The following is a 60,948-nucleotide window of genomic DNA, read 5'->3' as shown; positions in this document are numbered from 1 at the left end:
CCTGGAATGAACTGCAAGATGGATTTTTTTTTTTTTTCTGTCAAGGAAATGCACAAACCTCGGATGAAAGTCTTCTTCTTAAGAATACTCTAATGTCTTCAGAAAAAAATAAAATAAAATAAAATAAAATAAAATAAAATAAAATAAAATAAAATAAAATAAAATATAAGATAAAATAAAATGAAATAAAATAAAATAAAATAAAATAAAATAAAATAAAATAAAATAAAATAAAATAAAATAAAATAAAATATATTGTCTTGGAGTTTGTTTGCTTCCAGTGAATACACTGTATATGCTGTCACAGGATGCAGTTTTGCTTTAGTTGTTAAGCATCCTCGTGACACTACGCCTTCAATCCAGGGGAAAAAAGCACGAGTAACATTTACAACATTCACTGAAAATATTTAATTCAATGCTATATTGATATTTCTATCTTCTCCTCAATTATAAGGTACACTCTGAGATCTAGAGTTCATCCAAAACCTAATCCAGTAAATCCTCACTTTAACGAGTGGTAATCACAAAACCTGGGAATAATTGTCCTGATTTTCTGAGGAGCATAGTATTGCGGTGCGTACTGAATTCAAAGTAAGATTAATCTTCCTGGGCAGCAGATTGTTGTTATCCTGACATAATGGCAGCCCATATATAAGACCTGCAGATTGGTACTTTGGAGATCCAGAGCTCTTCCCCTGACTGTGATTTTTACAGTTTTTCTTTTCAGACATGCCTTTGCCAAAGAAAGATGCTAGAAGACTGCTGAGACGCCTAGGAATCACCGAATCACTGAATGTTAGGGATTGGAAGGGACCTTGGAAGATCGTCTGGTCCAATGCCCCTGCCGGAGCAGGAGCAGCTAGATCAGGTCACACAGGATCGCGTCCAGGCAGGTTTTGAGTGTCTCTGGAGAAGGAAACTCCACAACCCTCCTTTGGGTAGCCTGTTCTCGTGCTCGGTCACCCTCACCATAAAAAAGTTTTGTCTCACATTTAAGTGGAACCTCCTATGTTCCAGCTTACACCCATTGCCCCTTGTCCTATCATTAGATGTCACCGAGAAGAGCCTAGCTCCGTCCTCCTGACACTCTCCCTTTACATATTTATAAACGTTAATAAGGTCACCTCTGAGTCTCCTCTTCTCTAACTAAAGAGACCCAGCTCCCTCAGCCTTTCCTCGAAAGGGAGATGCTCCACTCCCTTAATCATCCTCGTGGCTCTGTGCTGGACTCTCTCAAGCAGTTCCCTGTCCTTCTTGAACTGGGGGGCCCAGAACTGGACGCAATATTGCAGATGTGGTCTCACTAGGGCAGAGTAGAGGGGGAGGAGAACCTCTCTCGACCTACTAACCACAGCCCTGCTAATACACCCCAGGATGCCATTGGCCTTCTTGGCCACAAGGGCACAGTGCTGGCTCATGGTCAGCCGGCTCTCCACCAGGACGCCCACGTCCCTTTCCCCTTTGCTGCTCTCCAGCAGGGCAGTCCCCAACTTATCCTGGTGTCTGGGGTTGTTCTTGCCCCGATGCAGGGCTCTACACTTGCCCTCGTTATATTTCATGAAGTTTCTCCCCGCCTGATGCTCCAACCTGTTGAGACAGGCAGCAAAAGTTCAGACAAGTCTGTTAGTTTTGAGTCACTTCATCTCTTTATTGTCAACTTGTTGTGCATTACTGCACAACACAGAGACTGTGACGCTTGCGTCTTTGTTCTTCAGGCCGGATTCTGTTGTTTTGAACCCTTGCGCATCCTCCACCAGAAAAGCAGCCCCTTCCTGGTTTGGACGCCTTTGAGAATGGTGTAGGTTCCTGTGGATGTCGTTGATGGCCTTAATTCTGGAAGCCGCACAATTGCTTCTGCTTTTGGGTTGTCTCAGTGGCTCCCTCATCTGCGGCTCCCCAGGCTTAGGGAGCATCTCGTCTGAATAGGTGGCGCCTCTTTGAACCTTTGCATTTTCTTGTGCACATACACTTAGAACTGGCAGCCCAGCAGCTCCTTGGTGACGTGGCCGTCTTACAGAGTGTGCATGGCTCTTGATGATTGCATTCATGGCTCTCATTCTGGCAAGAGCAGACGGCATGGTGCTTTTGGGCTGGTGCAGTGCTTCGCTCGGCAGTGCCAGTGGAATTGCCTGGTCCAGATAGCCCTCGACATTTTGACGCTTGTCTTCGTTTTTCCTCAAGTTGAGAATTTCTGTGCATCTGAGGAACTGGTGACAGAAAACATAGCCTTTTAGAGACTGAAAGCAGGGAAAGAAGAGGCTTCCTTCATCAGAGAAGGAAAGGAAAAGCAGAAGCGTTTGAGTTCAACTTTCAGTTGTGTTTGTCATGTAGTAGAAGTACTTGCTGAATTACAGGTTGTACTAAATACCACCTTGTGTGCCCGTCATTGCTAAGCTCCGTATATTCCTACTGCTTTCACAGGTTGCATTTTCAATTGCAACTACATTGTAAAAATAGAAATTCAGACTGTATTTGACAGACTGATGTCTACTCTTACTATAAAGGCACAGACCTTGCCATCTGGTACAGATGTTGCAGTCTCTCTGTCTATGGGAACAGCGTTTTCCTCTGCTGTCCTTTCCATCTGATGGTCACACACCTCTGTGGAAGTCTTTGGGACCTCCACGTCCACAGCTGCATTGCTTACTGCAATGGAAAGAATAATAATTACTATTATTATTAAAAAAAAAAAAAAAGTAAATGAACAACGGACAATATGAAGAGAAGAAATACATAGGAAATGGATGGAAGAAGTGTTGAGGGACACGATATCTATGGCCTGCTGTTTTGCCGTACCTGAATTGCCTGAATGTCAGGGCTCGCACAGGACTGAGGTCTTTGTGTTAACCAAACGCGTGAATTCTAATACCAGGACTAGACTGCGGAAGCAGCACCTCAGCACCGTGATCGTGCTCTCCAGGCCTGTTCCGCTTGGCTATAAATTGAGCCTTTATCATTCACAGTTTCGGCTATACAGGGGCAAGGGTTTGCGTGTGTCTTCAGACATCTCTTAAAATGCCCCGCTCTTTCCAGCAGCTCAGCACAAATTTGAAGCTACCTCCTTCTGCCAAACTCCTCTCTGTGTACCAGCACGGAAACCTGTTTCTTAGGTCCCACTGAGACCAATGAATGTGCTTAGCTGAGGAAGGAGGCACTGAACAACTTGGAGCAATGTCCTGTATCTGTATCCTAAAAGCAGCCCCACGTTTGTGCCAGTAAAGACGGTTGCCAAGAACTTGGTTTGCCGTGCTCCTTTGGGAGCCATTACTCTCAAGCCACTTCTTACCTGCTTCATCAGTATGCCGGGTGAGTGTAGAAGCCCCGTTTGTCTCTGGAGTCACTTGCTCCCCGAGAGAAACCTGTGCACAAAACCTTCACGTTACTGCGGGATTTAGTGCAACATGGAAGAATACTCCATATTTCGGCTGCTGTCTTTGAAACATCACAGAGAAGTCTGAGTGGGAAGCCCCATTCATTACCACATCCAAACAACCCTGTCTAGGACACTGTTTTAAAACCATACCTGCCAAATGATATAATTGTTAATTGACAAAGTTACCTCTTTGCTTTGAAAGGCTTCTAGTGGGGCTTCTTTGGAGCTCGTCGCACTGCACTCAGCTTCCCTGGTGCTGCTTGATAGTGGGAGCTGAGTGGTACTTGAGGTCTCCTGAAAACAAATACAAAGAATCACATAATTAACAGTAATCTGGATTTGTGTTTCTGCCTGTGAAGGGCTGTCACAAATCAGTTCTATTTTAAGAGGTGTTAAGCCCAAATGGTTCCTTTATGGCAGTGTACCGTGATGATTTAGGGGATTACGAGCACCACAAGGAACCCATGTGATGAGAAGTTTGAACCGTTAAAGTTAGGTGAGGCTCGAGGAGGGCGAGTTGAAAAGAAAATGGGGTGCAAATTTTTCCAGGGACACCGGGAATGGTGAATCCTGGAATCAAGCAAATAATGTTATTTTCCTCTCGAGCTCTTTAACAGGGGAAACCTAATTTGTTAGTATTCAAAATGCCATTGTTACCTCTGCAGCTTTGTGCTGGTGCTGGGAGTGAGCGAAGGTGGTCATTGAAGGGGTCATCTGCCCATTCTCAAAGTGTTTCCTCACTGCAGCCAGGCCGCCGGGCACAGTGCAGGACTTGATTTCCTCTGAGGTCTAGAGTGATCAAATAAGGCCAGGTGTTTTCCATTTGCAGTAAGAACATACCATCCATTTCAACAAGTAAGGGCAAGGTGTTATAGGGTGTAAGTGAAGCAGTTCATATGTTCTCAACACAGTTCGGTTGGGTCAGGCTTCCTCCAGTTCTTCCTTTTGGGGAGAGAGAGCTAACAGCACCATTGCTGGCAGTGTTGGGAGGAGGGAATTGGAACCTTCTTGGCCCAAAGAACCGCAGGAATCTGTTCCAAATACACAAGGGCAATTAGGAAATCAAGAAGCCAGTGGGCAGGAATTGCGGTGGTTTGAAAACACCTGGACTCTGAAGGCGAGCGTGGCTGTTGGCTGCTTCCCTCAGGTGGCTTCTGGGCTACCTGAGCACCCATAGCTGAGCTGTTTTATCATGCGGTACTTTCAAAGTCTTCAGTTCGAGCAGCAAGAGCTCTGAAGTCACTGTGCTCCTGAATAGGATTTTATTATTTGGCGATAGAGAATAGTTGTTGTGGTAAGGAAACTGCCTTGTTTTGTCATCATAGGATAACCGTGTTGCTGATCTCTCTCTCACCCATGATCCTCATACATGAAGTTCAGGCAAAGGTGGACTGAAAGGAAGAGCACTTCCATGAAGCAATGGGGATTGTCCAAAAGACCAAAGGCATCTAGCGTGAAAAACCTCATTTGGTAGAGAGAGAGACTGATGGATGACTATGTTTGCTCTGTAGGTTTCCTAATTTGGGATTTAAATTTTGATCCACCCTATGATCCACCTGATAGCTTGCTTGTAGAAATAAAGATGGTTACGATCTGTCCCTGGGCAAAGCAAACGTAGAATTAAGAAGATATTGAGACATTGGTATCTTACATTGGCAAAGCGGTTGCTGTTCTCTGCCTTTGACACCGCAGCCTGATACAGAGCCATTTTGTCTTTCAAGGAGACATTCTCCTGGAATTCTGTCAGTGTATTGCCGGTGTTGGGAGGGCTGTCTTCTGGAAGTCCTCCTACAGCTTTGCAGCCACCCACTGCAACCACAAAGAGACGTCATAGTTGGGGAGAGGGAGATGGGTGCATGTGTTTCAAAGCTTGAAAGAAAAGCAGTAAGCAAAACAAACAGTATTGCCAACATTTTGCCAACTGTGTCGTACTTTTACTTTAGAACACATAAAGTACGGAGCATTCAATTTGTGGAAACCAGAATGCCTTTAACTAATAAAAGTTAACGCATTGTTACCAAAGCAACAAGTTGCTAAATCCAACCTATCTTCACCAAAGAAGAAAATGAAGATACCACTTTTTCGTAATTGATGAATGCTGCCCATAGTTTTGATATCATATTTGTAATCTGGGCTGTCTTCATCAAAAGTTATCTTCTCAAAACATAAGACACCATTCTGTTGTGTTTTGTTCAAAAAGTATTTAATGGGCATCAGGCACTCCTCCGTAATGCAAAAGACAAAATGGAGAAGGCTGGAAAGCTTGTTTTGCATTGAGAAGAACACCACGTTCTCTCCCTGGGCGGCCTGGGGGCTGCCCTGATGAGGTGAGTGTGCTTGCCCCTTGTCACCTCAGAGATGGAGCGCATTGAACTAAAGGGAGAAATCCGATCCAAGTGGTAAGGCTAACCTTCAGTGTTGGTGGTCTGTCCATTGCCTGAGGACATCTTCTCAAAGATTGCCCTCCCCCGTTTCACGCTGGACACTTCCATCAGAGAAATGTCCGTCTGGCTCCCAGGCTGAGTGGCCAGTGCTGGTGGCAGTGAGCTTCTGCCACTTTCCGCTTCCTGTTGGAAGACACGGAGGGGATGTGAGCTAGAAGCTACTGGGAGGAGCCAGGTAGGGCTTTCAGGGGGCAGAAAGGATATGAAGAGGCAGCAGATTGGAAGGGGGTGCTGTTCTGGCAGTAGTGTTCTCCAAGTCCTCAGTGAGAGCGCGGGAATCCTTTTCAGCTGCGGAACCTGCGTGCACTCACCTTCCTGCCACCCAGGGTCTCAAAGTGGCTCTGCAGCTCCTTGACAGAGATGGGGAAGGTCTCAGTCCGGCGAGGGCCACCCAGGGTGACGTCCGCCCTCCCGCTGTCTGCCGCGGCTTCCTCCACGGTGCTGCCTGGGCTGGCTTTCTCTGGTGCCAGGGACCGTGGGGCTGGCAGGCGTTGGAAGGCCAGGCTAGGTGTCAGAGCACTGGCGGACTCCCATCTCTTCATGAGGAGCTTCACAGAGCTCTTCTGCACGGTCAAGTCGGGCAGCTCCATCGCGCCCTGCCAATGCAACGGGTACCTCATGACATAGCTTGTATTTCAGACCAGGGTTTGAGTGGTTTGCAGTATTTCATGGGGGAGGAAGAAGCACTGCAGAAGCGCTAGGTTTCTGCAACCCAAGGGTACTCATGAAGGAAATTCCCCTGGGACATGTGCACTTGTCAGCAAAGAATTTGACTTTAGGCCTCATCCTGACTTTAAGCCACTTTTGCCGCCTGCTCATGGCCGCTTAAATCACTACAGAATGCTGAGGGCAATTCATTCTTAAGTCAAATACTTGGTGAAGACTGCACGTCTGACACTGTCAGGGCCTTGAATCGTTTCCCAGGCTTCGTAGAACCTTCTTAGCCCTTATGAAAATGCAGGAAGAAAATTGGGGGAATACGAAAACCCAAAGAGGTATGGAGCTGGGCTTCAATGGCCTTTAGCATTTCATGCCGCCTTTGCCGACTGTACTTCCTAACTTTTGCTGGCCACTTCTAAAGTTATCATGCTTAAAACGTGCCAGAGGAAGGCACAAACTAAGGGCTTGGCTGCTTTTTGTTCGATGGCCATGCTGGGCAGGAAGGCAGAGGGTTGCGAGAGAGAGAACCAGAAGCTGCTTCAGTTCTTCCCTCTGTCTGGTGACTAATATTCACTGGCCACGGTACTAGAGGATCTCTTCTCCACTAAAGACTCCCTGAAAGTGCACGTGAGAGCTAGCTGCACGCTTCTGACACTGTCACTGGAAGAGCGTGCAGTTTTTCTTCTGCAGGTAAGCAGAGCCACAAGTATCTGAAGCATTTCTTTTTTTTTTTTCTTTTGCTCCCTCTCACCCATTTATCACATGAAGAGTATCAGGCTTTGCGCTAGACCACCTACGTCCAAAAAAATGCACGAACTTGTGTATTCGTAAGGAGCTAATCTTACCGCTTGGCTCTTCTCAGCTGAATTTTCCTTTTGTGACTCTGCTGCACACATTGCGTGCCTGTTGAAAGGAAGGCAAATTTAAACATTCTCTTATTCACTGGTCTCATTTGACTAATGAATGTGAAGCTAGATCGACAGTTCACAGTATGCATTGGAGAAAAGCCTCATCCTACCTCGTCCGTCACAATCTCACTTCCAAGAAGTGATGGCCGCAGGAAGAGGCGCCGCCTTTTAACCTGCCTGTCTGCATTGTGAGCACACAGTCAGTCCACAGTGTCCAGGTTACCGTCTCCATGTGTGGGCATACGGAAACCAAGGCAACCAAGCCGGCCTCCTGGCTTTCCTTACCCCAACAGACCCACCAGAGAGTCCTCGGAATCTGCTGAGATTCTGTTGGTGGTGGTGCACAACCTCTCCCAGAAAGAACTTGGTGTCCTTAGGGACAAGTTCTTGGGCAGACCGTTGTGGTAGATAATAAATGCCCTCAAACAGAGAGACCATTGGTTTTTCATTTTTATTCTCCGTTACTCAGCTAACTTCAAATTCTCTCTTAGAGCTAACTGGCAGAATTGTTTGACTAGCTCTGGCATGCCGTGCTTGGTTTTCTTTCATTCACTCATGCTGGTGTTTTTTGTGTGTGTTTTTTTTGATACCTAAGAGAAATATCAAAATGTTGGGTAATTTACCCTTGGGGGCGTTCTCTCTTCCTGTAGTATGGAGGAGACTTCTGACTCTCAGGCTACAGCTCTTTGGCCAACAAAACCTTTGAAGGACTCTCTAGTAAGCCAACCCATTTTATGATGCCACAAAAGTACAAGGGCAGAAGCAGAGAAAGCTAAGGACTGTAGATTTAAAGTAGAGAGTTAACATTTGGCAGTTAGGTACCTTCCTTTGGAAAAGGATCAGGGAGATCAAGGTGACTTAATCAAAAAAGTGATTACTTAGATGAAAATATCAAGGAAAACGCAGATGTCAATACTAAGAAAGGAAAGAAGTCTAATTTAATGGAACAACTCTTTGGAAGTAGCACCAGTACCGTCCTCCTTTCTAGAAGTAAAGACGTGACACCTTTTGACATAGACTGGGAGTTTAGTAATACTCTTCTTGTTGATAAAAACAGTAAAGTCAAAGTAAAAGAAGACAATGATCTTTCCAGTGAAAGAAGAAACCTAAACAGACACAGTCTGCAACGAACTACACTCAAGCCAGGAGTTAAAACCTGCCTTACGCTAGGTCTGGCTGGGATGGAATTAACTTTCCCTGGGGCAGCCCATACAGTGCTGTGTTCTGCAATTGTAGGTCAAAGAGCACTGGTATCACACCAGTGTTTTGTCTATTAGTGAGCAATACTGGCACCGCATCAAGACTCCCTCCAAGCCCCAAGAGCCAGCAGGCTGGGGGTGGGCAAGTGACGGGGAGGGGACATCACCGGTGCAGCTGACCTAAACTGACCAAAGGGATATTCCATGCCATGTGATTTCACACTCAGCAATAAAAGGTGGGAAAGGGGAAGGAGGCGGGGGGGGCTCTTGTTGTGGAAGCGTCTGCCCTCCTGAAAAACCACCACGCATATTGAGGCCCTGCTTCCCAGGACGTGGCTGAACAGCCCCCATTGATGGGAAGTAGAACCACAAAAAGACGAACCACAAAAGATGATGGGAGAAATTCCTGCCTTCTAGCATAGAAAGATTATTATAATTTGATTAATTGCTTTAATGGGATACGCAGGGAGATGGTTCCTGCTGCAGGCCAACTGGTCTTCCACTTCTGGTCCCCAGGAGAGTGGTCATCAAACAAAATTCTCTGAGGATCATCCAACAAAGATGTTCAGCTGTCAGGACACACTTGACATAGGAAATAGGAAATTTTAAGAAAAAAGATTTTTTTCTCTTTGCGGAAGTACAGATGAAAAGGTTTTTTTTGGGGGGGGGATCATAGTAGATAATCTGTAACGCAAGAAAAGAGATTTGAGTTGGAGGAGGAGAACTTGGGATGCCCTTCACAACTCTGAAGTGAAGCCTGAAGAAGACTACAGTAGTAAGAACAATGAACTGGGAAATGCTACAAAGGATTGACCATTTTTCTCATATCTGTGGTGTCTTTGCACTAGCTAAGGAGTAAAAAAAAGTGATTTTTCAGAACCCTCATAAACGCTGTGCTTCTAATGATGCTTTGCTTGTTGCATATATATCTAAGGAGGTGAACTGCAAATCTATAATGCTTCCAGAATGGGGCTGCTTGGAGAGGATGTGCTTCAGCTACCTGGTAGCCTCAGGCTCATTGCTGGTGCTGAGGCAGAAGGTCTAATGCAGCCAGCCCAGAGCCCATTAGCTTTGCCAGGGGGCACGAAAGAATATCTGGTCTGGCATGGTAGGAGTAGGAATTCAATCAGGAAAGTGTCTTGCGGCAAGTGGCTACAAGAGCCCCAGCAGGGCTTTCCTGGATACTTGTGCACCAGAGTGCTCAGGGTGAGCCTTTACTATTCAAGAGAATTATAATAAACTCCGCATAGTGCTCTAAAGCCAAGACTAGAAAGAATCAAGCTGCCGATTGCAGGAAGGGAGGTTTTGTTCCCTGAGCTGCACGGCTTCGCTAAGTGTGACCTGTTCGTGTTCTGACATGAGAAATTTCAGCCTGAGAGATGCCCTGGGTGACTGCTCACTTAGAAAATTCCCCCTCCCTTTTTTTTTTGGGGGGTGGGACCAAATTTAACATGGTCTCCTGTTCCAAATTGTCTCTTTGATTATCTGCAAAGTCTTGATGTCGGCAGGAGGAGAACAGCTGCATCAGCGTGTGCTGTCAGCCAGGACTCGGGGCTGCAGGGACTTGCTGGGATGCCTCTGCAAGGCATGGCTCACTGGGGTAACCACTGACATGGTTTGCATGAGGCTGTCAGATAACATAACTGCAGTCATTTCTCTCTAAACTGCCTTCACCTCCTCTACTCCCCACCTGTTTCTTTCCTCATGCTGGAGCTCCCTACCAGCAGTGCCACGCTGTTTCTTCTCGCCTGATGGAAGCAATGTTGCAGCAGAGTAGGAAGGCCTCGTATGAAAGGGAGGTGGTCTTACTTCAAAAGTGGTTTCCCTTCCACTCCTCACCCACACATGAGCACTAACATGGATGTACTCAAGTGCTCTGGCCAGCGGCCTGGCACCAAGACACTTGTACCTGGTTGGCCTGGTCAGGGGTCCTTGCGGCAGCCCAGAGCACAAGGCTTGCCTGCTCTGAAGTCCTCCTCGCGTCTGCTGTTGGCTGCTTGGGCTGGGGAGGGTTTGCAAGTGCCTTTCCTGCTCTTACTGCTTCTCCTCTGAGAGTCATTAGGGTTTTCTCACTGTCCATTCTCATCTCCTCTGAGCTGCCAAGTGCTCCAAGCTGATCTTTATCTTCCCACCATCACCCCTTAGTGGCTTACATTTTTCTTTTACCCTGGGTATCGGCTGCCCCCGGTATTCCAAGCAACCACAAAAAGCTGCACGTTGCTCTGAGAGGATCTTGAATTCTCGTGAAACTAAACCCTGAACTGCCTGTGTGAACCAAGCACCAAGCCCTGGCAATAATTCTTATTTAGCCAGCAATCATTACTTTGTTTGCTTGGTACCCATTTTTCTTTGTCTCATAAACTATCTTCTAGAATAACAGCAATGATGTCCAGGTTTTAGTGAAAATTTTGCCTCAGCGTGCTCTCTAATCCTGTTGGCTTCACAGCACCCATGTGAACACCCTGAGAAAATGAGAGGTACAGAAGGTCTTCTCTGAGTCCCACCGGCTGCTGACAGAATTTAGACCAGAAGTGTCCATATTCTCACTCATAGCATGGCACCACTCCACTCCCATGTGCGTATAGGCATCCTCTATCCAAATCTCAGATATTTGAATGCAAAGGCTTTCAACTAATGATCAGTCCTGGAATGAACTGCAAGATGGATTTTTTTTTTTTTCTGTCAAGGAAATGCACAAACCTCGGATGAAAGTCTTCTTCTTAAGAATACTCTAATGTCTTCAGAAAAAAATAAAATAAAATAAAATAAAATAAAATAAAATAAAATAAAATAAAATATATAAGATAAAATAAAATGAAATAAAATAAAATAAAATTAAATTAAAATAAAATAAAATAAAATAAAATAAAATAAAATAAAATAAAATAAAATAAAATAAAATAAAATAAAATAAAATAAAATAAAATAAAATAAAATAAAATAAAATAAAATAAAATAAAATAAAATAAAATTGTCTTGGAGTTTGTTTGCTTCCAGTGAATACACTGTATATGCTGTCACAGGATGCAGTTTTGCTTTAGTTGTTAAGCATCCTCGTGACACTACGCCTTCAATCCAGGGGAAAAAAGCACGAGTAACATTTACAACATTCACTGAAAATATTTAATTCAATGCTATATTGATATTTCTATCTTCTCCTCAATTATAAGGTACACTCTGAGATCTAGAGTTCATCCAAAACCTAATCCAGTAAATCCTCACTTTAACGAGTGGTAATCACAAAACCTGGGAATAATTGTCCTGATTTTCTGAGGAGCATAGTATTGCGGTGCGTACTGAATTCAAAGTAAGATTAATCTTCCTGGGCAGCAGATTGTTGTTATCCTGACATAATGGCAGCCCATATATAAGACCTGCAGATTGGTACTTTGGAGATCCAGAGCTCTTCCCCTGACTGTGATTTTTACAGTTTTTCTTTTCAGACATGCCTTTGCCAAAGAAAGATGCTAGAAGACTGCTGAGACGCCTAGGAATCACCGAATCACTGAATGTTAGGGATTGGAAGGGACCTTGGAAGATCGTCTGGTCCAATGCCCCTGCCGGAGCAGGAGCAGCTAGATCAGGTCACACAGGATCGCGTCCAGGCAGGTTTTGAGTGTCTCTGGAGAAGGAAACTCCACAACCCTCCTTTGGGTAGCCTGTTCTCGTGCTCGGTCACCCTCACCATAAAAAAGTTTTGTCTCACATTTAAGTGGAACCTCCTATGTTCCAGCTTACACCCATTGCCCCTTGTCCTATCATTAGATGTCACCGAGAAGAGCCTAGCTCCGTCCTCCTGACACTCTCCCTTTACATATTTATAAACGTTAATAAGGTCACCTCTGAGTCTCCTCTTCTCTAACTAAAGAGACCCAGCTCCCTCAGCCTTTCCTCGAAAGGGAGATGCTCCACTCCCTTAATCATCCTCGTGGCTCTGTGCTGGACTCTCTCAAGCAGTTCCCTGTCCTTCTTGAACTGGGGGGCCCAGAACTGGACGCAATATTGCAGATGTGGTCTCACTAGGGCAGAGTAGAGGGGGAGGAGAACCTCTCTCGACCTACTAACCACAGCCCTGCTAATACACCCCAGGATGCCATTGGCCTTCTTGGCCACAAGGGCACAGTGCTGGCTCATGGTCAGCCGGCTCTCCACCAGGACGCCCACGTCCCTTTCCCCTTTGCTGCTCTCCAGCAGGGCAGTCCCCAACTTATCCTGGTGTCTGGGGTTGTTCTTGCCCCGATGCAGGGCTCTACACTTGCCCTCGTTATATTTCATGAAGTTTCTCCCCGCCTGATGCTCCAACCTGTTGAGACAGGCAGCAAAAGTTCAGACAAGTCTGTTAGTTTTGAGTCACTTCATCTCTTTATTGTCAACTTGTTGTGCATTACTGCACAACACAGAGACTGTGACGCTTGCGTCTTTGTTCTTCAGGCCGGATTCTGTTGTTTTGAACCCTTGCGCATCCTCCACCAGAAAAGCAGCCCCTTCCTGGTTTGGACGCCTTTGAGAATGGTGTAGGTTCCTGTGGATGTCGTTGATGGCCTTAATTCTGGAAGCCGCACAATTGCTTCTGCTTTTGGGTTGTCTCAGTGGCTCCCTCATCTGCGGCTCCCCAGGCTTAGGGAGCATCTCGTCTGAATAGGTGGCGCCTCTTTGAACCTTTGCGTTTTCTTGTGCACATACACTTAGAACTGGCAGCCCAGCAGCTCCTTGGTGACGTGGCCGTCTTACAGAATGTGCATGGCTCTTGATGATTGCATTCATGGCTCTCATTCTGGCAAGAGCAGACGGCATGGTGCTTTTGGGCTGGTGCAGTGCTTCGCTCGGCAGTGCCAGTGGAATTGCCTGGTCCAGATAGCCCTCGACATTTTGACGCTTGTCTTCGTTTTTCCTCAAGTTGAGAATTTCTGTGCATCTGAGGAACTGGTGACAGAAAACATAGCCTTTTAGAGACTGAAAGCAGGGAAAGAAGAGGCTTCCTTCATCAGAGAAGGAAAGGAAAAGCAGAAGCGTGTGAGTTCAACTTTCAGTTGTGTTTGTCATGTAGTAGAAGTACTTGCTGAATTACAGGTTGTACTAAATACCACCTTGTGTGCCCGTCATTGCTAAGCTCCGTATATTCCTACTGCTTTCACAGGTTGCATTTTCAATTGCAACTACATTGTAAAAATAGAAATTCAGACTGTATTTGACAGACTGATGTCTACTCTTACTATAAAGGCACAGACCTTGCCATCTGGTACAGATGTTGCAGTCTCTCTGTCTATGGGAACAGCGTTTTCCTCTGCTGTCCTTTCCGTCTGATGGTCACAAACCTCTGTGGAAGTGGTTGGGACCTCCACGTCCACAGCTGCATTGCTTACTGCAATGGAAAGAATAATAATTACTGTTATTATTAAAAAAAAAAAAAAAGTAAATGAACAACGGACAATATGAAGAGAAGAAATACATAGGAAATGGATGGAAGAAGTGTTGAGGGACACGTTATCTATGGCCTGCTGTTTTGCCGTACCTGAATTGCCTGAATGTCAGGGCTCGCACAGGACTGAGGTCTTTGTGTTAACCAAACGCGTGAATTCTAATACCAGGACTAGACTGCGGAAGCAGCACCTCAGCACCGTGATCGTGCTCTCCAGGCCTGTTCCGCTTGGCTATAAATTGAGCCTTTATCATCCACAGTTTCGGCTATACAGGGGCAAGGGTTTTCGTGTGTCTTCAGACATCTCTTAAAATGCCCCGCTCTTTCCAGCAGCTCAGCACAAATTTGAAGCTACCTCCTTCTGCCAAACTCCTCTCTGTGTACCAGCACGGAAACCTGTTTCTTAGGTCCCACTGAGACCAATGAATGTGCTTAGCTGAGGAAGGAGGCACTGAACAACTTGGAGCAATGTCCTGTATCTGTATCCTAAAAGCAGCCCCACGTTTGTGCCAGTAAAGACGGTTGCCAAGAACTTGGTTTGTCGTGCTCCTTTGGGAGCCATTACTCTCAAGCCACTTCTTACCTGCTTCATCAGTATGCCGGGTGAGTGTAGAAGCCCCGTTTGTCTCTGGAGTCACTTGCTCCCCGAGAGAAACCTGTGCACAAAACCTTCACGTTACTGCGGGATTTAGTGCAACATGGAAGAATACTCCATATTTCGGCTGCTGTCTTTGAAACATCACAGAGAAGTCTGAGTGGGAAGCCCCATTCATTACCACATCCAAACAACCCTGTCTAGGACACTGTTTTAAAACCATACCTGCCAAATGATATAATTGTTAATTGACAAAGTTACCTCTTTGCTTTGAAAGGCTTCTAGTGGGGCTTCTTTGGAGCTCGTCGCACTGCACTCAGCTTCCCTGGTGCTGCTTGATAGTGGGAGCTGAGTGGTACTTGAGGTCTCCTGAAAACAAATACAAAGAATCACATAATTAACAGTAATCTGGATTTGTGTTTCTGCCTGTGAAGGGCTGTCACAAATCAGTTCTATTTTAAGAGGTGTTAAGCCCAAATGGTTCCTTTATGGCAGTGTACCGTGATGATTTAGGGGATTACGAGCACCACAAGGAACCCATGTGATGAGAAGTTTGAACCGTTAAAGTTAGGTGAGGCTCGAGGAGGGCGAGTTGAAAAGAAAATGGGGTGCAAATTTTTCCAGGGACACCGGGAATGGTGAATCCTGGAATCAAGCAAATAATGTTATTTTCCTCTCGAGCTCTTTAACAGGGGAAACCTAATTTGTTAGTATTCAAAATGCCATTGTTACCTCTGCAGCTTTGTGCTGGTGCTGGGAGTGAGCGAAGGTGGTCATTGAAGGGGTCATCTGCCCATTCTCAAAGTGTTTCCTCACTGCAGCCAGGCCGCCGGGCACAGTGCAGGACTTGATTTCCTCTGAGGTCTAGAGTGATCAAATAAGGCCAGGTGTTTTCCATTTGCAGTAAGAACATACCATCCATTTCAACAAGTAAGGGCAAGGTGTTATAGGGTGTAAATGAAGCAGTTCATATGTTCTCAACACAGTTCGGTTGGGTCAGGCTTCCTCCAGTTCTTCCTTTTGGGGAGAGAGAGCTAACAGCACCATTGCTGGCAGTGTTGGGAGGAGGGAATTGGAACCTTCTTGGCCCAAAGAACCGCAGGAATCTGTTCCAAATACACAAGGGCAATTAGGAAATCAAGAAGCCAGTGGGCAGGAATTGCGGTGGTTTGAAAACACCTGGACTCTGAAGGCGAGCGTGGCTGTTGGCTGCTTCCCTCAGGTGGCTTCTGGGCTACCTGAGCACCCATAGCTGAGCTGTTTTATCATGCGGTACTTTCAAAGTCTTCAGTTCGAGCAGCAAGAGCTCTGAAGTCACTGTGCTCCTGAATAGGATTTTATTATTTGGCGATAGAGAATAGTTGTTGTGGTAAGGAAACTGCCTTGTTTTGTCATCATAGGATAACCGTGTTGCTGATCTCTCTCTCACCCATGATCCTCATACATGAAGTTCAGGCAAAGGTGGACTGAAAGGAAGAGCACTTCCATGAAGCAATGGGGATTGTCCAAAAGACCAAAGGCATCTAGCGTGAAAAACCTCATTTGGTAGAGAGAGAGACTGATGGATGACTATGTTTGCTCTGTAGGTTTCCTAATTTGGGATTTAAATTTTGATCCACCCTATGATCCACCTGATAGCTTGCTTGTAGAAATAAAGATGGTTACGATCTGTCCCTGGGCAAAGCAAACGTAGAATTAAGAAGATATTGAGACATTGGTATCTTACATTGGCAAAGCGGTTGCTGTTCTCTGCCTTTGACACCGCAGCCTGATACAGAGCCATTTTGTCTTTCAAGGAGACATTCTCCTGGAATTCCGTCAGTGTATTGCCGGTGTTGGGAGGGCTGTCTTCTGGAAGTCCTCCTACAGCTTTGCAGCCACCCACTGCAACCACAAAGAGACGTCATAGTTGGGGAGAGGGAGATGGGTGCATGTGTTTCAAAGCTTGAAAGAAAAGCAGTAAGCAAAACAAACAGTATTGCCAACATTTTGCCAACTGTGTCGTACTTTTACTTTAGAACACATAAAGTACGGAGCATTTAATTTGTGGAAACCAGAATGCCTTTAACTAATAAAAGTTAACGCATTGTTACCAAAGCAACAAGTTGCTAAATCCAACCTATCTTCACCAAAGAAGAAAATGAAGATACCACTTTTTCGTAATTGATGAATGCTGCCCATAGTTTTGATATCATATTTGTAATCTGGGCTGTCTTCATCAAAAGTTATCTTCTCAAAACATAAGACACCATTCTGTTGTGTTTTGTTCAAAAAGTATTTAATGGGCATCAGGCACTCTTCCGTAATGCAAAAGACAAAATGGAGAAGGCTGGAAAGCTTGTTTTGCATTGAGAAGAACACCACGTTCTCTCCCTGGGCGGCCTGGGGGCTGCCCTGATGAGGTGAGTGTGCTTGCCCCTTGTCACCTCAGAGATGGAGCGCATTGAACTAAAGGGAGAAATCCGATCCAAGTGGTAAGGCTAACCTTCAGTGTTGGTGGTCTGTCCATTGCCTGAGGACATCTTCTCAAAGATTGCCCTCCCCCGTTTCACGCTGGACACTTCCATCAGAGAAATGTCCGTCTGGCTCCCAGGCTGAGTGGCCAGTGCTGGTGGCAGTGAGCTTCTGCCACTTTCCGCTTCCTGTTGGAAGACATGGAGGGGATGTGAGCTAGAAGCTACTGGGAGGAGCCAGGTAGGGCTTTCAGGGGGCAGAAAGGATATGAAGAGGCAGCAGATTGGAAGGGGGTGCTGTTCTGGCAGTAGTGTTCTCCAAGTCCTCAGTGAGAGCGCGGGAATCCTTTTCAGCTGCGGAACCTGCGTGCACTCACCTTCCTGCCACCCAGGGTCTCAAAGTGGCTCTGCAGCTCCTTGACAGAGATGGGGAAGGTCTCAGTCCGGCGAGGGCCACCCAGGGTGACGTCCGCCCTCCCGCTGTCTGCCGCGGCATCCTCCACGGTGCTGCCTGGGCTGGCTTTCTCTGGTGCCAGGGACCGTGGGGCTGGCAGGCGTTGGAAGGCCAGGCTAGGTGTCAGAGCACTGGCGGACTCCCATCTCTTCATGAGGAGCTTCACAGAGCTCTTTTGCACGGTCAAGTCGGGCAGCTCCATCGCGCCCTGCCAATGCAACGGGTACCTCATGACATAGCTTGTATTTCAGACCAGGGTTTGAGTGGTTTGCAGTATTTCATGGGGGAGGAAGAAGCACTGCAGAAGCGCTAGGTTTCTGCAACCCAAGGGTACTCATGAAGGAAATTCCCCTGGGACATGTGCACTTGTCAGCAAAGAATTTGACTTTAGGCCTCATCCTGACTTTAAGCCACTTTTGCCGCCTGCTCATGGCCGCTTAAATCACTACAGAATGCTGAGGGCAATTCATTCTTAAGTCAAATACTTGGTGAAGACTGCACGTCTGACACTGTCAGGGCCTTGAATCGTTTCCCAGGCTTCGTAGAACCTTCTTAGCCTTTATGAAAGTACAGGAAGAAAATTGGGGGAATACGAAAACCCAAAGAGGTATGGAGCTGGGCTTCAATGGCCTTTAGCATTTCATGCCGCCTTTGCTGACTGTACTTCCTAACTTTTGCTGGCCACTTCTAAAGTTATCATGCTTAAAACGTGCCAGAGGAAGGCACAAACTAAGGGCTTGGCTGCTTTTTGTTCGATGGCCATGCTGGGCAGGAAGGCAGAGGGTTGCGAGAGAGAGAACCAGAAGCTGCTTCAGTTCTTCCCTCTGTCTGGTGACTAATATTCACTGGCCACGGTACTAGAGGATCTCTTCTCCACTAAAGACTCCCTGAAAGTGCACGTGAGAGCTAGAGAGTGCACGCTTCTGACACTGTCACTGGAAGAGCGTGCAGTTTTTCTTCTGCAGGTAAGCAGAGCCACAAGTATCTGAAGCATTTCATTATTTTTTTTCTTTTGCTCCCTCTCACCCATTTATCACATGAAGAGTATCAGGCTTTGCGCTAGACCACCTACGTCCAAAAAAATGCACGAACTTGTGTATTCGTAAGGAGCTAATCTTACCGCTTGGCTCTTCTCAGCTGAATTTTCCTTTTGTGACTCTGCTGCACACATTGCGTGCCTGTTGAAAGGAAGGCAAATTTAAACATTCTCTTATTCACTGGTCTCATTTGACTAATGAATGTGAAGCTAGATCGACAGTTCACAGTATGCATTGGAGAAAAGCCTCATCCTACCTCGTCCGTCACAATCTCACTTCCAAGAAGTGATGGCCGCAGGAAGAGGCGCCGCCTTTTAACCTGCCTGTCTGCATTGTGAGCACACAGTCAGTCCACAGTGTCCAGGTTACCGTCTCCATGTGTGGGCATACGGAAACCAAGGCAACCAAGCCGGCCTCCTGGCTTTCCTTACCCCAACAGACCCACCAGAGAGTCCTCGGAATCTGCTGAGATTCTGTTGGTGGTGGTGCACAACCTCTCCCAGAAAGAACTTGGTGTCCTTAGGGACAAGTTCTTGGGCAGACCGTTGTGGTAGATAATAAATGCCCTCAAACAGAGAGACCATTGGTTTTTCATTTTTATTCTCCGTTACTCAGCTAACTTCAAATTCTCTCTTAGAGCTAACTGGCAGAATTGTTTGACTAGCTCTGGCATGCCGTGCTTGGTTTTCTTTCATTCACTCATGCTGGTGTTTTTTGTGTGTGTTTTTTTTGATACCTAAGAGAAATATCAAAATGTTGGGTAATTTACCCTTGGGGGCGTTCTCTCTTCCTGTAGTATGGAGGAGACTTCTGACTCTCAGGCTACAGCTCTTTGGCCAACAAAACCTTTGAAGGACTCTCTAGTAAGCCAACCCATTTTATGATGCCACAAAAGTACAAGGGCAGAAGCAGAGAAAGCTAAGGACTGTAGATTTAAGGTAGAGAGTTAACATTTGGCAGTTAGGTACCTTCCTTTGGAAAAGGATCAGGGAGATCAAGGTGACTTAATCAAAAAAGTGATTACTTAGATGAAAATATCAAGGAAAACGCAGATGTCAATACTAAGAAAGGAAAGAAGTCTAATTTAATGGAACAACTCTTTGGAAGTAGCACCAGTACCGTCCTCCTTTCTAGAAGTAAAGACGTGACACCTTTTGACATAGACTGGGAGTTTAGTAATACTCTTCTTGTTGATAAAAACAGTAAAGTCAAAGTAAAAGAAGACAATGATCTTTCCAGTGAAAGAAGAAACCTAAACAGACACAGTCTGCAACGAACTACACTCAAGCCAGGAGTTAAAACCTGCCTTACGCTAGGTCTGGCTGGGATGGAATTAACTTTCCCTGGAGCAGCCCATACAGTGCTGTGTTCTGCAATTGTAGCTCAAAGAGCACTGGTATCACACCAGTGTTTTGTCTATTAGTGAGCAATACTGGCACCGCATCAAGACTCCCTCCAAGCCCCAAGAGCCAGCAGGCTGGGGGTGGGCAAGTGACGGGGAGGGGACATCACCGGTGCAGCTGCCTCTGCAAGGCATGGCTCACTGGGGTAACCACTGACATGGTTTGCATGAGGCTGTCAGATAACATAACTGCAGTCATTTCTCTCTAAACTGCCTTCACCTCCTCTACTCCCCACCTGCTTCTTTCCTCATGCTGGAGCTCCCTACCAGCAGTGCCACGCTGTTTCTTCTCGCCTGATGGAAGCAATGTTGCAGCAGAGTAGGAAGGCCTCGTATGAAAGGGAGGTGGTCTTACTTCAAAAGTGGTTTCCCTTCCACTCCTCACCCACACATGAGCACTAACATGGATGTACTCAAGTGCTCTGGCCAGCGGCCTGGCACCAAGACACTTGTACCTGGTTGGCCTGGTCAGGGGTCCTTGCGGCAGCCCAGAGCACAAGGCTTGCCTGCTCTGAAGTCCTCCTCGCGTCTGCTGTTGGCTGCTTGGGCTGGGGAGGGTTTGCAAGTGCCTTTCCTGCTCTTACTGCTTCTCCTCTGAGAGTCATTAGGGTTTTCTCACTGTCCATTCTCATCTCCTCTGAGCTGCCAAGTGCTCCAAGCTGATCTTTATCTTCCCACCATCACCCCTTAGTGGCTTACATTTTTCTTTTACCCTGGGTATCGGCTGCCCCCGGTATTCCAAGCAACCACAAAAAGCTGCACGTTGCTCTGAGAGGATCTTGAATTCTCGTGAAACTAAACCCTGAACTGCCTGTGTGAACCAAGCACCAAGCCCTGGCAATAATTCTTATTTAGCCAGCAATCATTACTTTGTTTGCTTGGTACCCATTTTTCTTTGTCTCATAAACTATCTTCTAGAATAACAGCAATGATGTCCAGGTTTTAGTGAAAATTTTGCCTCAGCGTGCTCTCTAATCCTGTTGGCTTCACAGCACCCATGTGAACACCCTGAGAAAATGAGAGGTACAGAAGGTCTTCTCTGAGTCCCACCGGCTGCTGACAGAATTTAGACCAGAAGTGTCCATATTCTCACTCATAGCATGGCACCACTCCACTCCCATGTGCGTATAGGCATCCTCTATCCAAATCTCAGATATTTGAATGCAAAGGCTTTCAACTAATGATCAGTCCTGGAATGAACTGCAAGATGGATTTTTTTTTTTTTCTGTCAAGGAAATGCACAAACCTCGGATGAAAGTCTTCTTCTTAAGAATACTCTAATGTCTTCAGAAAAAAATAAAATAAAATAAAATAAAATAAAATAAAATAAAATAAAATAAAATATAAGATAAAATAAAATGAAATAAAATAAAATAAAATTAAATTAAAATAAAATAAAATAAAATAAAATAAAATAAAATAAAATAAAATAAAATAAAATAAAATAAAATAAAATAAAATAAAATAAAATAAAATAAAATAAAATAAAATAAAATAAAATAAATTGTCTTGGAGTTTGTTTGCTTCCAGTGAATACACTGTATATGCTGTCACAGGATGCAGTTTTGCTTTAGTTGTTAAGCATCCTCGTGACACTACGCCTTCAATCCAGGGGAAAAAAGCACGAGTAACATTTACAACATTCACTGAAAATATTTAATTCAATGCTATATTGATATTTCTATCTTCTCCTCAATTATAAGGTACACTCTGAAATCTAGAGTTCATCCAAAACCTAATCCAGTAAATCCTCACTTTAACGAGTGGTAATCACAAAACCTGGGAATAATTGTCCTGATTTTCTGAGGAGCATAGTATTGCGGTGCGTACTGAATTCAAAGTAAGATTAATCTTCCTGGGCAGCAGATTGTTGTTATCCTGACATAATGGCAGCCCATATATAAGACCTGCAGATTGGTACTTTGGAGATCCAGAGCTCTTCCCCTGACTGTGATTTTTACAGTTTTTCTTTTCAGACATGCCTTTGCCAAAGAAAGATGCTAGAAGACTGCTGAGACGCCTAGGAATCACCGAATCACTGAATGTTAGGGATTGGAAGGGACCTTGGAAGATCGTCTGGTCCAATGCCCCTGCCGGAGCAGGAGCAGCTAGATCAGGTCACACAGGATCGCGTCCAAGCAGGTTTTGAGTGTCTCTGGAGAAGGAAACTCCACAACCCTCCTTTGGGTAGCCTGTTCTCGTGCTCGGTCACCCTCACCATAAAAAAGTTTTGTCTCACATTTAAGTGGAACCTCCTATGTTCCAGCTTACACCCATTGCCCCTTGTCCTATCATTAGATGTCACCGAGAAGAGCCTAGCTCCGTCCTCCTGACACTCTCCCTTTACATATTTATAAACGTTAATAAGGTCACCTCTGAGTCTCCTCTTCTCTAACTAAAGAGACCCAGCTCCCTCAGCCTTTCCTCGAAAGGGAGATGCTCCACTCCCTTAATCATCCTCGTGGCTCTGTGCTGGACTCTCTCAAGCAGTTCCCTGTCCTTCTTGAACTGGGGGGCCCAGAACTGGACGCAATATTGCAGATGTGGTCTCACTAGGGCAGAGTAGAGGGGGAGGAGAACCTCTCTCGACCTACTAACCACAGCCCTGCTAATACACCCCAGGATGCCATTGGCCTTCTTGGCCACAAGGGCACAGTGCTGGCTCATGGTCAGCCGGCTCTCCACCAGGACGCCCACGTCCCTTTCCCCTTTGCTGCTCTCCAGCAGGGCAGTCCCCAACTTATCCTGGTGTCTGGGGTTGTTCTTGCCCCGATGCAGGGCTCTACACTTGCCCTCGTTATATTTCATGAAGTTTCTCCCCGCCTGATGCTCCAACCTGTTGAGACAGGCAGCAAAAGTTCAGACAAGTCTGTTAGTTTTGAGTCACTTCATCTCTTTATTGTCAACTTGTTGTGCATTACTGCACAACACAGAGACTGTGACGCTTGCGTCTTTGTTCTTCAGGCCGGATTCTGTTGTTTTGAACCCTTGCGCATCCTCCACCAGAAAAGCAGCCCCTTCCTGGTTTGGACGCCTTTGAGAATGGTGTAGGTTCCTGTGGATGTCGTTGATGGCCTTAATTCTGGAAGCCGCACAATTGCTTCTGCTTTTGGGTTGTCTCAGTGGCTCCCTCATCTGCGGCTCCCCAGGCTTAGGGAGCATCTCGTCTGAATAGGTGGCGCCTCTTTGAACCTTTGCGTTTTCTTGTGCACATACACTTAGAACTGGCAGCCCAGCAGCTCCTTGGTGACGTGGCCGTCTTACAGAATGTGCATGGCTCTTGATGATTGCATTCATGGCTCTCATTCTGGCAAGAGCAGACGGCATGGTGCTTTTGGGCTGGTGCAGTGCTTCGCTCGGCAGTGCCAGTGGAATTGCCTGGTCCAGATAGCCCTCGACATTTTGACGCTTGTCTTCGTTTTTCCTCAAGTTGAGAATTTCTGTGCATCTGAGGAACTGGTGACAGAAAACATAGCCTTTTAGAGACTGAAAGCAGGGAAAGAAGAGGCTTCCTTCATCAGAGAAGGAAAGGAAAAGCAGAAGCGTGTGAGTTCAACTTTCAGTTGTGTTTGTCATGTAGTAGAAGTACTTGCTGAATTACAGGTTGTACTAAATACCACCTTGTGTGCCCGTCATTGCTAAGCTCCGTATATTCCTACTGCTTTCACAGGTTGCATTTTCAATTGCAACTACATTGTAAAAATAGAAATTCAGACTGTATTTGACAGACTGATGTCTACTCTTACTATAAAGGCACAGACCTTGCCATCTGGTACAGATGTTGCAGTCTCTCTGTCTATGGGAACAGCGTTTTCCTCTGCTGTCCTTTCCGTCTGATGGTCACAAACCTCTGTGGAAGTGGTTGGGACCTCCACGTCCACAGCTGCATTGCTTACTGCAATGGAAAGAATAATAATTACTGTTATTATTAAAAAAAAAAAAAAGTAAATGAACAACGGACAATATGAAGAGAAGAAATACATAGGAAATGGATGGAAGAAGTGTTGAGGGACACATTATCTATGGCCTGCTGTTTTGCCGTACCTGAATTGCCTGAATGTCAGGGCTCGCACAGGACTGAGGTCTTTGTGTTAACCAAACGCGTGAATTCTAATACCAGGACTAGACTGCGGAAGCAGCACCTCAGCACCGTGATCGTGCTCTCCAGGCCTGTTCCGCTTGGCTATAAATTGAGCCTTTATCATCCACAGTTTCGGCTATACAGGGGCAAGGGTTTTCGTGTGTCTTCAGACATCTCTTAAAATGCCCCGCTCTTTCCAGCAGCTCAGCACAAATTTGAAGCTACCTCCTTCTGCCAAACTCCTCTCTGTGTACCAGCACGGAAACCTGTTTCTTAGGTCCCACTGAGACCAATGAATGTGCTTAGCTGAGGAAGGAGGCACTGAACAACTTGGAGCAATGTCCTGTATCTGTATCCTAAAAGCAGCCCCACGTTTGTGCCAGTAAAGACGGTTGCCAAGAACTTGGTTTGTCGTGCTCCTTTGGGAGCCATTACTCTCAAGCCACTTCTTACCTGCTTCATCAGTATGCCGGGTGAGTGTAGAAGCCCCGTTTGTCTCTGGAGTCACTTGCTCCCCGAGAGAAACCTGTGCACAAAACCTTCACGTTACTGCGGGATTTAGTGCAACATGGAAGAATACTCCATATTTCGGCTGCTGTCTTTGAAACATCACAGAGAAGTCTGAGTGGGAAGCCCCATTCATTACCACATCCAAACAACCCTGTCTAGGACACTGTTTTAAAACCATACCTGCCAAATGATATAATTGTTAATTGACAAAGTTACCTCTTTGCTTTGAAAGGCTTCTAGTGGGGCTTCTTTGGAGCTCGTCGCACTGCACTCAGCTTCCCTGGTGCTGCTTGATAGTGGGAGCTGAGTGGTACTTGAGGTCTCCTGAAAACAAATACAAAGAATCACATAATTAACAGTAATCTGGATTTGTGTTTCTGCCTGTGAAGGGCTGTCACAAATCAGTTCTATTTTAAGAGGTGTTAAGCCCAAATGGTTCCTTTATGGCAGTGTACCGTGATGATTTAGGGGATTACGAGCACCACAAGGAACCCATGTGATGAGAAGTTTGAACCGTTAAAGTTAGGTGAGGCTCGAGGAGGGCGAGTTGAAAAGAAAATGGGGTGCAAATTTTTCCAGGGACACCGGGAATGGTGAATCCTGGAATCAAGCAAATAATGTTATTTTCCTCTCGAGCTCTTTAACAGGGGAAACCTAATTTGTTAGTATTCAAAATGCCATTGTTACCTCTGCAGCTTTGTGCTGGTGCTGGGAGTGAGCGAAGGTGGTCATTGAAGGGGTCATCTGCCCATTCTCAAAGTGTTTCCTCACTGCAGCCAGGCCGCCGGGCACAGTGCAGGACTTGATTTCCTCTGAGGTCTAGAGTGATCAAATAAGGCCAGGTGTTTTCCATTTGCAGTAAGAACATACCATCCATTTCAACAAGTAAGGGCAAGGTGTTATAGGGTGTAAATGAAGCAGTTCATATGTTCTCAACACAGTTCGGTTGGGTCAGGCTTCCTCCAGTTCTTCCTTTTGGGGAGAGAGAGCTAACAGCACCATTGCTGGCAGTGTTGGGAGGAGGGAATTGGAACCTTCTTGGCCCAAAGAACCGCAGGAATCTGTTCCAAATACACAAGGGCAATTAGGAAATCAAGAAGCCAGTGGGCAGGAATTGCGGTGGTTTGAAAACACCTGGACTCTGAAGGCGAGCGTGGCTGTTGGCTGCTTCCCTCAGGTGGCTTCTGGGCTACCTGAGCACCCATAGCTGAGCTGTTTTATCATGCGGTACTTTCAAAGTCTTCAGTTCGAGCAGCAAGAGCTCTGAAGTCACTGTGCTCCTGAATAGGATTTTATTATTTGGCGATAGAGAATAGTTGTTGTGGTAAGGAAACTGCCTTGTTTTGTCATCATAGGATAACCGTGTTGCTGATCTCTCTCTCACCCATGATCCTCATACATGAAGTTCAGGCAAAGGTGGACTGAAAGGAAGAGCACTTCCATGAAGCAATGGGGATTGTCCAAAAGACCAAAGGCATCTAGCGTGAAAAACCTCATTTGGTAGAGAGAGAGACTGATGGATGACTATGTTTGCTCTGTAGGTTTCCTAATTTGGGATTTAAATTTTGATCCACCCTATGATCCACCTGATAGCTTGCTTGTAGAAATAAAGATGGTTACGATCTGTCCCTGGGCAAAGCAAACGTAGAATTAAGAAGATATTGAGACATTGGTATCTTACATTGGCAAAGCGGTTGCTGTTCTCTGCCTTTGACACCGCAGCCTGATACAGAGCCATTTTGTCTTTCAAGGAGACATTCTCCTGGAATTCCGTCAGTGTATTGCCGGTGTTGGGAGGGCTGTCTTCTGGAAGTCCTCCTACAGCTTTGCAGCCACCCACTGCAACCACAAAGAGACGTCATAGTTGGGGAGAGGGAGATGGGTGCATGTGTTTCAAAGCTTGAAAGAAAAGCAGTAAGCAAAACAAACAGTATTGCCAACATTTTGCCAACTGTGTCGTACTTTTACTTTAGAACACATAAAGTACGGAGCATTTAATTTGTGGAAACCAGAATGCCTTTAACTAATAAAAGTTAACGCATTGTTACCAAAGCAACAAGTTGCTAAATCCAACCTATCTTCACCAAAGAAGAAAATGAAGATACCACTTTTTCGTAATTGATGAATGCTGCCCATAGTTTTGATATCATATTTGTAATCTGGGCTGTCTTCATCAAAAGTTATCTTCTCAAAACATAAGACACCATTCTGTTGTGTTTTGTTCAAAAAGTATTTAATGGGCATCAGGCACTCTTCCGTAATGCAAAAGACAAAATGGAGAAGGCTGGAAAGCTTGTTTTGCATTGAGAAGAACACCACGTTCTCTCCCTGGGCGGCCTGGGGGCTGCCCTGATGAGGTGAGTGTGCTTGCCCCTTGTCACCTCAGAGATGGAGCGCATTGAACTAAAGGGAGAAATCCGATCCAAGTGGTAAGGCTAACCTTCAGTGTTGGTGGTCTGTCCATTGCCTGAGGACATCTTCTCAAAGATTGCCCTCCCCCGTTTCACGCTGGACACTTCCATCAGAGAAATGTCCGTCTGGCTCCCAGGCTGAGTGGCCAGTGCTGGTGGCAGTGAGCTTCTGCCACTTTCCGCTTCCTGTTGGAAGACATGGAGGGGATGTGAGCTAGAAGCTACTGGGAGGAGCCAGGTAGGGCTTTCAGGGGGCAGAAAGGATATGAAGAGGCAGCAGATTGGAAGGGGGTGCTGTTCTGGCAGTAGTGTTCTCCAAGTCCTCAGTGAGAGCGCGGGAATCCTTTTCAGCTGCGGAACCTGCGTGCACTCACCTTCCTGCCACCCAGGGTCTCAAAGTGGCTCTGCAGCTCCTTGACAGAGATGGGGAAGGTCTCAGTCCGGCGAGGGCCACCCAGGGTGACGTCCGCCCTCCCGCTGTCTGCCGCGGCATCCTCCACGGTGCTGCCTGGGCTGGCTTTCTCTGGTGCCAGGGACCGTGGGGCTGGCAGGCGTTGGAAGGCCAGGCTAGGTGTCAGAGCACTGGCGGACTCCCATCTCTTCATGAGGAGCTTCACAGAGCTCTTTTGCAAGGTCAAGTCGGGCAGCTCCATCGCGCCCTGCCAATGCAACGGGTACCTCATGACATAGCTTGTATTTCAGACCAGGGTTTGAGTGGTTTGCAGTATTTCATGGGGGAGGAAGAAGCACTGCAGAAGCGCTAGGTTTCTGCAACCCAAGGGTACTCATGAAGGAAATTCCCCTGGGACATGTGCACTTGTCAGCAAAGAATTTGACTTTAGGCCTCATCCTGACTTTAAGCCACTTTTGCCGCCTGCTCATGGCCGCTTAAATCACTACAGAATGCTGAGGGCAATTCATTCTTAAGTCAAATACTTGGTGAAGACTGCACGTCTGACACTGTCAGGGCCTTGAATCGTTTCCCAGGCTTCGTAGAACCTTCTTAGCCTTTATGAAAGTACAGGAAGAAAATTGGGGGAATACGAAAACCCAAAGAGGTATGGAGCTGGGCTTCAATGGCCTTTAGCATTTCATGCCGCCTTTGCTGACTGTACTTCCTAACTTTTGCTGGCCACTTCTAAAGTTATCATGCTTAAAACGTGCCAGAGGAAGGCACAAACTAAGGGCTTGGCTGCTTTTTGTTCGATGGCCATGCTGGGCAGGAAGGCAGAGGGTTGCGAGAGAGAGAACCAGAAGCTGCTTCAGTTCTTCCCTCTGTCTGGTGACTAATATTCACTGGCCACGGTACTAGAGGATCTCTTCTCCACTAAAGACTCCCTGAAAGTGCACGTGAGAGCTAGAGAGTGCACGCTTCTGACACTGTCACTGGAAGAGCGTGCAGTTTTTCTTCTGCAGGTAAGCAGAGCCACAAGTATCTGAAGCATTTCATTATTTTTTTTCTTTTGCTCCCTCTCACCCATTTATCACATGAAGAGTATCAGGCTTTGCGCTAGACCACCTACGTCCAAAAAAATGCACGAACTTGTGTATTCGTAAGGAGCTAATCTTACCGCTTGGCTCTTCTCAGCTGAATTTTCCTTTTGTGACTCTGCTGCACACATTGCGTGCCTGTTGAAAGGAAGGCAAATTTAAACATTCTCTTATTCACTGGTCTCATTTGACTAATGAATGTGAAGCTAGATCGACAGTTCACAGTATGCATTGGAGAAAAGCCTCATCCTACCTCGTCCGTCACAATCTCACTTCCAAGAAGTGATGGCCGCAGGAAGAGGCGCCGCCTTTTAACCTGCCTGTCTGCATTGTGAGCACACAGTCAGTCCACAGTGTCCAGGTTACCGTCTCCATGTGTGGGCATACGGAAACCAAGGCAACCAAGCCGGCCTCCTGGCTTTCCTTACCCCAACAGACCCACCAGAGAGTCCTCGGAATCTGCTGAGATTCTGTTGGTGGTGGTGCACAACCTCTCCCAGAAAGAACTTGGTGTCCTTAGGGACAAGTTCTTGGGCAGACCGTTGTGGTAGATAATAAATGCCCTCAAACAGAGAGACCATTGGTTTTTCATTTTTATTCTCCGTTACTCAGCTAACTTCAAATTCTCTCTTAGAGCTAACTGGCAGAATTGTTTGACTAGCTCTGGCATGCCGTGCTTGGTTTTCTTTCATTCACTCATGCTGGTGTTTTTTGTGTGTGTTTTTTTTGATACCTAAGAGAAATATCAAAATGTTGGGTAATTTACCCTTGGGGGCGTTCTCTCTTCCTGTAGTATGGAGGAGACTTCTGACTCTCAGGCTACAGCTCTTTGGCCAACAAAACCTTTGAAGGACTCTCTAGTAAGCCAACCCATTTTATGATGCCACAAAAGTACAAGGGCAGAAGCAGAGAAAGCTAAGGACTGTAGATTTAAGGTAGAGAGTTAACATTTGGCAGTTAGGTACCTTCCTTTGGAAAAGGATCAGGGAGATCAAGGTGACTTAATCAAAAAAGTGATTACTTAGATGAAAATATCAAGGAAAACGCAGATGTCAATACTAAGAAAGGAAAGAAGTCTAATTTAATGGAACAACTCTTTGGAAGTAGCACCAGTACCGTCCTCCTTTCTAGAAGTAAAGACGTGACACCTTTTGACATAGACTGGGAGTTTAGTAATACTCTTCTTGTTGATAAAAACAGTAAAGTCAAAGTAAAAGAAGACAATGATCTTTCCAGTGAAAGAAGAAACCTAAACAGACACAGTCTGCAACGAACTACACTCAAGCCAGGAGTTAAAACCTGCCTTACGCTAGGTCTGGCTGGGATGGAATTAACTTTCCCTGGAGCAGCCCATACAGTGCTGTGTTCTGCAATTGTAGCTCAAAGAGCACTGGTATCACACCAGTGTTTTGTCTATTAGTGAGCAATACTGGCACCGCATCAAGACTCCCTCCAAGCCCCAAGAGCCAGCAGGCTGGGGGTGGGCAAGTGACGGGGAGGGGACATCACCGGTGCAGCTGCCTCTGCAAGGCATGGCTCACTGGGGTAACCACTGACATGGTTTGCATGAGGCTGTCAGATAACATAACTGCAGTCATTTCTCTCTAAACTGCCTTCACCTCCTCTACTCCCCACCTGTTTCTTTCCTCATGCTGGAGCTCCCTACCAGCAGTGCCACGCTGTTTCTTCTCGCCTGATGGAAGCAATGTTGCAGCAGAGTAGGAAGGCCTCGTATGAAAGGGAGGTGGTCTTACTTCAAAAGTGGTTTCCCTTCCACTCCTCACCCACACATGAGCACTAACATGGATGTACTCAAGTGCTCTGGCCAGCGGCCTGGCACCAAGACACTTGTACCTGGTTGGCCTGGTCAGGGGTCCTTGCGGCAGCCCAGAGCACAAGGCTTGCCTGCTCTGAAGTCCTCCTCGCGTCTGCTGTTGGCTGCTTGGGCTGGGGAGGGTTTGCAAGTGCCTTTCCTGCTCTTACTGCTTCTCCTCTGAGAGTCATTAGGGTTTTCTCACTGTCCATTCTCATCTCCTCTGAGCTGCCAAGTGCTCCAAGCTGATCTTTATCTTCCCACCATCACCCCTTAGTGGCTTACATTTTTCTTTTACCCTGGGTATCGGCTGCCCCCGGTATTCCAAGCAACCACAAAAAGCTGCACGTTGCTCTGAGAGGATCTTGAATTCTCGTGAAACTAAACCCTGAACTGCCTGTGTGAACCAAGCACCAAGCCCTGGCAATAATTCTTATTTAGCCAGCAATCATTACTTTGTTTGCTTGGTACCCATTTTTCTTTGTCTCATAAACTATCTTCTAGAATAACAGCAATGATGTCCAGGTTTTAGTGAAAATTTTGCCTCAGCGTGCTCTCTAATCCTGTTGGCTTCACAGCACCCATGTGAACACCCTGAGAAAATGAGAGGTACAGAAGGTCTTCTCTGAGTCCCACCGGCTGCTGACAGAATTTAGACCAGAAGTGTCCATATTCTCACTCATAGCATGGCACCACTCCACTCCCATGTGCGTATAGGCATCCTCTATCCAAATCTCAGATATTTGAATGCAAAGGCTTTCAACTAATGATCAGTCCTGGAATGAACTGCAAGATGGATTTTTTTTTTTTTCTGTCAAGGAAATGCACAAACCTCGGATGAAAGTCTTCTTCTTAAGAATACTCTAATGTCTTCAGAAAAAAATGAAATAAAATAAAATTAAAATAAAATAAAATAAAATAAAATATAAAATAAAATAAAATAAAATAAATAAAATAAAATAAAATAAAATAAAATAAAATAAAATAAAATAAAATAAAATAAAATAAAATAAAATAAAATAAAATAAAATAAAATAAAATAAAATAAAATAAAATAAAATAAAATAAAATAAAATAAAATAAAATAAATTGTCTTGGAGTTTGTTTGCTTCCAGTGAATACACTGTATATGCTGTCACAGGATGCAGTTTTGCTTTAGTTGTTAAGCATCCTCGTGACACTACGCCTTCAATCCAGGGGAAAAAAGCACGAGTAACATTTACAACATTCACTGAAAATATTTAATTCAATGCTATATTGATATTTCTATCTTCTCCTCAATTATAAGGTACACTCTGAGATCTAGAGTTCATCCAAAACCTAATCCAGTAAATCCTCACTTTAACGAGTGGTAATCACAAAACCTGGGAATAATTGTCCTGATTTTCTGAGGAGCATAGTATTGCGGTGCGTACTGAATTCAAAGTAAGATTAATCTTCCTGGGCAGCAGATTGTTGTTATCCTGACATAATGGCAGCCCATATATAAGACCTGCAGATTGGTACTTTGGAGATCCAGAGCTCTTCCCCTGACTGTGATTTTTACAGTTTTTCTTTTCAGACATGCCTTTGCCAAAGAAAGATGCTAGAAGACTGCTGAGACGCCTAGGAATCACCGAATCACTGAATGTTAGGGATTGGAAGGGACCTTGGAAGATCGTCTGGTCCAATGCCCCTGCCGGAGCAGGAGCAGCTAGATCAGGTCACACAGGATCGCGTCCAGGCAGGTTTTGAGTGTCTCTGGAGAAGGAAACTCCACAACCCTCCTTTGGGTAGCCTGTTCTCGTGCTCGGTCACCCTCACCATAAAAAAGTTTTGTCTCACATTTAAGTGGAACCTCCTATGTTCCAGCTTACACCCATTGCCCCTTGTCCTATCATTAGATGTCACCGAGAAGAGCCTAGCTCCGTCCTCCTGACACTCTCCCTTTACATATTTATAAACGTTAATAAGGTCACCTCTGAGTCTCCTCTAACTAAAGAGACCCAGCTCCCTCAGCCTTTCCTCGAAAGGGAGATGCTCCACTCCCTTAATCATCCTCGTGGCTCTGTGCTGGACTCTCTCAAGCAGTTCCCTGTCCTTCTTGAACTGGGGGGCCCAGAACTGGACGCAATATTGCAGATGTGGTCTCACTAGGGCAGAGTAGAGGGGGAGGAGAACCTCTCTCGACCTACTAACCACAGCCCTGCTAATACACCCCAGGATGCCATTGGCCTTCTTGGCCACAAGGGCACAGTGCTGGCTCATGGTCAGCCGGCTCTCCACCAGGACGCCCACGTCCCTTTCCCCTTTGCTGCTCTCCAGCAGGGCAGTCCCCAACTTATCCTGGTGTCTGGGGTTGTTCTTGCCCCGATGCAGGGCTCTACACTTGCCCTCGTTATATTTCATGAAGTTTCTCCCCGCCTGATGCTCCAACCTGTTGAGACAGGCAGCAAAAGTTCAGACAAGTCTGTTAGTTTTGAGTCACTTCATCTCTTTATTGTCAACTTGTTGTGCATTACTGCACAACACAGAGACTGTGACGCTTGCGTCTTTGTTCTTCAGGCCGGATTCTGTTGTTTTGAACCCTTGCGCATCCTCCACCAGAAAAGCAGCCCCTTCCTGGTTTGGACGCCTTTGAGAATGGTGTAGGTTCCTGTGGATGTCGTTGATGGCCTTAATTCTGGAAGCCGCACAATTGCTTCTGCTTTTGGGTTGTCTCAGTGGCTCCCTCATCTGCGGCTCCCCAGGCTTAGGGAGCATCTCGTCTGAATAGGTGGCGCCTCTTTGAACCTTTGCGTTTTCTTGTGCACATACACTTAGAACTGGCAGCCCAGCAGCTCCTTGGTGACGTGGCCGTCTTACAGAATGTGCATGGCTCTTGATGATTGCATTCATGGCTCTCATTCTGGCAAGAGCAGACGGCATGGTGCTTTTGGGCTGGTGCAGTGCTTCGCTCGGCAGTGCCAGTGGAATTGCCTGGTCCAGATAGCCCTCGACATTTTGACGCTTGTCTTCGTTTTTCCTCAAGTTGAGAATTTCTGTGCATCTGAGGAACTGGTGACAGAAAACATAGCCTTTTAGAGACTGAAAGCAGGGAAAGAAGAGGCTTCCTTCATCAGAGAAGGAAAGGAAAAGCAGAAGCGTGTGAGTTCAACTTTCAGTTGTGTTTGTCATGTAGTAGAAGTACTTGCTGAATTACAGGTTGTACTAAATACCACCTTGTGTGCCCGTCATTGCTAAGCTCCGTATATTCCTACTGCTTTCACAGGTTGCATTTTCAATTGCAACTACATTGTAAAAATAGAAATTCAGACTGTATTTGACAGACTGATGTCTACTCTTACTATAAAGGCACAGACCTTGCCATCTGGTACAGATGTTGCAGTCTCTCTGTCTATGGGAACAGCGTTTTCCTCTGCTGTCCTTTCCGTCTGATGGTCACAAACCTCTGTGGAAGTGGTTGGGACCTCCACGTCCACAGCTGCATTGCTTACTGCAATGGAAAGAATAATAATTACTATTATTATTAAAAAAAAAAAAAAAGTAAATGAACAACGGACAATATGAAGAGAAGAAATACATAGGAAATGGATGGAAGAAGTGTTGAGGGACACGTTATCTATGGCCTGCTGTTTTGCCGTACCTGAATTGCCTGAATGTCAGGGCTCGCACAGGACTGAGGTCTTTGTGTTAACCAAACGCGTGAATTCTAATACCAGGACTAGACTGCGGAAGCAGCACCTCAGCACCGTGATCGTGCTCTCCAGACTTGTTCAGCTTGGCTATAAATTGAGCCTTTATCATCCACAGTTTCGGCTATACAGGGGCAAGGGTTTTCGTGTGTCTTCAGACATCTCTTAAAATGCCCCGCTCTTTCCAGCAGCTCAGCACAAATTTGAAGCTACCTCCTTCTGCCAAACTCCTCTCTGTGTACCAGCACGGAAACCTGTTTCTTAGGTCCCACTGAGACCAATGAATGTGCTTAGCTGAGGAAGGAGGCACTGAACAACTTGGAGCAATGTCCTGTATCTGTATCCTAAAAGCAGCCCCACGTTTGTGCCAGTAAAGACGGTTGCCAAGAACTTGGTTTGTCGTGCTCCTTTGGGAGCCATTACTCTCAAGCCACTTCTTACCTGCTTCATCAGTATGCTGGGTGAGTGTAGAAGCCCCGTTTGTCTCTGGAGTCACTTGCTCCCTGAGAGAAACCTGTGCACAAAACCTTCACGTTACTGCGGGATTTAGTGCAACATGGAAGAATACTCCATATTTCGGCTGCTGTCTTTGAAACATCACAGAGAAGTCTGAGTGGGAAGCCCCATTCATTACCACATCCAAACAACCCTGTCTAGGACACTGTTTTAAAACCATACCTGCCAAATGATATAATTGTTAATTGACAAAGTTACCTCTTTGCTTTGAAAGGCTTCTAGTGAGGCTTCTTTGGAGCTCGTCGCACTGCACTCAGCTTCCCTGGTGCTGCTTGATAGTGGGAGCTGAGTGGTACTTGAGGTCTCCTGAAAACAAATACAAAGAATCACATAATTAACAGTAATCTGGATTTGTGTTTCTGCCTGTGAAGGGCTGTCACAAATCAGTTCTATTTTAAGAGGTGTTAAGCCCAAATGGTTCCTTTATGGCAGTGTACCGTGATGATTTAGGGGATTACGAGCACCACAAGGAACCCATGTGATGAGAAGTTTGAACCGTTAAAGTTAGGTGAGGCTCGAGGAGGGCGAGTTGAAAAGAAAATGGGGTGCAAATTTTTCCAGGGACACCGGGAATGGTGAATCCTGGAATCAAGCAAATAATGTTATTTTCCTCTCGAGCTCTTTAACAGGGGAAACCTAATTTGTTAGTATTCAAAATGCCATTGTTACCTCTGCAGCTTTGTGCTGGTGCTGGGAGTGAGCGAAGGTGGTCATTGAAGGGGTCATCTGCCCATTCTCAAAGTGTTTCCTCACTGCAGCCAGGCCGCCGGGCACAGTGCAGGACTTGATTTCCTCTGAGGTCTAGAGTGATCAAATAAGGCCAGGTGTTTTCCATTTGCAGTAAGAACATACCATCCATTTCAACAAGTAAGGGCAAGGTGTTATAGGGTGTAAATGAAGCAGTTCATATGTTCTCAACACAGTTCGGTTGGGTCAGGCTTCCTCCAGTTCTTCCTTTTGGGGAGAGAGAGCTAACAGCACCATTGCTGGCAGTGTTGGGAGGAGGGAATTGGAACCTTCTTGGCCCAAAGAACCGCAGGAATCTGTTCCAAATACACAAGGGCAATTAGGAAATCAAGAAGCCAGTGGGCAGGAATTGCGGTGGTTTGAAAACACCTGGACTCTGAAGGCGAGCGTGGCTGTTGGCTGCTTCCTTCAGGTGGCTTCTGGGCTACCTGAGCACCCATAGCTGAGCTGTTTTATCATGCGGTACTTTCAAAGTCTTCAGTTCGAGCAGCAAGAGCTCTAAAGTCACTGTGCTCCTGAATAGGATTTTATTATTTGGCGATAGAGAATAGTTGTCGTGGTAAGGAAACTGCCTTGTTTTGTCATCATAGGATAACCGTGTTGCTGATCTCTCTCTCACCCATGATCCTCATACATGAAGTTCAGGCAAAGGTGGACTGAAAGGAAGAGCACTTCCATGAAGTAATGGGGATTGTCCAAAAGACCAAAGGCATCTAGCGTGAAAAACCTCATTTGGTAGAGAGAGAGACTGATGGATGACTATGTTTGCTCTGTAGGTTTCCTAATTTGGGATTTAAATTTTGATCCACCCTATGATCCACCTGATAGCTTGCTTGTAGAAATAAAGATGGTTACGATCTGTCCCTGGGCAAAGCAAACGTAGAATTAAGAAGATATTGAGACATTGGTATCTTACATTGGCAAAGCGGTTGCTGTTCTCTGCCTTTGACACCGCAGCCTGATACAGAGCCATTTTGTCTTTCAAGGAGACATTCTCCTGGAATTCCGTCAGTGTATCGCCGGTGTTGGGAGGGCTGTCTTCTGGAAGTCCTCCTACAGCTTTGCAGCCACCCACTGCAACCACAAAGAGACGTCATAGTTGGGGAGAGGGAGATGGGTGCATGTGTTTCAAAGCTTGAAAGAAAAGCAGTAAGCAAAACAAACAGTATTGCCAACATTTTGCCAACTGTGTCGTACTTTTACTTTAGAACACATAAAGTACGGAGCATTTAATTTGTGGAAACCAGAATGCCTTTAACTAATAAAAGTTAACGCATTGTTACCAAAGCAACAAGTTGCTAAATCCAACCTATCTTCACCAAAGAAGAAAATGAAGATACCACTTTTTCGTAATTGATGAATGCTGCCCATAGTTTTGATATCATATTTGTAATCTGGGCTGTCTTCATCAAAAGTTATCTTCTCAAAACATAAGACACCATTCTGTTGTGTTTTGTTCAAAAAGTATTTAATGGGCATCAGGCACTCCTCCGTAATGCAAAAGACAAAATGGAGAAGGCTGGAAAGCTTGTTTTGCATTGAGAAGAACACCACGTTCTCTCCCTGGGCGGCCTGGGGGCTGCCCTGATGAGGTGAGTGTGCTTGCCCCTTGCCACCTCAGAGACGGAGCACATTGAACTAAAGGGAGAAATCCGATCCAAGTGGTAAGGCTAACCTTCAGTGTTGGTGGTCTGTCCATTGCCTGAGGACATCTTCTCAAAGATTGCCCTCCCCCGTTTCACGCTGGACACTTCCGTCAGAGAAATGTCCGTCTGGCTCCCAGGCTGAGTGGCCAGTGCTGGTGGCAGTGAGCTTTTGCCACTTTCCGCTTCCTGTTGGAAGACATGGAGGGGATGTGAGCTAGAAGCTACTGGGAGTAGCCAGGTAGGGCTTTCAGGGGGCAGAAAGGATATGAAGAGGCAGCAGATTGGAAGGGGGTGCTGTTCTGGCAGTAGTGTTCTCCAAGTCCTCAGTGAGAGCGCGGGAATCCTTTTCAGCTGCGGAACCTGCGTGCACTCACCTTCCTGCCACCCAGGGTCTCAAAGTGGCTCTGCAGCTCCTTGACAGAGATGGGGAAGGTCTCAGTCCGGCGAGGGCCACCCAGGGTGACGTCCGCCCTCCCGCTGTCTGCCGCGGCTTCCTCCACGGTGCTGCCTGGGCTGGCTTTCTCTGGTGCCAGGGACCGTGGGGCTGGCAGGCGTTGGAAGGCCAGGCTAGGTGTCAGAGCACTGGCGGACTCCCATCTCTTCATGAGGAGCTTCACAGAGCTCTTCTGCACGGTCAAGTCGGGCAGCTCCATCGCGCCCTGCCAATGCAACGGGTACCTCATGACATAGCTTGTATTTCAGACCAGGGTTTGAGTGGTTTGCAGTATTTCATGGGGGAGGAAGAAGCACTGCAGAAGCGCTAGGTTTCTGCAACCCAAGGGTACTCATGAAGGAAATTCCCCTGGGACATGTGCACTTGTCAGCAAAGAATTTGACTTTAGGCCTCATCCTGACTTTAAGCCACTTTTGCCGCCTGCTCATGGCCGCTTAAATCACTACAGAATGCTGAGGGCAATTCATTCTTAAGTCAAATACTTGGTGAAGACTGCACGTCTGACACTGTCAGGGCCTTGAATCGTTTCCCAGGCTTCGTAGAACCTTCTTAGCCCTTATGAAAATGCAGGAAGAAAATTGGGGGAATACGAAAACCCAAAGAGGTATGGAGCTGGGCTTCAATGGCCTTTAGCATTTCATGCCGCCTTTGCTGACTGTACTTCCTAACTTTTGCTGGCCACTTCTAAAGTTATCATGCTTAAAACGTGCCAGAGGAAGGCACAAACTAAGGGCTTGGCTGCTTTTTGTTTGATGGCCATGCTGGGCAGGAAGGCAGAGGGTTGCGAGAGAGAGAACCAGAAGCTGCTTCAGTTCTTCCCTCTGTCTGGTGACTAATATTCACTGGCCACGGTACTAGAGGATCTCTTCTCCACTAAAGACTCCCTGAAAGTGCACGTGAGAGCTAGCTGCACGCTTCTGACACTGTCACTGGAAGAGCGTGCAGTTTTTCTTCTGCAGGTAAGCAGAGCCACAAGTATCTGAAGCATTTCATTTTTTTTTTCTTTTGCTCCCTCTCACCCATTTATCACATGAAGAGTATCAGGCTTTGCGCTAGACCACCTACGTCCAAAAAAATGCACAAACTTGTGTATTCGTAAGGAGCTAATCTTACCGCTTGGCTCTTCTCAGTTGAATTTTCCTTTTGTGACTCTGCTGCACACATTGCGTGCCTGTTGAAAGGAAGGCAAATTTAAACATTCTCTTATTCACTGGTCTCATTTGACTAATGAATGTGAAGCTAGATCGACAGTTCACAGTATGCATTGGAGAAAAGCCTCATCCTACCTCATCCGTCACAATCTCACTTCCAAGAAGTGATGGCCGCAGGAAGAGGCGCCGCCTTTTAACCTGCCTGTCTGCATTGTGAGCACACAGTCAGTCCACAGTGTCCAGGTTACCGTCTCCATGTGTGGGCATACGGAAACCAAGGCAACCAAGCCGGCCTCCTGGCTTTCCTTACCCCAACAGACCCACCAGAGAGTCCTCGGAATCTGCTGAGATTCTGTTGGTGGTGGTGCACAACCTCTCCCAGAAAGAACTTGGTGTCCTTAGGGACAAGTTCTTGGGCAGACCGTTGTGGTAGATAATAAATGCCCTCAAACAGAGAGACCATTGGTTTTTCATTTTTATTCTCCGTTACTCAGCTAACTTCAAATTCTCTCTTAGAGCTAACTGGCAGAATTGTTTGACTAGCTCTGGCATGCCGTGCTTGGTTTTCTTTCATTCACTCATGCTGGTGTTTTTTGTGTGTGTTTTTTTTGATACCTAAGAGAAATATCAAAATGTTGGGTAATTTACCCTTGGGGGCGTTCTCTCTTCCTGTAGTATGGAGGAGACTTCTGACTCTCAGGCTACAGCTCTTTGGCCAACAAAACCTTTGAAGGACTCTCTAGTAAGCCAACCCATTTTATGATGCCACAAAAGTACAAGGGCAGAAGCAGAGAAAGCTAAGGACTGTAGATTTAAAGTAGAGAGTTAACATTTGGCAGTTAGGTACCTTCCTTTGGAAAAGGATCAGGGAGATCAAGGTGACTTAATCAAAAAAGTGATTACTTAGATGAAAATATCAAGGAAAACGCAAGTTTTGTTCCCTGAGCTGCACGGCTTCGCTAAGTGTGACCTGTTCGTGTTCTGACATGACAAATTTCAGCCTGAGAGATGCCCTGGGTGACTGCTCACTTAGAAAATTCCCCCCCCCTTTTTTTTTGGGGGGGGGGGGGGATCAAATTTAACATGGTCTCCTGTTCCAAATTGTCTCTTTGATTATCTGCAAAGTCTTGATGTCGGCAGGAGGAGAACAGTTGCATCAGCGTGTGCTGTCAGCCAGGACTCGGGGCTCTCTCCTGAACAACCGCTACACGTATTGAGGCCCTGCTTCCCTGGGCATGGCCAAACATCCGAACATCGCTCACTGATGACAAGTAAAGAGTAACTGCTTTTCTTTCTCTGTGCTTCCATGCAGTCTTTGCTGTTTTTTTTTTTATTATTTTTTTTTCTTTTCCCTCTTCCTTTTCCCTTTAATTAAATTGTCCTTATCTCAAACCTTGAGCTCTTTTTTTCATATTTTCCCCCCCATCCCTTTTGAGGAGGGGGAGTGAGATAGCAGCTGTGGTGGAACTCAGCTGCCCACCCAAGTAAAAACACCACGCTATGCAGAATTGGGAGGTCAGGTAGCCACAAATACAGACAAATTCCACAATCATAAAGATGTTTCAATGAAGAAGGACTGTATAGGGAGATCTGGGAGTGCAGCCACAGCTACATTTTGCCTTTTCCAGAGCTAATCCAGGCCTCTCTTAAATCATCTGTAGTGAGACAGTAGGGAAGGTTGAGAGATAAAATGGAGTCTTGGGGAGGAGGTTTCCAATTGATATATCTCTAGCACTGTACAATGCATAAGAGTCAGACCAATGTTGCTTTTAATGAGATCCCACTTTCTTTTTGCAGTGGCTTTGAAATGGCCACACAGATATCACAGGCATGCATGTTTTCATGTCTTCTGGGAATTTTTACCTCCCAGAAGCACAGGACCTAAAAAAAAAACCAACAAACCAACCAACCAACCAACCAAACAAAAAAAATCTCTACCCACCCACCCAACCACCACCAACAACAAAAACCAAACCAAGCCACCACCACCACCACCAAAACAAACAAAGAAACAAACAAAAAAAACACCTAGATGCGGCCTTTTTCGTTGCCAGGAAGCGTCTAACTTCCCTTGCTGTTCTTTGCTGTGGTGATCAGTTGTGCTCTAAAAGGGCTAGAAGTGGCCCAGGTCATTGCCCCTTTCATTACAGGGCTACACTTTTACCTTGTCTGTGCTTGGTTGCATCCGCTGCCTAACAAGAACTTACAGCCTTTGTGGGTTACAGCCTTTCTACACTCTGTAGGACTGTAGAAAACCATGGAAAAACAGTTAATCTTTTACACAAAGTCATATCTTCAGCTGCTTGTACCTGAGTTGGGAGTTGGCGTCTTTCACACTCTGAAGTTCTTTGTGCTCAGTGTACATCCACACTAGTTTATCATTTGGTCTTAGTCTGTCCTCATTTTCAAGAGGGTGAAATTCAAATGACTACTCAACAAACATCTACTTTAGTGTGTTCTGAGCACTTTCCAGGCTCCCTTGACTGCACCAAGTAGCCTTCCATTCAGCGTAACAGGTACTTTTACAGCTAGTGCACATATAGAAAACTAATTTCAGACTCCTAATTTCAAATTGAATCTCACCCAGAGTTTTTCAATAGCACATCTTCACATCTTTAAGCTTCTTTCCTTGCCCTGTCAACACTCTGGTTCTTCACATTTGTTGCAACAGATCAGAGTCATTAACTGATTGCTGATCTGTTGTCCAAACAGGGAAAAAATGATAACAAGTCTAGGCACTTTTTTTGCTGATCATTCCATAACTATTGTGAACCTTACTACTGCTACAAACATCCATATCTCATCTTATTAAAAAAAAAAAAAAGTTCTAGGAAACAGTGATAGTGATCAGACAGAGTAGCAGCCAGAATTTACACTAAATGGAAATTTTTCCCATATGCTTTGAATTTGTATAATAATTTTAGGTCTCCTTGGATCAGAAGGGAGATAATGAATAGAACTACAAGACGACATCCTTTCCAGGAGTTTGAATGAATTTGAGATGAGCAAAAGGGAGAGATGAAGACTGAGTTAACTTGTCTAACATCTTCTCCATTGAACTAATGGGTGTGAGATACCCATCTATGTTTATATAAGCATATTATGTTATTATGTTTTGAATAAATAGGCTTACAAAGAAAGAGGATAAGGAACAGAGGTTGGTAAATTGAGGGACCTTTTTTTTTTTTTTTTTTTTTGCCACAATTAACATGGTAACAAATTGTCTCATCTCTTAAAGTCATCAATAATCCAAGGACATTTCATAATGACAGAATTTCAGAAACCACAGAAATGAAGATGCATCTCACTAAGTGTCCCTTTATGGTGATATTACATCTGTGCTTATGCTCCGACTCATTCCAGTAATTCAAGGGCTTTTTTATTTATGTGCACAGATAAGACCCTCCTGAGACTTCTCTTCTCCAGGCAAAACAATGCCAGCTATTTCAACCTCTCCTCTTATGTCTGAGGGTACTGTACCTTAATTATCCTCATGGTCTTTGATGGACTTATTCTAGTATGTCCATGTTTCTTTTGTACTTGAGATAACTGAACTGGACCCAGCACTATGGATGTCTTGCCAGTTCTGAGTAGAGGGGTGGGACCACCTCCCTTGCCGTGCTGGTGATGTAGCCCAGGATTCTCTAGACTTTCTTTGTTGCTAATGGACTTTGCTTACTTATGGTCAACTTATTGTTCACCAAGACTTCCAGATCCTTTTCAGCCAATATGCTTTCCAGCCAGTAGGCCCCAGTATATACTGCTGTAAGAGGTTGTTCCTCTCCAGGTGCAGGATTTTGCACTTCCCTTGTTGAACTTCATGAGGTTCCTGCTGGACCTCTTCTCCAACCTTTCAAGATCCCTCTGAATGGCAGCATGACCCTCTGGTGTATCAGCCACTTCTCCCAGTTTCGTGTATTCTTCAAGCTTACCCATGGTGTATACTATGTCTTATTGTCCAGGTCATTAATGAAGATGTTGAACACTATCAGTATCAACATGTACCAAAACCGAGGGTACCACTATTGTCTGGGTTTTAGCTGGAATTTGTGCTGCTGATCACAGACTTTTGAGCCCTGCAATCTAGACAATTTCAGTCCTTCTCATTGTCTGTATATCTAGTCTGTATTTCATAACTTGGTCAGTGGGAACGTTACGATGACAGTATCAAAAGCTATCCTAAAATTAAGACATATAACAACCCTTGTTCTCACCTCATCTGCTGAGCTAATCATCTCCTTATACAAGACTGTTAGGTCGGTCAGACATGTTTTCTCCTTCATAAATCTATGCTGACTGATTCCAGTTATCTTCTTTTCCTTCATATATTTGAAAACATTTCCAGGATTATTTGCTCCATCACTTTTCCAGGGACTGAGGTGAGAATGACTGGCCTGTAGTTCCTCCTGATTGCTTTCTTCCTGTCCTCAAGAACTTTGCCATATCACTGTGACCTTTTGAAGACAATTGAAAGTGGTCTTGCAATCAGCAGCTTCCTCAGAACTTGTGGGTGAATGATATCAGGCCCCAGGGACTTCTGTGCAGTTTGTTTAAATGTTTCCTAATCTGATTGTCCTCCATCTTTCTTGCTCCTGGCTTTCCCACTAGTCTCAAGGACCTGTGATTCCTGAAGGCTGGTATATTACCTGTAAAGACTGATGCAAAGAAACCAATGAATACATCTTCACCATGCCATTTGTCACTGTTTTCCTCACCCCATTTTTCCTTTTTCATTCCCTAGATTCCCTTTTTTTGTTATACCTATAGAAACCGTTCCTTCCATATTTGACTCCAAGTGGGCTTTGGCTTTCCAGTTTGCCCAAGCAGAAAGTGTCTCTTTGTTCCTCCAGAGTCAATTCTCCCTGCTTCCACCTCTTTTTGTAAGGAGGTCCTTGTTCACCCTTTCAGGCACTCTGCTACCGTTGCCTGATTTCCTTCTAATCAGGGTAGGCCGCTCTTGAGATTGGAGGAGGTGATCCTTGCAAATCAACCAGGTGTCCTGGACTCTGTTTCCTGATCACATTCCATGGAATTCATCCATGAATGTTCCTGAATAAGCCAGAAACATTGACATTAATACAAAGTATGAGTCTGAATCAGACACTAATTCAGAAATTAGCGTGTGACAAAAGATTCCTTTAATAGCAAATAATTTGAAAAGGAAATTGTTACAGACACACAATTAAAAACTCAAGAGACAGTGTGATAGTTACGATTAGCAGAGGAATATTAATGCTGCCTCTTACAAATGTGTTTATTGATAAATATTTACACAGTAAATAAACAACATTAAATTAGGCAGTTCCATGCCCTAAGTATCCTTAAATTATGCAACTAGCTATGGCACTTTAATATGTGAAAATTGTGTGAAAGTCATCAGTGTGAAATTTACAGAATAAGTTTCCTATGAACTATCCTGCAGATGCTTTAAGATGTTGTGGCAAAAAAATAAGTCAAATGATACTGGAGACTGAAAATAATGCAGAAAAACTAAGAATGGCACAGAGAAAGCAACAAAACTGATACAGATGCTTGGAACCACATCTATAGAAGACTGAATACAGTTGGAGTCCTTGGCTTGAAGAAGATGACTGATGATATGGCATCAGCCTATAAAAATAATTATTTTTATTATTATTGTTATTATTTTTGTAATCTAAGAGGCAGCATCCAATGACACTGCTAAACAATAAGAGGCAGTTTGAAAGCACTGTATAATTACATTGTGAAATTTGTTCTTAAGGATTTGTGCCACTGGATATTAAAGACTCTAAAAGTGAAAGCAAATATTAAAAGGAGCAGGCAGACTGACAGAGACTAGGTCTGTTGGTGAGTCTTCAGGCATTCTGGTTTGCCTCAGGAAATCCATGAAGTTGGCCACAGTAAGAGTTAGAAATCCAGGCTACTACAGCCTACGTCTTATCCACTACCACAGACAGCAGTTTCTTTACAACTTTTTTTTCCCAGTCACATATACTTTGAGTCTAAGCTAAAAACTGCTATTTAGGTTGTGCAAGAACAAGATTTTCTGTTACATACAGATGACAGAACCCCCAACCCATTTTCTACATTCAATGGAAAATGCCCTTAGTAAGAAACTCAAATTAAAGTTTTTTAGGTAAAAATTTAACAGCCTCAATATCTCAAGATGAAATGTGACCAGCAAACTTCAATCCTGTCCCCTGCCTACCTTCTAAACATAAGTGAATTAAACTGTTTCGTCTTGCAAGATGCTGAAAGAAAGTGGTACATTCAGGGGTAGATTTCAGCTTTGAAGCCCTAACTCTGAGATTAATTTTCCCCTGGTAGGCTGAACATATTCCTTTTAAAGTCATGTTTCCACTGTTTTGTGTCCCTTTGAAGAGAAGATGGCTCTTGCTTAGAGATTGAAGTAGTGAATAATTGAGGATTTGTGTAAAACAGTGATTGAGAATAATTTTTGTTTATTGTTAAATCATGGAATCTTATGTTGGAGAGAATTATATGTGTGTGTGTATAGATGGACTTAGACTAACATTTTGGGTACAAAGAACACAGGATGAACTTTCTTACCATAGAATCCAAGATTCAGGTAAACCATCAAATAGCTGTTATTCTGGAATGAGTGTGTTGGAGTACTATTAGAGAGAAATACTGTGCAAAATTGTGTCTCTACAAAATACTTTAACCTTCGAGGTTCAGCCTGGGGATCGAATGTTTAAATAAAGCTAGGGCCTGTTTTGCCTTTATGTGACAGGTGACAAGTCTATTGACAAAAACAGACCCTGATCCAACAGGAAGTGATGCTCCTTTAGACTTGGTTTTGGTCAGTAGTTAAAACATTAGAGAAAATTTGATTTTCTAGGAAAAGAAAATGTGTTAAATCTAATTTGCTCCAGCCTCAATAAAATGCTTGATCTGGTAGCTATAAGGAAAAAAAAATAAGTTTTCTTAAGAAAGAGAAGGTGGTTATAATTGCAGAATAATTGCAGATTCAGGTTTTCACATGGAATGCCAGATGAGCTAATACCAATTACTGATGGTGCCAAAAATTTAAGAAGCATTGTCATTTCAAGAGAAAACTGGGCTGGCATTCAGGAAGAAGTGTGTGAGCTTTAGAAGTGAAGGAATTGAAACAGTAGTTCAAAATATAATTTTATGAAGAAAATATAAGACCCTAAAGATGAAACATTATTTGTTTATAAAAGTAGTTATTTGGTATGTTACCTACAGTAGCTCTTAACAAACCTGAGGCCTGCTCTGGTATTCCTGAACAGGCCTTTCCCTGATTATAGGCTTTGTTTAACTAGCACAGCACCACACATGTATAAGTAAAGATGCTGTTCATACAGGAAAGGCTTACGTGAGTGTTTTAGATAGAAATTCTCATAAGTGCATGAAAAATCTCTGTGAGTTTATATTCAAGGTATTGGCAGTGAAAGAACATTAAATATTAACCATCTTTGGGTGGCAAAGGGACAAATGTTTTGCCTAGGCTGAGCATTTAGGCTTTGGACTATTAGGTTGTGGTTTGATAGTTCACAGGCCAGCCTCTACAGGGGAGTGAGATTTAAAAAAGGTGCTGTGATGGTACTGTCTTTAGAGATATCCTTCAATACTTGATGTCTCTGCTGGGTAGAGTTATTGTCTTCTTCATTTCTGGTACTGGGCACAGTACAAGTGCTTTTGGGCACAAAGGGCCGTAGCTGTTTCTTTGCACTTGCTGTTTCCCTAGCAGTGGAAGTAAATTCCCAGGGAAGGTGGTGGATGATGTACTGGGTCCTGTCTGAAATGTCTCTAATGTTTCTCCAGGAGGACCCTCCAGAGATGGCCTCCCAGCGCATGGCATTTGCACAGGGTGCCCATGGCAGAGGTTAGAGGCTTTTGTGGCTTCTCAGATTTTTGCTGTAGTAGCATATCACTTGATTTGAAGAAGCCGTTTTGGGCATTAGGCATAGGCAGTTTTTGGTCCAGCTGGCAGGTTTCTGTAGCACAAAACACAACCAGCACTACTTGAAGCAATTGCAACTGCAATTCCTCGTTTTGATTGTGCCCTCACTGGCCTTCTGTGGACCTAGTCAAAGGACTCTTCGCACCATGTCCTGACATGCCTCTGCCACCACAGTTCATGTAGCACTGCTTCTGCTCCCAATTATGCCACTTCAAACACCCGGACCCATAAGGAATAAATACCATTTTCTCCTGGAAACTTTCTTCATAAGACCAAATATCAATCAATACCATGGCCATGCCACAGAGGACTGTACGTTTCCTTCACTGTTCAGTTCTCAATCCAAAGATAAAAGTCTCTCTCTTTTTTTTTTTTTTTTTTTCCTATAAGGCAGGACAGTCTTTACATAAGACAGTGGCAAGGAATACTTGTCCAGACACAACCTAATTTCCTTTCTCCTTGAGGAATATTTGGGCATGAGCAGAAAATTGTCATTAGTTTCTATTTTGCTGTCCTTTTCTTTTATCTTCAGTCTGCTTGAAGTTACAAACTCTAAATGAAAACAGCACCAAATTAATATGCTGTTTACTGGTATTTTCTCAACAGTTAATTTATCACATGACATACAAAAGAGGGTGAGCCCTTAGGTTTGGCTGAACTAAAGAATTTATGCAAATATGGCAAAGTTATTCATACTTAAACATGGATAGCTTTTCAGGTAATTTTAAAAGCTGAAAACTTTAATTTAGTTTTAGCCTTAGTGTCATGTGAACCCGCTTCATGTAAGGATGAAGAAGTTGCTTCAGCTGGATGTTGCAACACTGTATGTTGAAGATGCTCTCCAGTTCCTGGTTCTTCAGGAGCAGAGCTCCTGCATGCCTACTTGGGCTGCCTGCAGTAGAGAGCCCTTGGCAGGATTCCTAAATAACCCAGAATTCTCTGCCAGAAACCTCACTTTGTCCACTGCACTGTGTTTGCCTCTTGCAATGTGAGATCAGTTCCATCAGTTTCTTCCTCTGACTTCTCCTGCACCTGTGCAGGAATCATCCCTGCTCCTTTAAAAGGTAGAAAGGGTTTTATTGCTTTACATGCATTATTCTACAGTGACAGGTATCTGTTTTACTGCACTGTGAAAGTCCTATTAATAAATAGGGAATGAAATATGATCTTTATCTTTATTCAAGCAGAGCTCAAAATGACAGCAGTGGATTTGTTATTATCCCATTCAGAAAACAAGGGCTGAGGAGAAGTGGCAGACTGAGTTAAGGATGGTGGCTCCCAGACTGAAATGACACTCCCATAAATGAGATGCTGTGGATTAGTATGGTTTTGGTGATGTTACAGTCACATGTTCTCAATATATGCTTGAGTTTCTGATCTTCATGCTCTTCTCAGACATATTTTATGATGTGGCAGAGTGATCTGGTCCTAGAAATGATATAACACATTAGAGAAAATAAAAAAAATAAAATAAAAAAAGAGGTCTCTTTTTTAAAGAAATAGCATCCAGAAGAATAATTGCTAAACATATATTGATGTTGACACACCTTTATTCTAACCTCTGTGTAATTTAATTCTTTAGAAATGGTCATGAGGCCCTTTGAACATATAAACCCTTCCAAGGACAGACTATGAGAACAAATTAGTGTGGTTGTAGGAAAATTCTTTGCTCCTGTCCCCTCATTCTGGGACTCTGCAGCTGAGGATAAAGAAAAGGAACAAAATATTGGGGAACGACACTGTTATGGGAGAGAATAGATCTCTCTGCCAAGTTTCAGGAGCCTACTGAATTTGGATCATAAATTTCTGAACTGAATCAGGTCAGGAATCTCTGAACCGGTGCCCTACACAATGCCTACCACAGATGGATATTTAATGTGATTCTATTAATGAGAAAATATTTATTTTAGTGTTTTGTTTCTAAGCTCTTTCATGTGCTTCTCCTAGCACAGTGTCTTTGGCTTCCACTTGCCTCCTGTGCTCAAATAAATGTCACATTAACCTTCAAGATGATACCTGTGGTGACTGGCCTGGAGAGACCTGGAGAGAACAGGCCTGATGCTGCTGTATGCTCCAGGTTGTTTATCAAGTCCTTCTTTCACAGAAGCTGATGTGGTGTCAGAACATCTGCAGTTGAATGAAAAGCCTACCAAACAAGAAGCTAAGAAGAAAACACCCTATTCTTTTCCTGCTAATACCTGCTAGACATTTTATACCTTTGTAGTACTTTACAAGGCAGTTCACAGAATAGTTTATTCTGTGTGTAATGTTGAAGAAGAGGTACCTTCTTTTTCTTAAAACTGAATATTTCTTCCCTTTGTTTTTGTAGAGTCAAGAATCACCCAGACCTTCTTAATTTTTTCTGGTGTGAACATTTTAGTTAAATATAAAAATATCTAACTGGTGAGGAAATATTTGAGAGTGGTGTGTTTTGCGGTATACATGTTGTTGACAGGAAGGGGATTTGGGAAGTTCTAGGATAACAGTTAATGTTTTAGACTTTTCAAAAGCTCCCTTAATTCATAGAGAAAAACCCTTCTGCAAAGAACTGAAGAAGGAATTCCTCCTTCATGGAAGGTAACAGAATCAGTGTAAAGAAAAAAGAAAAAGATAGAAAAAAATAGAAAAAGTGAAAGAAAAAGAGAAAAAAATAAAAAGATTCAGTGCAAAAAGCAGACTCCATTTGGCTATTGTTTAATGCATTTTAGGACTGATGAGTATTGTGTATCTATTGATCCTAACCTTCCAAACACTAAAAAAAAAAAACACGAAACTGGATTTCAAATAGGCTAGCAAGAACTGGTATATCACATTTGCACTTCTCAGAACTTCAGGCAGCCTTCTCCAGGATGAATAGTGCCCCAGTTGACCACCAAAGTAAAATACAGTACACAAATTCCTCTTGCTTTATATATTGAAAGGGCTGTTGTAAATTAGCCTCTGAAATGAATTTCATAAAGCAAGCTCAGAATGTTAGCTGGAAGCATGAATGCTCTTAAATCAGTTTCCTGGACTCTTGTTTTCTGAAGCATCAAATCATGAGAAAATTACAGCAGAGAAGGACAGGTAATAAAACAACTGCTGCCTCAAAATCCATTTCAGGGTCTTATGTTAATTCTGTACTTGCCAGCCTATTTTTGTAAGGACAACTTTCACAAGACTGAATAGAGAGGAATGATTAAATAGCACATCTGGCCCTGAAATACCATTTCATGAAGTTATAACTTGAAAAAGGACAACTACAAATAGCAATTGTGGCATAGTTACTGTGCAATAAATGCTGCTTATGTGCCAGGTCTTACTGGGCAGAGAGAAAGGAAAAGACTGAACTGAGCCTTCATCTCAGTTGTACAGTGTGATTATACATGAGCATTAAATCCAGCTCTCATGCCATTTTATATTTTCATCTCCATTCAGCTTCCAATGAAGGTTTCCTGTGTTCTTGAGAGAAAAAGGAAAAAAAAAAATGGGGGGGGATGGTAAGAGGACATGATTAGGTAGCAGAGTGAAGGATGTGTTCAGTTACAGAAACCAATATAATCTCTGACCTAAATCTGATTAGTTATTGTTCCCTTTAATAGCACTAACTATGCTCGTGTGCTTTGCAGTCCAAGCCATAAGGCATAGACGCTAGCCAAATTCCAGAGGCAGCAGCACTCTGATGCCATGCGTAGTAGAGCATGAAACGGCTCCAGGGAAGATCCTCCAGGGATCCTGGAGCTCTGGCCCAAGTTTTCCAGGAATCCTATTTCTGAGCTTTTTTAATGGCACTGCTGTCTGCCAGCTCAGGCTCTTTCTGTTGGCCAGTCTCAGTGCAATGTGGGAAAGGAAGCCTAAACACTTGCATCGTAAAATTTGTAGTGTCCTGAGTAATTCATTCCCAGCAGCATGATTTTATACAGTGGGGGAATGTAAACTTAACTATAATTATGTTTATCTTGTGATGATTTTACACAAGTTTCTGTATGCTAAATTTGTTTCTTCTGACGAGACTGTTTATGCCATAGCAGACACATTTGGAGTTTTGATTCAGCACTGCTCTGTGGGAGCATTTCACATTTTGCATGATTTATTGTGTTAATCACCCGTAGCATAACGCTGAGAGGACAAGGAGACAAAGGACAAAGGACAGTCTCTGTGGTCAATCTCTTCTCGTACGTCTGTTTGAAGTGAGCCTTTAGGTAAAGCCAATGATCTCCAAGGGAAGCCTCTTCCTCTGTTAAAAAGAAAACAGGTGTCTGGAGCCTTGGTGCTCCTCAACAAGCTGCCTTATGTGTCTGACTGAGCAAAGAGGTAAAATGTACAGCAGCAGGAACTGGGGGAGAGAGTGAATACACCAGACTGCAGGAGCTAAGGGGCCAGCTGGGAGTTGTCTATGATTTCCGTCCTTCCTCAGGGTGCCACAAGGAGTCCTAGTAAAAAGACTTCTCCCTCACCGAGGAGAGCTGAGAGCAGCAGTGAGCTTTCTGAGTCACATCTTGGTCATAGGAAGTGAGGAGGGAGCTCTGAACAGACAGCTGGGGCACTCTTCTTGTGGATACTGCTAAATTTAAAAAAAAAAAAAAAAGAGAGGTCATGGCACTATAAAGGATGTTGCAGATGTTGCAGAGCTGTTAAATACTAGGTATTAACAATTACTAGGTATTAATACTTGAGTAAAATACTCAAATGGAAATGTAATGGCATGTGGTTACTTTCTTTTACTGTAAATGGCTGTACTGCTCAAAAGAGTTCTTTGTGAGCAATTAATTGCATAAACGAGATTGCCTGACAAGATAAGCTATATCCAGACATTATTTTATGCAGCAGTTCCTACAGAAAGTTAATCAATAACAGATAGATCATATTTTGAGATTTTGGTCCAGGGTCTTTAAAAATGACTGTAAGTAATAAATGTAAATAGTCCATATCTGTATAAAATTCAAAACAAATGTTTTCTGCCAATGTGCATAAACGCGAAATAAATTTATGCAATCTAAGCTCCTAAGTTCCTAAAAAGAAATTTAAGCAATATAGTTATTAGCACAGTTACATCTAGTCATCAAATCAGTTAATAATAAATGCAATATAATCCTCACTGAAGACAGACAAGATGCTGTTTTGCCCCAGAGGGCTTGGGATCTTACCTATGAATATGCTGGCTGAGAAAGTTCTTTACTTTCCTTTACTTTTCCTAATTTTGTCATTCCTTATTTAGTAATGTTATATTACCAGTAAGGAACAAGCAAAATTGAGAAAAGTGAAGATTACACAGACAGGACTATCTAGTTATTTGAGACAGAAGCATGTCGTGATAGTTCTTCTTTGAAATAAGCTGACAATGAATATTAATATGTCACAACATACTGGAGATTGATTTCTATTCAGACAACCTCAGACAGTGATTACTACAGATGATAGCTAATACTGCAATTTACATATCATAGATTAATGCTAAACTTGGATAATTACTGTAAGTAAGCTGTGCATTTCTCTCCTTTCCTTCATCTGCAGATATTCAGGCACAACTTTAAACTGGTCCCCAGTGTGCAATACTCACTACTGTGTTCAGCAGTATAAAATGAAATGTTAAATCCAAAAGCAAAGAATCAGCATTTTCTTTATGAATTTAGCATTTAAATCAAGCAACCTGAGTTATCAAAGCCTGAATTGAAAACTCTCTAATTATTTATATCTCCATGTGAAACATGCTGCTCTTGTAAAATGGCTAAATATATTGACAACCAGTGAATATTACTCATTTGACAACCACAACCCAACTTGAGGTTTTACCGTAATTAATTTTAGTTGTGACAAGATGAGATGCAATATCCTTGATTTTCTTTAACACTTATAAAAGCTCAGGTTTGATTCTTATCTTCTTGTAACAGAGCTGTGGAAATGCGTATTCCAAGAAAACCAAAACAGATTACTAGATAGTATTAGTGGTACAGAAAATGTGATGAACATGGTGAAGGGATGGTAATTTAGGTAAGTTATCCATATGCTTGACAGAAAAAAAAAGCATGGTCAAGCTTTTTATTTACTGCCTGTAATGATATGTGATAACTATTAGTGTAAGAAACCTAACAGTTACTTGAACTTTGAAAATCTTAGCCTCGAGATATTTAGGATTTTTAATAGTTGTATTAATATATTTTGTGACATTTGGAGAGATCCTTTTTAGTTTTTTCTGGTAACATATAGAGTTCTGTAACAGTGCTTGCAGGATGCATGCCCATTTTGTAGTTATGATCAGTCACTAGGATCTATAATGCCTATTGTCCTGTAATTTCCATCTTTTTTCCAAAGAATTTGCACTAATTTATGTAACAAGAAAATTTTGGGTTCAGGTGTATGGCTACCAATATTCAAAGATCCTAAAGCCCTTTCTGTGCTATTTACATGTTTCAAACCCCTGAATCTTTTATATATGATTGCCCTCTTGTTGAAACTAAATACTGACACTTTAAATATTACCTCCAAGATACAGTAAGTGCTATATTTTCAGAGATACCTTATGTTCCAGAAAGGTATTCTTCAGGTGATGCCATTTCTTTTTGTAACATTCTACCATGGGTCAGGGAGTAGACTCGCAAGTATTAGAGAGCAACAACACATTGATGTTTTGCATTCAGGTAACCTTGGATCACAATATACAAACTATTTCAGTGATTACAGCCCTCACCTGAACTCTTTGAAATAGAGTCAGGGGACACATCTCCTCTTACTGTGGCTTTTACTGTGATGACAGCAGTGTTTAAAATAACTTTCTGTGTGTTTGTTGTAGAAGTTTTGATGCAGTCCTGGTGAGACATTGCTGGTTTGATGTGGAAAGCCATGGAACATTCTTGCTCAGACATACCACTTCTAAAGTAGATCCCCAAACTCCTGTATCTTTGTACTTCAGAAAGATTGAGATCAATACATCCACCAAGAATCAATTCCATTCTCACTGACAGTTTACAGCATGTAACTTCATGTTTCATCATTCTCACTCATTGTATCTGTGCAAATTCAGTGAGCTCTAGCAAAGCCAGCAAGTAGGAAACAAGAGCTTGCTCTTTGTGTCCAGTACAATAGTTTGAATGAGCAAAGACACAATGAAATATCTCTGTTTATAGACTTCCTGCTTGTAGACAAACTTGCACATTTTGCTGCACGCATTCTAAGGAATTTCTTCACCCCTAGAAAAGGCAATTTAAAAGAAAAAATGTTCAGGCTTTCTGTCATTTGAAATACTGTTTTCCTTATAAGAAAACACTGTTGTGTTCTTTCAAATCAATAGCTCTTAACCCATAGTTAAATTAGGAGAAAATGCATGTTAATTTAAAATGTATCATTTTCTTTTCCTATTTGATGTGGGTATTGCAATAATTATTCTTTTGCAAAAACAACAACAAAAATTTTAAACTATGAATCTGTGTTTCCACAGACAAAAAATAAACTTCCTTCAGATCAGTTCTAGGTCCCTCAATAATTGTATGAAGATATGCTTCTTAATTTTGTATACAGTGTCAACAAAGTATAAAAGCCAGTACTAAATAGACATGGATTCAAATGAGATGTTTGGAAGAATTTGTTCTGTTTGCTACTGTAGTATGGAGTAGTCAGACTCAGTTTGGAAAATAACTTACTATTGTCACAATGTTTGCAGCTGGAATAGAATTGAGTCAAACTGCCAAGAACAAAATTGGTTTTGGAATATACTATGGGAGTATGGCTTATTCAGTCAAAAATGATTACACACTGAGAAACTGCTGACTCTGTAACATTATGTATGTTCCTCTCTTTCTTTCTTTGATAACAGAATCTTAACAGTTCTCCTAAGTAGCACTTCTCAAAATTTCATCTGTTGTAAGAACTGTATCCAGAACCCCAACTTGCAGATTTATGTTTCTTAATCCAGTTGTATGGCTCAGAAAAAAAAAAAAAAAGAAAAAGAAAAAAAAAAAGTTATGTATTTGTTTACTTTTTTAATTTTGGTGCTTAAATAACTAAACTTGTCATAATTACATTTAATATGATGAACTACCAAGGTAAAAGCAATCATGCTTTATGCACATTCATTTCATTTACAATTGCAACACAGATCTTCCTTATTGTCTGTGGTGCACTTAAATTATATAACAGGGTGTCTTCAGAATGCAGAGAACAGTCATATAGAAATGTGATCAAGTCTGGTGTGTACTATGAAAACTATTATTTCATAGTTTACTTTGGTTTTGAAACCAAAGTTGTAATTATGACAGAGGCTTGTTCTTTTACAACTGTATGTCCATCAGTCAATTCTAATCAGTAATAACAGGAAATAAACTAAGCTGATTCTTCTCCCCCAAAAGGTGTTTTTTTTTTTTTCTGATATACTTTTTAAGATATTAATCTGTGTCTGCATTTTTTCTTGTATAGAACATTGTCCTGGCTGCTTCTAAACAGGCTGTGTCCCGTCTGGTTATAAGTCTCTACATTCAGCTGATCAAACACTGAATGGAATTCAACTCAGATTGAATTACATAACTGAAATATAATTGATTTCATCCTTTTCTGTGCTCACAAGCACTTGCCTAGGGCACAGTTCTTGAATCTTTTCCATACTCTGAAACAAATATCATAAAGGATTATATTAAGGACATTCTTTTACTTTGAAAGACTATACGGACCATTTTTACATTCCATTCACCATCACAGTATATCTCTGGGGCAATTAGATTGCTTATGTAAGGTAAATGTGATCTAGCAATGGGAAAAAAGAAGGCATACCACATAGGCTGGCCAGCACAAGTAACCTGATAGATTTTATATTAGATTTTTAGAGGTCAGTTTGAAACTTAAATTTAAGCTCCTATTCGAGGGACATTACTGAATGTTTAATTACTGTAGTGACTTGTTATTCATCACTGATCTTTAGGATGGCTTTGAGCATGACCCCTCACATCTCTTCCTTTCTACCCATTGTCTTGGACAAGGACTGTATTGTATAATAGGGTCCTAAAATCAGTAGGAATTTCTTGGCAGTACAGGTAAATAATATTTAAATGGTTTGGATTTCCAAACCACTATTCCTTAGTTAGGAAAATGTTGATATTACTAGTTGTTTAGTATGTTGCTTGGCTGTAAGAAGAGCAGTTCATTAAAGTTTTCTCCTTATCTGTAGCAAGTGGCTATCTACAATAATTCTCTGCAATAATAATAATTTTCTGTAATAATTCAGTGATGTTTGCCATCATACATTCATAAAATAAAAAAAAAATAAAATAAAATAAAATAAAATAAAATAAAATAAAATAAAATAAAATAAAATAAAATAAAATAAAATAAAATAAAATAAAATAAAATAAATAAAATAAAATAAAATAAAAAAGAATGAAAGAGGCACCTGTATTATGGACACCTGAAGTAGCCAATGGAACTATATGGTGAAAGAATACTTCTAGAGTATTCGGTAAAGTTGGAATTTATTTAGAGACATAGAAATACCACTTTTGGTCTAAAGAAATAGAATAAACTAATTATACAATGAACAAAATCTGATGACAGTCATCTAAAAATGTTGAAGAAATTTAAATGCCAAGGATTTTTCATCTGCTGGAGAAGAAGTTGGATTTTTATCTCACAAGAGAAGGGAGAGAGTGTCTCTGTGACGTCATTGCTACATGTGACGTCATTGCTACATGTGACATCAACACTTCACATTTCTCTTCTAAAAATACGTGTTACCTACAGCTCAGAAATTCACATAATATCTAACTAGGATGATGTTTCTTCTAGGAGTGGAAAAGACATGACAAAGAATGCTGCAGGTGGACCAGAATAAAAGTTTACAGAAGCGGTCAATAATTGTAATTATTTTTATGCTTCAGTCTAAAAAGGATGCATGCAATTAAAGAATGCTTCCTTTTTGTTGTTGTTGTTGTTGGGGGTTATGCTCTATGCTGAAGGATGGTGAAGAAGACATAGGCAAGGTTAGTAAATTTTGAAACTATTTGGTTATTCTTTCATGAGTATGTTCATTTCCAGATACTCTCAGGTCAAACATGGTTAGTCCTTAATTCTCAATTATTTATTGTTATTGTATTTTCATGTGTTATATAAGATAATTAAATAAATATGTGAATTTTTCAGCTTGGAGTCAAAGCTATTACAATTTACAATACTATAAACTAGAGTGTATTATCGTAGACCTGTAACCCACAGCTTACTCTTAGCATTTGAGATGACTCATTCTGACTCCTTGATACTGAGCAGAAGCTGAAAATTGATACAAACCCTGAACCCATCATTTTTTCTTTCCCCTGAAATCAAATCCTAAAATAAATACTAGGCATATACTTAGCTAAGAAGCCCCTACCACAACAAGGCCTAAAAACCTACAAGGAGCCAAAGAGATAAATAGTTTTCAACAGTGACCAGGGGGATCAGATAAACTTTTTTTTTTTTCCTGCTTCTTCTTCTTCTTCTTTTCTTCTTCTCCTCCTCCTCCTCCTTATTTATTTATTTATTTATTTATTTATTTATTTATTTTCATTTTTGGAAGATCTAACCATTTCTCTAAATCTTTGGTCTTGCTCTGAGGTGTCACAAAGACTAGAAGAAGTCTAGTAACTTCCAGCACTTACTTTGAGGGCAATTCTATCCACTCCCTGGTAATCTTACCTCTGAACTAATCCTGGAATTTTATCCATGTATCTGTCTTAAATACGAGATTTAATATACTGGACCTAACATGGTTTGATGACTCATGCCAAAATAATGTCTCAGTTTAGTATGGCAGCCACATGGAAAACATAAAAAAGCTCTTTAATACACAGAGCTCAAGGAGGTAAATTCTGAATCTTTAAGTAGTTCTAGCCTTCCATTATAGTTTCCAGAACTTCCTGATCAGTGAAAGAAACCATAAAGAATCAGCCATGACTGACAGCAGCAACACAGTCCTTTACTACATGGGCCATGCAGCACTGAGCATTAAGCTGAATATCTGTACTTTTGACATACAACCAGTATCCTTAACTCAAATCTTAATTGTAGCCTAGGGTTCCACCTCTTCAGAAAACATGTACATAAGGCATGGGCTTAAAGAATACCTTACCTCTTCCTACCATCAGACTCATTAGCATATGGCAAAGAAGAAAATATTTTATATTTCCTTGTCCTAATTCCTAATTTTAACCTTTATTTCAGTTCTAGCCAAGGGGATCAATCTCCTCTGGAAAAGTGAATACTGAAAGTAGCTCGTTGCTTCTTGCCATCACTTACAGACATTTAGCTCCCAAGCAAGGAATGGAACTGTACGGTATTCAGATTTAAAAATCCAAACCCTAACTCTTACTTTCATCTTCATTTCATCCCAGGGATCCAATGTACTGTGGTAAAGATGAGCTACTTTGAACTCTGAAAAGCCATTCAATCAAAACCTTCAATTATTATTTCCCAAATGCTGCCCTTAACTAGCCTGGTCACAGCTAGAGGACCCACTTCATCTGGAAAAGTAAATAGGAATTACCAGCCAAAAGGCGCCTTAGTATTCTTCAAAAATTCTTAGTCACTCAACACACAAGAAGAAAAAGGTCTCTCTTCGATCTTCAGATTCCTTTAACCCAATTCTAACCTTCACCTTCAGTATAGCCAAAAACAAAAGAAAGCAAAACCAAACCAAAGCAAAACAAACCTATCCAGGCAGGGAAAGGGAGGTTATTTATTGTCCATGACCCACTCTAACCTCATCCTCAGTGGTAGAGTTCAGGTAACTTTCAGCTGTAAACTGAGATCTCTCTCTAGATTCCAAAATCTGGCTGTCACCTTCACTTTCATTACAGCCAATAGAACCACCTAACACAATAATAATAATAATAATAATAAAAATATCATAGAGTTAGCACAACTTTTCATCAAAAGATGGCTATTTCAGTTTGTATTGGTTTGATTAGCATACTTCCTCTTCAAAAGATGGCCATTTCAATTTATGTCTGTTTGGCCTGCAGAGTATCAAACTAACTTCATCAGGCTTTTGATCCCCAACTTCTAGAGTTCAAGACCAGGAGGAACCAGGCTGATTCTATTTTTTCTTGTTGGGGATAGGAGTGTCACACATTAATTTAAGATCTGTTTGGTTGGTTTCAGATATATTGACTCCATAAGGTAATTTTAAAAGTATTTTGAAGCCAGCCATAATTTACAGGCACAGAGTACCTTACTGGGTATGATGCCTCCTGGTTGGACATTGCAACATGCTTGTAGTACCTGCCTAGTATAGGAAGCTAAAATATGTCATGTATGCGCACATACAATGGCAAAATGCTTAATGAAAGAGGCCATTGTTGAAAGCTAATGAAGTTTTGACATCCACCATTGTAAAGAGTTTTTTTGTAATGATGATTTACAGTAGGTAAGACTGCTTAGACTATACCAGGTTCAGTAATAGCTAAATTCATTTCCCTCTAAGATCTTCATGCTTTATTCTGATTTCTCTGATCACTCTTTTTATGCCACAGTCCATGCGAGAGAACATGAAAGAGACAGAATGGAAGTCTGAGTGTTAATGAGAAAGTTAGTGCAGAGAAAGCGAAAAGGACTCCTAAAATAGAGCCCAGCAATCACCAGGAAGCAATTTTATTTCTTCTAATATATATTTTGCCTGCCACACAGTAGTGTTGAGGGTAAATTGATTGATGTTTTAAAGTACTTTCCGTTCCTCTGATGGAAGTTGCTATGGAAATGGAAAGCATACTTATTAGATATTTGCCAACACTTTTTGTTAAATCTAACTCTTCTAGACTCTCTTTATCTCAGAGTCTCACTGCACTCTTCAGCATCATATGTCATTAGCCCCAGAACAGGAGCTCTTCTGTGCCGTTCTGTGCACTTGCTTGCTGTTCTGTGCACTTGCTTTCCATTCTATACATTTTAGCTGGATTTCTGATTTTATAGCTGAACAGAGCTATAAAATCAGATCCATTTTTAGCATTGGAGAAATCTCTGGCAGTCATTCTAGGGATTTTCATCATAATGAACAAAGTAGTAGTCCTAAGGTTGAAAGGGCTCTCAATTCTTATTTTAAATATTTATATCTATTACTCTCTATATAACAATATGTAAATGTAGTTAAAACATTAGCGTCTTCTAACAACTTGGATCAGAGATGCCATATCAAGACATTTGGAGCCCTGGAGTCATGTGCATACAAATATTTACATAACACTTTTGTAGTCATTCAGTACGTTATGTTGCTGCTACCACCTCAGGACTGTCTTTCCTTTTCCTGAAGTATGACAACAGCACCTGACAGAATAGAGGAAAGCATCCATTTTTATCTCTGTTTGACCCCACTTACATACAGGTAGACATTCCCTTTGTTACATCTCTAGCTATAAGTTTTGATTTTTTCTCCAATTACTTTCTTTACTTGAGAGAAGAGACCCATGCCTTAATCATACAGAATAGTGAAAGTACTTATTTGCTGCTTTTTTTTCCCTGATATTTTTTAATGTGTCTTCAAGACATAAATTTTCCCATAATGCTTCCAAGAACAATAAAACAGTATGATTAGAAGGGAAAAGAGTTTAGCTCTTAAACAGGGCCTAGTTTACAGCTCTGAGACACAAACATGAATACTATCTTGTGATACCTATAAACATGCATGAAGACTAGCTCTCCAGGAACATATGAAGAAGTAGGTGAAACTTAATTCGGAAGTGAACTGGGAAAACACATCCCCAGGCAAGGAATGCCTATGCTGAACAAGCACCAGTTATTGAGCTGGAAGGGAGAAGTGCTGGCAGTGCTACTGCTTGGTTTTAGCCCTACTAGAAAAATGTGCATGTGCAGCTGATTTGCCGTCAAGGGTAGAGCAAAGGCAGTTGGAGGTCCCTTCCCCCAAAGAGTGAACTTTTCTTCTTTGTAACCACTCTTGTCTGTTGGGTGTCTGTTGCCCTATATTGGTGGGTGTCATTGAGGAAATAATAATAGGTAAGTGAATGTTGTGCTCTGCTATCACTTCCTAAATCTGTCCTAGGAATAAATCAAGAGCCCCCATGCCTTTCTTGCTCATCTGTTAAAAATCTTAAAGTATGATGGAGGGAATACAAATGTTTTACTATCTCTGCTGCTGGGACTGACAGTTTCTTAGCAGTTAGAGCAGAAAAAAAATAAACCCAGTCACAATGAGGGGACAATGTAATAAACAATGACCTTCATCTCTATTTCATTTTGTTTAAAGCTTCAAGAGACAAAGGAAAAGATTGTAGCTGGGTTGTCACAAACAGCCTGTAGGACTGTGTAAAGAAACTTGCTTTCAGGATTTATTTCTGCTTCTAAGTTTCTAAAAGCTTTAATATTTTAAAAGATATTCAAGTCTTTGAAAGAATTGCAGAGACTACTAGAACTTGACCACAGTTCTCTATCCAGGCAAAAATAATTAAAATCAGGTTGTTTACTATTTCTAAGGACTGAACAGTAATGTTGAAATAATTTCCAAAGCAGAAAAACAACTATTCTGTAATTTTTGTTATAAACATTTGTAGCATTTTAGGAGTCATTTAGGAAGGAGCAAAGGCATTGCCAGCAGGGTGGGGTGGGGTGGGGAGATGGGGGTGGGGGGAGTTCCTA

The 60,948-nt window shown here is 43.0% G+C and overlaps 4 protein-coding genes across 6 annotated transcripts; all 4 read right to left on the bottom strand.

Annotated features, from left to right (window-relative positions):
• Positions 1-293: 293 nt before the first annotated feature.
• Positions 294-8,015, bottom strand: LOC136790486 (uncharacterized). Its single transcript, XM_066994633.1, has 9 exons — positions 7,323-8,015; positions 6,129-6,413; positions 5,784-5,940; positions 5,025-5,182; positions 4,031-4,162; positions 3,560-3,667; positions 3,287-3,359; positions 2,513-2,646; positions 294-2,207 (listed from the first exon to the last, which is right to left on the bottom strand). Exons 1-9 carry the CDS (start codon positions 7,371-7,373, stop codon positions 1,635-1,637), a joined length of 1,671 nt encoding a protein of 556 aa, XP_066850734.1. The 5' UTR covers positions 7,374-8,015; the 3' UTR covers positions 294-1,634.
• LOC136790268 (uncharacterized) lies at positions 7,487-17,827 on the bottom strand. Its single transcript, XM_066993201.1, has 9 exons — positions 17,429-17,827; positions 17,084-17,240; positions 16,325-16,482; positions 15,331-15,462; positions 14,860-14,967; positions 14,587-14,659; positions 13,813-13,946; positions 13,147-13,507; positions 7,487-7,566 (listed from the first exon to the last, which is right to left on the bottom strand). The coding sequence occupies exons 1-9, from the start codon at positions 17,735-17,737 to the stop codon at positions 7,487-7,489; spliced, it is 1,512 nt and encodes a 503-aa protein (XP_066849302.1). The 5' UTR covers positions 17,738-17,827.
• A 150-nt stretch (positions 17,828-17,977) lies between these two features.
• LOC136790267 (uncharacterized) lies at positions 17,978-27,599 on the bottom strand. Its single transcript, XM_066993200.1, has 10 exons — positions 27,321-27,599; positions 26,976-27,132; positions 26,217-26,374; positions 25,223-25,354; positions 24,752-24,859; positions 24,479-24,551; positions 23,706-23,839; positions 23,040-23,400; positions 18,626-18,683; positions 17,978-18,062 (listed from the first exon to the last, which is right to left on the bottom strand). Exons 1-10 carry the CDS (start codon positions 27,597-27,599, stop codon positions 17,978-17,980), a joined length of 1,545 nt encoding a protein of 514 aa, XP_066849301.1.
• A 5,424-nt stretch (positions 27,600-33,023) lies between these two features.
• LOC136790485 (uncharacterized) lies at positions 33,024-39,093 on the bottom strand. 3 transcript variants are annotated; one of them, XR_010830498.1, is made up of 8 exons: positions 38,401-39,093; positions 37,208-37,492; positions 36,863-37,019; positions 36,104-36,261; positions 35,110-35,241; positions 34,366-34,746; positions 33,592-33,725; positions 33,024-33,286 (listed from the first exon to the last, which is right to left on the bottom strand). XR_010830498.1 is itself a non-coding variant. In XM_066994632.1 (6 exons), exons 1-6 carry the CDS (start codon positions 38,449-38,451, stop codon positions 34,591-34,593), a joined length of 939 nt encoding a protein of 312 aa, XP_066850733.1. In that variant the 5' UTR covers positions 38,452-39,093; the 3' UTR covers positions 33,500-34,590. The 3 variants fall into 3 exon arrangements, 1 of the variants encoding a protein (XP_066850733.1); XR_010830497.1 differs by having other exon boundaries at positions 33,592-34,746; XM_066994632.1 differs by lacking the exon at positions 33,024-33,286 and having other exon boundaries at positions 33,500-34,746.
• Positions 39,094-60,948: the final 21,855 nt, after the last annotated feature.

This window comes from Anser cygnoides, chromosome 3, assembly GCF_040182565.1.
Source record: "Anser cygnoides isolate HZ-2024a breed goose chromosome 3, Taihu_goose_T2T_genome, whole genome shotgun sequence".
NCBI classification, from domain to species: Eukaryota; Metazoa; Chordata; class Aves; order Anseriformes; family Anatidae; genus Anser; species Anser cygnoides.
Note: the sequence above shows the minus strand (reverse complement) of the source record. Positions and strands in the feature narration are given on the sequence as shown.

Bases quoted from the DNA above. Each gene is read 5' to 3' on its own strand.
- LOC136790486 (XM_066994633.1), bottom strand. From the start codon at position 7,373: ATGTGTGCAGCAGAGTCACAAAAGGAAAATTCAGCTGAGAAGAGCCAA. The intron at 6,414-7,322 runs GTAAGATTAGCT...TTGCATTGGCAG, and splicing joins CAGCTGAGAAGAGCCAAGCG to GGCGCGATGGAGCTGCCCGA. The intron at 3,360-3,559 runs GTAACTTTGTCA...TTTTGTGCACAG, and splicing joins AAGCCTTTCAAAGCAAAGAG to GTTTCTCTCGGGGAGCAAGT.
- LOC136790268 (XM_066993201.1), bottom strand. From the start codon at position 17,737: ATGAGGTACCCGTTGCATTGGCAGGGCGCGATGGAGCTGCCCGACTTG. The intron at 17,241-17,428 runs GTGAGTGCACGC...GTCTTCCAACAG, and splicing joins AGACCCTGGGTGGCAGGAAG to GAAGCGGAAAGTGGCAGAAG. The intron at 13,947-14,586 runs GTAAGAAGTGGC...TTTCCATTGCAG, and splicing joins CCGGCATACTGATGAAGCAG to TAAGCAATGCAGCTGTGGAC.
- LOC136790267 (XM_066993200.1), bottom strand. From the start codon at position 27,599: ATGGAGCTGCCCGACTTGACCTTGCAAAAGAGCTCTGTGAAGCTCCTC. The intron at 27,133-27,320 runs GTGAGTGCACGC...GTCTTCCAACAG, and splicing joins AGACCCTGGGTGGCAGGAAG to GAAGCGGAAAGTGGCAGAAG. The intron at 23,401-23,705 runs GTCTGTGCCTTT...TTCTGTCACCAG, and splicing joins CATCTGTACCAGATGGCAAG to TTCCTCAGATGCACAGAAAT.
- LOC136790485 (XM_066994632.1), bottom strand. From the start codon at position 38,451: ATGTGTGCAGCAGAGTCACAAAAGGAAAATTCAACTGAGAAGAGCCAA. The intron at 35,242-36,103 runs GTAAGATACCAA...TGATCACTCTAG, and splicing joins ACAGCAACCGCTTTGCCAAT to ACCTCAGAGGAAATCAAGTC. The intron at 34,747-35,109 runs GTAACAATGGCA...ATTTGTTTTCAG, and splicing joins ACCAGCACAAAGCTGCAGAG to GAGACCTCAAGTACCACTCA.